Source organism: Prionailurus viverrinus, chromosome B1 (assembly GCF_022837055.1).
Source record: "Prionailurus viverrinus isolate Anna chromosome B1, UM_Priviv_1.0, whole genome shotgun sequence".
Lineage (NCBI taxonomy): Eukaryota > Metazoa > Chordata > Mammalia > Carnivora > Felidae > Prionailurus > Prionailurus viverrinus.
In genome coordinates this window covers 176,808,964-176,881,052 of record NC_062564.1, presented here as the reverse complement: position 1 = coordinate 176,881,052, position 72,089 = coordinate 176,808,964, and positions in this window count along the sequence as shown.

Here is a 72,089-nt window from a genome sequence, read left to right as displayed (position 1 = left end):
TGTCCTGTGGTGTCTGTCATCCTGTGTCTGAAAAAAAATTTTTTTTCAGACATTTTTTCCTAGATTTTTCATTATTTCAGTCAGCAACTATTACTTCATCATGGCTGGAAGTGGAAGTCCTCTACGTTGTCTTAAAATGGCATAGGAAGGGGCTCCTGGGTGGCTCAGTTGGTTCAGCATCCGACTTTGGCTCATGTCGTGATCTTGTGGTTCGTGAGTTTGAGCTCCACATTGGGCTCTCTGCTGTCAGCGTGCTTCAGATTCTCTGTCCCCACCCCCTCTCTGCCCCTCCCCTTCTCATGCTCTGTCTCTCTCTCTCAAAATTGAATGAACATTAAAAAATAGGTTTTAGAGTAAATTTCGTAACATTTTCCATCTATGTTATATGTTACTTTAAAACTACACTCAGTGTATTATACACACACCAGGGGATTTTTTATCACATAAGCAAAGAAAATGCATAATTTTACAAGATTGAAACTAAGGTGGTTCTTGTTATTCCTCTATTTCAAAGTTTCCCTGAAATAAAAACTTTTCACTTTTTATAAACTAAAGTAGATACAAAGTTGGTGTGCAAGTATTTCCTAAGTAACATTTTTTTAAATGCTTTTTATTTATTCTTGAGAAAGAGAGACAGAGCATGAACAATGGGCGGGGGCAGAGCGAGAGAGGGACACAGAATCTGAAGCCTACTCAAGGCTCTGAGCTGTCACCACAGAGTCCAATGCGGGGCAAGAACTCACAAGCCTTGAGATCATGACCCAAGCCTAAGTCGGCACTCAACCGACTGAGCCACCCAGACACCCCCTAAGTAACAATTTTTTATGTATTCTTCTCACTGGAGCCAAACAAAACAAAACAAAACAAAACAAAACAATAGATGGGCTTTGTGTACTATGGAGACTTAGCTCTAATTCCTTTGCATATGGTGTTGCTAAGGTTGGGAAGAATTTACATAAAACACAAGCTATATGAGAATGTGGCCATTAAAAGAGAAAGATAATAGTTGACTACCAGGCAAAATTCTAAAAATATATATACCACAACTAGTCAAACATGAAGCTGTTGATGTTCGTGATGACTGGCAAGGTGATCCAAATTTTAACAGATTTTTTCAGCCTTCAAAGCAGAATAGATTAAAAGGAGAAAAGTCAGGATAAAGATTAAAACATACACATTTTGGGGCACCTGGGTGGCTCAGTCAGTTGAGCATCTGACTTCGGCTCAGGTCATGATCCCACGGCTCGTGGGTTCGAGCCCCACATCAGGCTCTGTGCTGATGGCTCAGAGCCTGGAGCCTGCTTCGGGTTCTGTGTCTCCCCCTTTCTCTGCTCCTCTCCTGCCTGTGCTCTCTCTCTCTCTCTCTCTAAATAAATAAATATTAATACATATACATATTAATATATATTTATAATATATTATATATTATAATATAATAATTTATATAATATAAATATATATTAATATTTATTTATACATCTAGCAATAGATTGGAAAGTGCCAGGCTAGCCTGGAAGGTTTCTCTTTTACCTTTGATTCTGAGCTGTTTTGCAGGCTCTGACTCTAAAGACACACCCATTTTATCCAACCAGGCATGGCCTTTATTCTTCTAAAGCCTTGAAGTGGATTGTCTGGAAGACATTCTTTTTTTTTTTTAATTTTTTTTTTTTCAACGTTTATTTATTTTTGGGACAGAGAGAGACAGAGCATGAACGGGGGAGGGGCAGAGAGAGAAGGAGACACAGAATCAGAAACAGGCTCCAGGCTCCGAGCCATCAGCCCAGAGCCTGACGCGGGGCTCGAACTCACGGACCGCGAGATCGTGACCTGGCTGAAGTCGGACGCTTAACCGACTGCGCCACCCAGGCACCCCTGGAAGACATTCTTAATGTCTTCGGATTATTACAAAATTTAACCCTATCCAGAGACACTGGAGATGGGTTTAAGTTGCAGATGATTAAGTTCCCTAAGAGTCAGCAATTCTACTTGCTCTAAGTGAAGAGCGAATCAAAGAAGCTTTTAGGGGCGCCTGGGTGGCCCAGTTGGTTAAGTGTCCAACTTCTGCTCAGGTCATGATCTCATGGTTCGTGAATTCAAGCCCCGCATTGGGCTCTGTGCTGACAGCTCAGAGCCTGAAACCTGCTTCGGATTCTGTGTCTCCCTCTCTCTCTGCCCCTCCCCTGCTTGCACTCTGTCTCTGTCTCTCTCAAAAACAAAAACAAACAAAACATTAAAAAACATTTTTTAAAGAAGCTTTTAATTATCAGCTTCCAAGAATCAGCATTTCACATATCTTGTGCCTTGTATCTCTCTGACACATGCAAAAAGAGTTGAAAAATTAGCAGAAATGTGTTGGCTTGTTAATTTCCTGAGTTCACTCTTCTGAAAAATAACACTTACCAGCTTTCTAGGCCATTTCCAGTTTTCATATGTTTTCTTTCCTGGGAGAATTTTTGGCATGTCTATCTTCCAGTATTTCTACTAAATTTTAGTTTCTGCTCTCATACTTTAAGCTTCCATATTTTGGTGAGAAATTAGTTATTATAGCAATCTTTTCTGTTACTACAGATACTCAAAAGGCTAAAAACATGAATGATGATATTTTAAGTTTCACTAGCCCAGTTTTACCCGTTTCTTTCAATTTGTATTTATTCCTTGGTTTTCTTTTGCTTCTGCTTTTAATTTTAGATGTCTCCTTAACATATTTTCTTTAGACTTTTTTTTCTTAAATAGGTGGTGATCTGTAGCTCTCACTTTGTACTTAGTGATTGAAAATTAAGAAACTGATTGAATTGAAGTATTGATTACATACTTCCTCCATGTGTTAAACAAAACACTGATAACCAGGTGGCTTATAATCCACTGGGGTATTAGAATAGTCTTCTTTCCCTGAAATATGATAAACCCAAAAGAACATTCATACAAATACTCTTCATAGAGCGCATGAGTGTTGAGTGATGGAGAGTGCTCTTTTTCAACATGCAGTCTCCGTGGTACCTGAGTTCTCCATTGTGCCTGATGTCCAGAAACCTCTCTCATATTTTGGAGATATTAAATATCCAAGCTTCTTCCAGAAGGCAGAGGAACATTGAGGGCTGTAGAATAGATCCACTAGTCTTCTTTTTCTTCAAAAAGACTGTCACAGAATCCTCTCATTTTTCTTACTCCATCATACTTCCCCACCCATATCATCTTCAGTGTTTGGCACATTTATAGTATAATCACTTTATTTCTTCCTTTCTTTCTTCCCTTCCCTTCCCTTGCCTTCCCTTGCCTTCCCTTGCCTTCCCTTCCCTTCCCTTCCCTTCCCTTCCCTTCCCTTCCTTCCCTTCCCTCCCCTCCCCTCCCCTCCCCTCCTCCCCTCTCCTATCCTATCCTCTCCTCATCCCTTCCCTTCTCTACCTTTCCCTTCCCCTCTCCTCCTCTTCCCTGCCTTTTCCTTTCTCTCTGTTTTTTTTTCTCTCTCTCTTTCTTTCTGTCATTCTTTCTTAACTTAGACTCAGAGCTTTTGGTTCAAATAAACCAGTTCCTATTCATCTATCTTCCTACCAGATCTCATCATATATATTGCTGTTGTTTTTTATGTTTTGTCCTTGTGGGAAATACCTTTACAAATTCCATTATAGTTGGGGATCCTGGGTGGCTCAGTTGGTTAAGCACCTGACTCTTGGTTTTGGCTAAGGTCATGATCTCATGGTTAATGGTTTCAAGCCCCATGTGTGGAGCCTACTTGGGATTATCTATCTCCCTTTCTCTTTGCCCCTCCCCTGATCCTGCTCTAAATAAATAAATAAACAAATGAACTTAAAAAATTCCATTATTGTCATTTTAGCAGACATAGGAGAACTTTGTGCTTAATCAGAAGTTCCATTTTTCTTAAGTACTTCTGATATTAATGTTTCACTTGGTAAAATAATTAAAAATTGATTTAAAAACTACACTTTATGACTACCAGCAAAGTTACTATACATCTGATATAAATAAGTATGTTATAACACCGACTCTCAAATACCTTATATGCTTATCAAGCTATAGAAGTCTGCTAAGTGGAAGGTTAAACATAAAATTTCTTCCCTGTTATTCCTTTCATTTAATATTTTTAGCATAGCCAATTTGTAGTAGTATCCAACCAGCATACATACATACAAACACATATATACATACGGACAATGTACTGAACTAGAAATTAATGGAAGTTCCCTACTTTCCAACAATATATATTAGAAAATTTATTTTAAACAATTTATTATATTTTCATTGTTATTCTTCAGAAGCAATCATTACAAAGAGCAAAGGGGTACATATTACCTTTCTAGAAGACACATTTTCTTAATAAAGAATTGCATAATTTCATGTTCACCATTTATTAGACATAAGCACTATATTCTGACTCTACAACAGAGAACTAATTTATTATTTATAGAGCTTTATACAAACATGTATTCATGACATCAGTTTGCCCTCGTTTACTGTATCTCTGGGCACCGTGTGAATCATTTATGAGGTGTCTATATGTCTCACAATTGGAAAGATTGCAAATTTACAAAGCACACCACAGCATACACACACCTTCCTCTCTCTCTCTCTCACACACACACACACACACACACACACACACTTTATGTGAGTTTCTTCTCGTGAGAAGCAGTTCCTCATTTGGCAGAATACTATATGTTGAAAACATTAAATCCATTAATTTAGAAAGGTTTTCCCAGATAAATAGGTTTTAACCTAATAGCTGGGAGATAATTGTATTGAGACATCATGATTGATTATAGATTACATCAGTGGTAAAATACTATAAGAGTCTTAATTAAACAAACACATACACACACACACACACACACATACACACACATACAAACTTTGAAAAATGTGTTAACAAAATATCAGGTTACCAGACTGGACTACCATAGGTCATGGATATAACAGAAAAAAAACCTGAAAGGGTTAAACAGATAGATGAGCCATTCTTACCAAATTTCCATATTTATCAACATAACAACGCTAAAATACATCACTGACAGCTATATAAGCACACCACACAAAATATATTACCGCTGATATGAAAATGCACCCTGTGAGGTAACAGACACAGGTTAATTGTCGTAACAGTTGGCGAAATATTAAGAACATATTTTATTTTAGAATTCTTTTTATTTTTAATTTATATTCATGAACTACAGACATTATGTATACCAAGCAAGGCATGTAGCAGAATAGTTCATACTAGTACATGTCAGTTATAAAACTCTTACTTAGCCATGTCATTGACATCATATACTGTTCATTAATGTAATCTTCTGGCAAAATACAATCATGGCTGTAGTAGATAACTATAATGTAACGCCTGCCCATTTTTGTCTGCTCTAAATGTGAGATATATTTGGAATATAGAAAACAAAATGAGAGTTGTCTAGATAATGATTAAATATATAATTATATATAATATATAAAACATAATATTAAACAGTTATATAAAATGTATAATATAAATATATATAATTAACTCACAATCTGAGTATCCTATCTCCCTCACCAACTATATCTTTTCAAAATGTATTTTACTAGGGCGCCTGGGTGGCTCAGTCAGTTGAGTTTGGTTCGGTTTTGGCTCAGATCATGATCCCATGCTTTGTGAGATTGAGACTGAGGCTGACAACAGGGAGTCTGCTTGGGATTCTCACCTTCTTTCTCTGCCCCTCCCCCATACACTCCCGTGCACGCAAGCACACACTTGCATGCTCTCTCTCCCTCTCTCAAAATAAATAAACTTTAAAATGCAATTTATTATTTCCTATTAAAACAAATTTTGTTTATTAGATGTTTGCTGTCTTGAAAGAAATTTACAATACCAATTTTGCAAGGAAAATAATTTTAATGGCATCATATTAAAATATTTCATGAAAAATGAGAGCACATTGAAAACATTAAGCCACTTTAATAATTCTTAAAATGACAAACAGTGGCCGAACTATCTTCCAATTGATCTACTGTGAGGAACTCTTTTGATGTCTAAATATTTTCAGACTACCACAAGATACTCTTTATGCTTACTATTCATCAATGGAAAATGTGCTTAACTGAATAACAAAAATATAAATTTACTTTGAAACCATGATTAATCACAGCTACCTCTACATATGAATAACAGCAAAACAAACATCTAAGATTATTCTGAATACAGAGGAAAATTTTAACTATACAGATTAAAACGGATTATAGTCATTCTTGGTCCCCTAGGAGTCCATTGCTCATAAGTGATGGACAATCTTCGCCTTAGCCAATAAGAATATTCAAACTTTTTAGAAAGATTAATTGGCAACTCAAGTTTACAGGGATATTAAAATATTCATTCAATATCATTAGAGAATGTAACTAAGCCTATAATTAATACTTTTATATTTATTTGAAATATAATTCAATAAAAGAAAAATTCATAGCAAATAAAACTACATGGATGAACATATGGCAATGCATTTAAAGGAACTGCAAGAAAATTTTTCATCAATTTTAGGTAAGAAAGATTTGTTTGATTTCTAAATAGCATTCTATTCAGTCCTTTTTTAAAAATTTAAATATCTAAAATACGTATTAGGGCTTCATTGCTAAGGCTGATTAAAAAATCCGAACAGGTCGATGATGTAGCAATGGCATTTAAATGTAAGTAATTTAACTGCAATTCCTTAAGTTCTTAGAGCATCTGAGTGAACTATAAAAAGAACCCATCATTGTGGTGTCAAAATGAGTGATTGTGACTTTTTAGTGTCAAGAACAAATGATTACAATTGTTTTAAATATGACTTTAACTTTCTGAATCATACACACATATATCACATTTATGCAATTTTGTCAAATAGGATGAGTCAGGTTTCTAGTTATTGTGAAATTAAAAAAAATTAAAGTTTGAGATTTTATACTTTGAAAACTTTATCACATATCCACTTATAGAAATATAAATGTTGTATTTATTTTGATGATAAATGAGTGTAACTACCTACATACATTATTTCATTCAAACCTTTGTAAGGAGGTCATTTTGATGGCATAACATGGAGTACCTAAGAAACAAAGGCACATTACTCTGATAATCAACAGGAAAGTATTTATTTAATAGGCCTGCCAACCTCTTTAGCTGTCATGCTGTTACTCACATATCTCTCCTCCTCAAACCCTGTCATCTGGCAGAATAAAAATTTCTTTGGTCTTTTCCAAGCAGATATTCGGCATTAGTCAGAAAAAGTAATTTTCTATGCTTATATAAAGTGGAAAGAAAAAATTCCATATAACTAAGAATTCTAGCACTTTTCTAAATACTGTTTGATTTTTAACTAGCACTCTGCTTAGGTTAATATACGTGCAAGCCTAGATGAAAACCATGAATGAATCAATGAATGAAAAATTCTCAAAGCTTAAATATTTTTCAGATTTTTATTTGAGAATAAAGTAAGGCTCCTGCCACCTTTTGTGTTTCTAGAAATGTAAAGCGGAGTTCAACTGAATAATGCATTATGTATTTTAAATGTAAGTTGCGGTTTTGCTTGCTTTATTTCACATTTGCAGTGGTTAAGAAGAATAGTTAATTCTAGGGGTGCCTGGGTGGCTCAGACTGTTAAGCATCCCACTTCAGCTCAGGTCATGATCTTGCAGTCTGTGAGTTTGGGCCCATGTCAAGCTCTGTGCTGACAGTTCAGAGCCTAGAGCCTGCTTTGGATTCAGTGTTTCCTTCTCTCTCCGTCCCTCCCCCACTACTGCTCTCTCTCTCTCTCTCTCTCTCTGTCTCTTTCTCAAAATAAATAAACATTAAACAAAAAAACAGTTAATTCTATGCCAATGGGGAGACACAAATAATCTCACAAAAATCAAGTCAAAGTGTTTAACTCGAATTTTTTTTACAATTTATGGTAAAAATTGAAATGGGTTGCAATGTTATTTAATGAGAATATACTATTACAAAACAGGTCAAAAAGCCTGATTGATTGTTCCCACGTTTTAATTTTGTTTCTAAGATAAAAATCAGAGACTAATATTATAGACACAACTGGGCACAATACTCGAAACTATTATGCATGAATATTTTTCCTACTTCCATTGCCCAACAGACATCTCCAGAAAATAAATGGTGTCTCTTGGTCCATAGACATATTTCTATATATTGAATATATGCATAGCCACAAACTTTAGGATGGTACTCTTTATAAAATAAGTTCATGATTCACTTAAGTTGTGTCCTATGATCCTGTCTCATAGCAATTAACTTTTCATCGAACATGATGTTTTGAAAATGCATCCATGTTAATACATGTACATCAAGGCAACATATTTTTTGCTCTGTATGATTATGAAGAATTCTTTCTTAGATTATTGGATATTCTGATTTATTTTCTCATAAATTACTTGTTCATAATTTTGTACTGATTAATTTTATTCCCATGTTTATACTCCTTTGTCTTTTGCTTAGTAAACATTCAGAATGTCTTTTCTTTTACAAAGTATTTATTTTAAATATGGCAAAATTTCTCAGTTCTTTAAGATTCTTGCTTTCTGTTTTTTAAGATATATTTCCATATATCAAGGTAAAAAGATTTTCTCTAAACAAAGCTTTCTATCATTCTGTCATTGCTATTATTCTGTATAAAACTACTAGCTTTTCTTTAGTATATTTTTATAATATGTCTTGATTTCTGGTAAAAAAAATTGCCCTCCTTCATTTTTCTTAGAATAATCTTTGCTTTGAAGACCATTTGTCATATTGCTATTGTTTTGTTTCAAATGAAAATCTATTGTCTTTCGACCATGTCTTCATTTATCTTTTAATTATGTTTTGTGTAATATTTGTTAGAATCATTCATATATATATGTATGTATATATATTTATATAGACATATATATGTGCATATATATATATATATATAGTCTCAAAGAGAGAGGGAGAGAGTGCGAGTGGGGCAGAGGGGCAGAGGGAGAGAGAGAGAAATTTTTTTTAATTTTTTTTTAATGTTTATTTATCCTTGAGACAGAGTGTGAACAGGGGAGGGGCAGAGAGAGAAGGAGACACAGAATCCAAAACAGGCTCTAGGCTCTGAGCTGTCAGCACAGAGCCTAATGCGGGGCTCGAACCCATGAACTGTGAGATCATGACCTGAGCCAAAGTCAGACGCCCAACTGACTGAGCCACCCAGGCACCCTGAGAAAGAGAATCTTAAACAGTCTCCACACTCAGTGCAGATCCTGACACATGGCTCCATCCCACGACCCTAGATCATGACCTGAGCTGAAATCAAGACTCAGATGTTCAATCAACTGAGCCACCGAGGTGCCCCTAGAATTTGTTGCCATTTTTAATGGTGTCTCTATAGTCTTATTTTATTTTCTAATTAGTTATTATTGGTTCTTAACATATTGCTTCCTGATGTCCTCCTTCTCTTCCTTATTGCTACCCCTACCTCTCTCCTTATTTTTTCTCTCTTCCCATCTTTCTCATCTAATTGCTTCTGAGATTCACTAGCAGTATCAAAAGTAAGCATTTAACTGTCTTGGCAGAAGTATTCTCATGATTGGGATCTCTCTTTTCCTGCCTGACTCATGTTGCTTGATTCCAGAAAGAGAATACACTTTGGTTTAAGGACTCATGTTAGTATATTGAACTCATCCTGATAATTCATGATCATCTCCCTATTTTAAGGTCCTTAACCTTAATCGCACTTGCAAAGTTTCTATTGCCATGTAGGATAACATATTCATAGCTTTCAGCAATTAGGGCATTAATGACTCTGGGTACAAGTGTGCCCACCACACACAGCATAAGAGAGGAAATTATAGCCCTTGACTTGCAATATAAGGTACAGAAGTTTATACTTGAATGTTCTGTAAGATAGTGATAAGGGTCTGATAAAAATAATATTACCACACACAAATAGCAGTTATGTTACAAATTCTGTAATAAACACTTCATAATTAATCCTCATAACAATTGTACACAGGAATTATGATGTGATTAATTAACACATACCATGTTAAAAAGAAAGAGAGAGAGAGAAAGAGAAAGGAACAAGGGAAGGAAGAATGGAAAAAAGAAAAAAAAGTTAGTTTTGATTTTATTAAGGGAGATGAGAAAACATTGTTCCATAAACTGGATGGTCCAGCTCTTTAGTGTTTGTCTATCTTCAAGAGACAATATGTCTTAAATTGACATAATTTCTCTAGCAAGGTTACATTTATAGTTAATCTCTAACACTACTCATTTTCATCTACACTAGGTTGCAGACAATTCTCTTTTACCAATGACGGTTATCAATAATACAGGCAGATATGGAAGAAATTGCTGTCTTAAATTGGAGGAAACTGTCATGAAGGATTATTTTTCATATGTATGAGTCCTCACAAGACTGTGCAAGATCATTCTGAGTGACAGGAGATCTCCCATCAGTACAAAATATCACAAAAGACATGATAAAAACTTTGTGCTACAGCAGACTACTGCACTTGAATTAGATACACACTGTACTGGAAAAGGAAAAATATCATATGGATATTATATTGCTTCTTCCCCAGTGAGCTCATTTTTAAAGGATGAATTAAGTATAGAAAGTGGGAAATCAGCACAGGAATTTCTAAAGTAATATCATTTAAGAATGTAAAACTATTCTTGATCTGTATTTTAAGAGGAATATCTCAAAGATTCACAGTTTAATTTATTCCTCCTTTACAAAGGAATAAACATTAGATAGGAAAATTCTCATTGTATTCATTTAATATGGTGTCTAATTTTTCCTTTAATAGTTTTTGGATCAAAAACAAGTATTAACCTTCTGGATGCTCACAGCTTGCTCAGAAAGCCTTTCTCTCTGTGTCTTCGCTGACCTCACTACCAGGAAAATATTATGTTTACGTTCATTATATATCTTCCTTCCCATCAACACAGTAAGTTCTTTGGGAACAGGCGATGTGTTATTATTTGCAAAATGCTAACACACAGGAGACATTTAATATGTGTTTCTGACTGAATAAATCAATGGAAATGTATTGCCTTCTCTGTAATGAAGGGAGAGAAAGAATGAGCAGTTGGTTGGAACAATATTTGGATCAGAAAGAAATATATGCCATAAAGGACGTGGGGTCAGTATTGCCAAATGCTCCACAAAGCTGGGGATAATAAATACCAAGAGGATATAGAAGCAAGATTGTAATGAGAAAGAATGTGGAAGCAAGGTGAAGAAAAAGCATCAGTAGGTGTGTAAAAAATAAGTTAATGTATCTTTCAGGAAATAGAAGTAAAAAACTGGTTATAGACACTCAGTATACAGCAAGGGCAAATAAGTTTATTTGAAAGGGAAGGACTTCGTTGTATGCAAAAGAAAGGAAATAGTACATTATGCAATAGTAGTGGAAACAGATTGAACTTGTTAAATTTATTTTTATGGCAATTGGCTGAAGCATTCTTGTACTTTTCTTGTATTCTCTCTGAAGTGGCATTCTAATTGAGTCAATAATTTGATACAAATTGGCATTGCATATGGTTAAACAGCAAGGAAAATAATTTATACATTAAATTTAGTGATCATTTTTGTTGTTTATTTATATTCTACCTCATTGCAGAAAGCAATTGAGATGGTTGGCCACAGCTAATACTTGCACATCACATCTCTGTTCAGAAAGTATTTTATATAAATTATTATCTTGATTCAGCGAAATCTTACTAATTTAAGAAGAGGAAAAATCATTTTGAAAGGTAATGTTGAAAGTTTATTCAAGGCAGAAAATACATATGGAATATATATTTTATTGGTTGTATATTCCATTTTAGGTAATAAATATACTATAGAGTTGCCTAATAATTCCTGTCCTGAAGAGGCATACTCTTTAATGAAAGAGACAAGCATATAAGTGGACTGAATCCAATATATGCATTGAAATAAAGGCATGTACAGTGTGACCTAACAGCAGCAAAAGGGAAGGGCATTTCAGAGATGTTTTCTAGAGGTGCTGATAATTGACTGGAAGTCTGAGAAGGTGAAGAATTATAGGATAGATTCCAGGTTACAGATTTCTATACCCAGGATACATTTTTGCCACTAAGTTACATTTTGCCACTTAGTTGCCACAAAGTTATACATATATATATATATATATATATATACACACACACACACATATATATATATACATATATATACATATATACATATATACACATATATGTGTATATATATATATTAGACTTATGACAATAAATATTCAATTCTATTTTGAAAATTACAAGCCTAAGATGACTTTGAGACATACAGACCTGACTTACAAGCACTAAATAGATGAGATAGAAATTCAGGGTGAGGTCAGAGCTAAAGAGAGGCCTTGGGAATCATTAGCATATTGATGGAATTTTTAATCAGGAGAGTAAATTAAATCAACCAAGGAGAAGGTACAGAAAAAGAACAATGGACCAGTTTACAAGTCCTTGGTAGAGCCAATGTTTAAAAATTAAGGTCCATACATGTGAATACAAAGGACTGGGAAGGAAAGATCAGACAAAATAATATCATGTAACCTAGAAGAAACAGAGTTTAAAAACTGACAGCATTAGTGAATCTCAGTAAGATAAATACTGAAGAATCTATTTTAGAAAACCAGCTTTAATGGACGAAAGAAATAGAAGTTGTGTTAATATATTTATTTGAGAATGGAAGATGAAGACAAAAGCTATGAATGACTCAATAAGTTTTATAATACTTTGCTGAGAGAGAAGTCAAAAAAGCCAGGAACCTCCCCCCCCCCCCAGAAAAAAAATGTGTAGAGCCAGAAAAAGATAATTTAGGCAAAAAACGCAGATGATTCATTGAATGGGTTGACCTTAATGGGGCACAAACAAGAAAGAGATTTATTATTAGTCAACTCCTATACTCAGGCGCTACCGTTTCATAATCTCTGTACATCTCAGAGAGTTCCCTTTAGTTTTATTTTTGTGGTTAGTCTTACTCTGTGATGGCTATTAATCTTCAGATATTCTAAAGTCCTGTCCATACTATATCAAACTTGAGTCTTACCGCAAGTAAAGTGATCTTATTCTGGGCTCCCACCAGAACCATGGCTTAGCATCCTTCACAAGGAGACAAATGGGAGCATGATCTATTCTACTTCTCTGTACTCTTCTTCCTTTCTCTCCTCCACAGCTCCTGTTTCCTGTAAGTCGTAGAATGGGTAGAGTGAGCAGAAAGAGTTTCATTAGTGGTAAAGGTTGTAGTTCCTTAGTGGATATCAATGCTTTTTGTACCATACATTTTGAGGGCGAATCTAGATACACCTCCAGGGTTCAGTGAGCAGTATGGGCATGTCAAACTTCACCCAGGAACTCTCTTGCAGACCCTTCACAAGGCATGAGGTGCCAGTAGCAGGAGCCAAGGGAGACAGGATCACAAGATGTCAGCGTTCATGAAAATACATTTTCCACACCAGGGATTTGTCTTTCTATGACTTCACGAGGCCTCCAAGAACGTAAATTTAAAAAGGGGGAGACATGGGGCGCTTGGGTGGCTCAGTGGGTTAAGCGGCCGACTTCGGCTCAAGTCATGATCTCGCGGTCCGTGAGTTCGAGCCCCACGTCAGGCTCTGTGCTGACCGCTCAGAGCCTGGAGCCTGTTTCGGATTCTGTGTCTCCCTCTCTCTGACCCTCCCCGTTCATGTTCTGTCTCTCTCTGTCTCAAAAATAAATAAACGTTAAAAAAAATAAAATAAAAATAAAATAAAAAATAAAAAGGGGGAGACTTGGGGTGCCTGGCGGCTCAGTTGGTTGAGGGTCCTACTAAGGCTCAGGTCATGATCTCACGTTCGGGAGTTTGAGCCCCCCATGGGGCTCTGGGCTGACAGCTCAGAGCTCAGAGCCTGGAGGCTGCTTCAAATTCTGTGTCTCCCTCTCTCTGCCCCTTCCCCTCTCATTCTCTCTCTCTCAAAAATAAACAAACATTAAAAAAAATAATAAATAATAATAAAAAGGGGGCCTAGAAAAGAGAGCATTTGACTACCTGCAGTAGAGTTGTCATTTACGTTTGAATTCATGGCGTGGCAGTCATCTAAGAATTTTGTCTTTACACTAATCACTCGTCCTCTCACCCCAATGATGGAAGCATTATCAGTGCAGGAATGGATGGAGGCAGTGAGCGAGGTGGGTAAGGAAAGAGGAAGCAGTGTCTGTCTTCCCTACCGTAGATCCTTGAGCCCAGGTTCAGATCTCACTCTGAACTTGGAGGCTTTGGGCTGGATGTGAGATGGATGTCAGAAATGGAAGAACACTGAAAATTTTAATGCCTGAAAATGCACTCCATTATCAAATGAAACTGATTTAACAACAGAAAGTGACCAATGACAAAAACACAGGATCAGACTGTCCAATCAACTAAACTTAGAAACCTCACTGAATGACATGCCTTTCTTTTTTTTTTAATTTTTTTTTTTTTACGTTTATTTAGTTTTGATAGAGAGAGACAGAGCGCAAGTGGGGGAGGGCGGAGAGAGAAGGAGACACAGAATCTAAAACAGGCTTCAGGCTCTGAGCTATCAGCACACAGCCTGATGCGGGCCTGAACCTACAAACCGCGAGATCATGACCTGAGCCGATGTCGGAACCTCAACCGACTGAGCCACCCAGGCGCCCCAAAATGACACGCCTTCCTAAATAATTTCGAGCGTATAGGTAGCAAGAGGCTCAGTGAAGCAAATGGAGGTCTGGGAAACTGAGGCAGCTCCCAGGCCCCCACCTCTCTAAGTTGGATATGTATCCCTGGCACAGGTCCCTGATGAGTTTTGTAGGGTGGGTCACACAGTGCCAAGCATTTCAATTATGACACATCTCCATTTTTTATTGGAGATTGAATAGACATCAGAATTCTTAAGGGGGTCTGTTTATCGCAGGTTATTCTTAGATAGAGACACCCTATTAAAGGAATTTAAATGAGAAGTTACCTTCCTCTCAACAGGTATCATTTTTGCTATTTACCTGAGAGTGCAGGTGACAGGAAATTAGACTGAATGACCCCCCCCCCGCCGCCCCTAGATACTCCCTTTGTTTAACAAAGTGGATAGTATTCTGATAAGTGACTTGAACTCTAGCATTTCAACTGGAAAGTTCTGAAATCTTCCTATGATGGCATTAAAATTAAACAAATATCCAATAGAGCCTCTTTGAGGATGGAACTCACTGTGACATAAAAGTATCAAGAGATGATAGCATCTAGTATGCAAGGAAATACTATTTAAACTGAGATGCCACTTCACACCCAGAATGGCAAAAATAAGAAAGTTATATAAAACAAAGTATTGCGTAGGATGTGGAAAAATGGGAAACACTTATGTACTGCTGTGAATAAAATATGACCTAGAAATCCCACTTCGGAATATACATTTCAGAGAATACCTTGAAGGTCAGAAAAGCAAACTACTTTACATGTATATTTAAACATGCATGATACACAAATAACTCCATACTACATATTTTATAAGGGCATTATTTTTCAGATAAATACCTACCTACATACATAAGTTTTTGCATAAATATCAATGGAAAATATCCATTTTCATATGGATATGAAAGAAATACAATGAATAGTAAACATTAAAATAAGAGTGGCATTCTAGTGATGGTGATAATGTGCTTAACGTTAATGAAAATCATCAACCTCAATGACTTAATGTTTTTTACCTGTGGTCTAAAACTAAATGAAGGAAGAAAGATAGGAACTAGCAAGGGGGTAGTTTATACCAGTGAAGATGGCGAAGCTGATGAAGGTTTTATTTTTGTGAAGTGTAGATATAATTGTTGCTGTTTTGTTTTGCTTTCCTAAAGAAAGGACATATAATTACATGTTTAGAATGAAGGAAATGGACTTTAGAGGAAGCATTCAAAACATAATAAAAAAAATGTTTTTCAGAGAATTAAAGTAACTTTTTCTAAGTTAAAAAGCTTCTGAGTGGACAGGCCAAGATGGGAAATCAAAAATTCTAACTCTAAATCCAGGTATTTTTCTAGCATTTAAAAAAAAAAAATGTGTAGGGGCGCCTGGGTGGCGCAGTCGGTTGAGCGTCCGACTTCAGCCAGGTCACGATCTCGCGGTCCGGGAGTTCGAGCCCCGCGTCAGGCTCTGGGCTGATGGCTCAGAGCCTGGAGCCTGTTTCCGATTCTGTGTCTCCCTCTCTGCCCCTCCCCCGTTCATGCTCTGTCTCTCTCTGTCCCAAAAATAAATAAACGTTGAAAAAAAATTGAAAAAAAAAAAAATGTGTATATATAAAGGTAAAAATCATTCAGTCATTTAGATACATAGAATCATCTCATTTAAATTCTGATCTGTTTATAAAGTATCAGAGTCTGTGTTTATTCTGACTAATACAAATGGCAATGTTCCCTCAAATATGCTTTAATATGTACATGAGGCTACACTATGAAAATTCTGGAAGACAATCAGTGGCGTTTCCTCAAAAAATTAAAAATAGACCTACCCTATGACCCAGCAATAGCACTGCTAAGAATTTACCCAAGGGATTCAGGAGTGCTGATGCATAGGGGCACTTGTACCCCAATGTTTATAGCAGCACTTTCAACAATAGCCAAATTATGGAAAGAGCCTAAATGTCCATCAACTGATGAATGGATAAAGAAATTTTGGTTTATATATACAATGGAGTACTACGTGGCAATGAGAAAGAATGAAATATGGCCCTTCGTAGCAACGTGGATGGAACTGGAGAGCGTGATGCTAAGTGAAATAAGTCATACAGAGAAAGACAGATACCATATGGTTTCACTCTTATGTGGATACTGAGGAACTTACCAGAAGTCTATGGGGAAGGGGAAGAAAACAAAAAAAGAGGTTAGAGTGGGAGAGAGCCAAAGCATAAGAGACTCTTAAAAACTGGGAACAAACTGAGGGTTGATGGGGGGTGGGAGGGAGGGGAGGGGAGGTGATGGGTATTGAGGAGGGCACCTTTTGGGATGAGCACTGGGCGTTGTATGGAAACCAATTTGACAATAAATTTCATATTAAAATCAATCAATCAATAAATAAAATTATATCAGATTTAAGACTAGAAATCTTTGCAGAAGTTTATATTTGAGTCACAATGTTTCAAATTATTATTTGTGACATACTGATTTTTACTCAATTGTGACATAAGTATTGTTTATTTTTATAGTCCACTCACTGTGCACACTAGAAATTTTAGAAACAGTTTAACAGAATTATAGGATGAGTATTAATTACTTGGTGTGCTTTCATTTCTTTTGCATTACTTGGTCACTTATAAGCGGTAGATCTTCTTAATTCAATAAAGGTTTATTCTTAGTAGCGTTTACTATTTTAAAATAAACTGCATAGTTTCATATTCTATAATATAAGTAAGTCTATCTTCAGTGTCTGAACTCTAAATGAAATGTTGCCTTTTAAATGGAGAGTATCAGGACTCCTGGGTGACTCAGTCGGTTGAGTGGCCAACTTCAGCTCAGGTCATGCTCTCACAGCTCGTGAGTTCAAGCCCTGAGTCGGGCTCTGTGCTGACAGCTCGGACCCTGGATCCTGCTTCAGATCTGTGTCTCTGTCTCTGTATGCCCCTAACCTACTCGCATTCTGTCTCTGTCTCTCTCAAAAGTAAATAACAATTTTAAAAGAAGACCATCATTTGAAATGTTCATAATTTTTCCAAAACTGCGTTATATTAAACCCTAAAATTTCACATTCTAGCTGTAGTAATTCTTCAAATATATACAAGAATAGTAATAGATAATTCAGCTAAAAATACCAAATATCTATATTGGCATAAATATAAATTCTAAATCCCTTCTTATAATAAAAATTGGGTGAATAACCTTCTTCATGCAGTCATAGTTCAACTTTTATGAATATATAGGTAAGACTATCATTCCCAGAAAAACTTACAAGCAAGTTATGGGTAACACATCCTAACGTGTTTTAAGAAATTTTCCTTTCTCATATGACAAACATGGAATGAAATTAATGGGTTCACTGAAATGGAACTCTCCTTCCTTTTTTCCCTCCTCCGGTTTTAGTTTTTATTTTTATTTTTTCTTCCATCATTAAAACTGCTTAAAGAATAATCAGAAGCAACGACACAGGAAATGAAGAAAGTAATATTGGTCAGAGGAGACAATTATTTAAAGAAAAATAGCATCATGTAAAGTTACTTTATCACTGACTGGAGAAGGAAGCTAACTTGTACTAAAAAAAAAAAAAAAAAAAAAAAAAAACAGTGGGGAAATCAAAAGAGGTTTGATAAATGGATGTAATCAACTATAGATAAATGACCACAATGATCTGAACTTCTGAGAAACATTTAATCTCGCTGAAGTCGGCTGAGTTTTTCTTTGCTTTTGGTCAAGCCTTCATATAATGTATTTTCCCCCCAAACACAGCTAATAAAAGTGAACAAGACTACAAATTGATCATTTAATAAAGAGTTTCCAGAAACGCACGTGCACATGCACACGCACACACACACAGACACACACACACACATTACACACAGGTAATCACTTCTTCTTCCCTCGCTTCAGTTTAGGTATGGCATCATTGTATTCTTTTCCATGTTTTGTGGTATTCCTCCTATTTTGACCATTTCCACATACTATTTTAGTATATGGAATAGCCCAAAAGCTGTAAAATGAAAAGAACTGAGTTTTATTTATCTTAGTTATTATGACATCGAGTAAATCTCTTCCTCTATGAAATACAATCTTTAAATGGAGGACTAATTAAAAATGATATTTGTGAAAGCAGTTCGGAAGCAAAATACTAGAGTGTTAAGAGTCTGAGAGACCTGGTTTTGAATCTTCCCACATGTCAGGTGCCTTAGGTAATTCATCTTTTGGTGTGAGCCTGACTGCCTGTGTATAGTGATTATAAGGCTTAATGCTACTTGCTGTGCAAAGTAAACGTTGCATGCGTGGAATAGTGCCTGGCATAAAATGTGGTAATAAATATAACTTTTCTTTCATCGACTCATTAAAACGAAATATATATTTGTCATCACAATTTACCAGTTTTGATTCCTTATATGAAAACAATACTGTTTAATGGTTACAGTTTTATATATATATATATATATATATATATATGTGTGTGTGTGTGTGTGTGTGTGTATATACACACATACATATATATATGTATATATATGCTGCTAAGTTTCAGCATTAAACCATAGGAGTTAAAAGAGTATATAAACACAAAAGATTTTTAAAAAGCCAATCCTGGGGGTGCCTGGGTGGCTCAGTAGGTTAAGCATCGGACTTAAGCTCAGGTCATGATTTCAAGGTTCGTGAGTTTGAGCCCCAGATCAGGATCCGTGCTAACAGCTCAGAGCCTCAAGCCTGCTTCAGAATTTGTCTCCCTCTCCTCTCTCTGCCACTCCCATGCTTGTTCTCTCTTTCTTTCTCTCTCAAAAGTAAATAAACATTAAAAAAATATATAGTCATGAGCTTTATATCTTACTATATTTCTTTTAATATACAAAAAAAAAATTAAATTATCTTAACTATATTAAAAGAAAAATGTATTCCATGTAAAATATTCTTTACTGAATTATATATTCAATTAACATTTATTGAGAAATTTTATATTCTAGTCTTTGTCCAAGGTCAACGGATTACAAAGAAAAATAAGAGTAGTTGCAACACTCCATTGACAAACAGGATGTTTGGGGACACAATTTAGAATGTAGACAGTATATATAGAAAGAAAGTACTTTACATATTTTTGTTTGAAGTTAAAATTTCATCTTTGTTCAGCGATCTCCTTTTAAAATATCAAGTATCAACATAATTTTCACTACAATATTAATTTTGGAAAGGAATTTAAGAACAATCTTATTTCCATTATCTTATTTGTTAAAAAATATTATTTTTATATATTAATAGCATTCTGCTGATGTATTATTTTCCTTGTCTGTTTTTATTGTCTTATGCATAAGAGAGAAATAATCTGATATTTAAGACTAAATATTTTGTACCTATTTTCTGCCTACATTAATCATTACTTATTAATTCCCGAAGTATCCAGTAAGGACTTTCTGCACACCAGGCATTGTGGTAAATGCCACAATATTTCATAAACTCCTCACAAGCCTTTTAACAACCCACCATAAATTAAAATTATTTTAGTTTCTGGGATTTCTTATTTGTGTTAGAATTAAATTTGCTAGGGGCACCCAGGTAACTAAACGTCCAACTCTTGAGTTTGGCTAGGGTCATAATCTCATGGTTCGTGGGTTCAAGCCCCACACTGGGCTCTGCATTGACAGTGCAGAGCCTGCTTGGGATTCTCTCTTCCTCTCTCTGTCCCTCATTCACTCATGTGTACTCACTCTTGCTCGCTTGCTCTCTATTTCTAAATAAATAAATAAGTAAATAAATAAATAAATAAACAAACAAACTCTAAAAAGAAATGTAGATTCTGTTTCACAGAGTCTGAGATTCTGCATTTTTCCCAAATTTCCCAATGATGCCCATCCTTCTGGTCTATGGACCACTGACACATTGAATAGCTAGGTTAGACTGCAGCCTTAAAATGGTAATACTTGAACTAAGTTTCTCTTACTACCAACACATTGTTAGATATACGGGAATGTATCATTCAATGAGATAATGGAACCAGATTGTTCAGGGGGAAAAAATCATTCTCTTTTAGAATTGTTATTATAGAATTTTTTTGATTTCTCCTTAGACATTTGAAAAGTATTACCTTACCTGTCAAAAACATATTTCCCTGATGTCTTTTGACCAACAGAAAACCTTTTCTATCAAAAAATACATGGGATTATGTTAGACACAAATGAGTTTTAATACTGCCAGCATTTAAAGTTTATTTTCTTTCTAAGTTTACAACTGAAAGAAAATGTAACCACTTTTGTGTGTGTGCCACTGAAGTAATTTTATAGATTCTTAATGTTCCATACAAACACATTAAGATTTAAAACATGCTCTTTATAACCGCAGTGTATAAAACAGGTAAAAACCATTAGCACTCGCGTATTGTTACACTAGCTTGTTAATTTGTGTAATGTTTCCATGTATTCCATGTATTCCCCACCCCTCCCAGAACAGTATCTAATTGACCATTTAATTTTCTTTTTTTTAATGTTTATTTATTTTGGGGAGAGAGAGAGCATAGGGGAGGGTCAGAGAAAGAGGGGGACAGAAGATCTGAAGCCAGAGATAGCAGAGAGTCAGTGAGGGGCTGGAAGTCATGAACCGTGAAGTCATGACCTAAGGCAAAGTCAGATGCTTAACCAACTGGGCCACCCAGGTACCCCTAATTGACCATTTAGTTTTCTAACATTGATATCATGGCCATGAGAATATAACTGGTATTTGAGGGAAAATATTCATTCAATTGGTACATGTTATTGGAGCAACCATTCATCCTTGGAAATGTCCATTGCACTTGGCCCTCAAACAATTTACATATTTTTACATATGGAAATAAAGCTAGAAAATAAATCAGCAACTGACTTTCGAATAAGTTCCTAACTCTACAGTTTTCCATAAGTAAAGCATTAGACCACCCAAATAGTAACATACATAACCCAATTTGGATATACGCAGATGCCCCTACGTAACTGACCGCTAAGAAGAGGTACAACTACCAGAAAACATATGAGAATTCTTTGTTTTGTTTCACCTCACCAAAAAAATAAATCAATTCAAAAATTTATAGTTTTAAGAAGCAATGGCTTTCATCGTGCTAATCAATGTAGGCAGAAACATGCAGTCTGTTGAAAGTAAGCATCAGTACATGATTGGCTCAATGCTTGTCTGCTGTCCAAAATTTAAATGATCATTCTACATATTTTATCAGTTAGCTTTTTATACTAAATGGTGTACAGTGGATGACTGACTTGAATTATTTATGGTAACATCATCTTACATCCTGATTGAAATGCATACTTTATAAGCAATATATTAAAGTAAGAGAACCAAAGGTTACCTCTGGGAATGCTGTTTTCAAATACAAATGTATCTTCAAGTTTTCTGTAGTGATCCCCCTCTTTTTAGGACATACTTTTTCTGTTTATTTTCCCTCACTAGTCAGATGCAGATCTTTGTTTGGTAGAGTCTTCAGTATTAGATTAACTGGAGGTGGTAGATTAAAAAACAAAACAAAACAAAACAAAAAAAAAAAACAAAGACAAAAACATTGGGATCAGGCAGGTAATGAAAAATAAATGAAAAACTCCATAGTAGGAAAAACAAAAACAAAACCAAAACCAAAACAAAACAAAACAAAAAACACAGTGGTTTGGAGCATGTGAAAACAACAAAAACGCATCCTAACTGAAATGCACAACTGTTCCTCACACCCAGCCCCCTGATATTCCCAAGAGATGTGAATTTTTTTAGATATCCTTTTTTTTTAGTTCAGTCTCTTAAATGCTGAAACAATATGCTTTCAAAACTTTTGTGATGACAATAAATCTATCGTGAAGTAGGTATTTATTTTATTTATAACCTTTGGGTTTTTAAGTCCTTTACTTTTAAAACTTATTGATTTAAAGAAATTGAACTATTCTTTCAAGTTTATATTCTAATGGTTTATCTTGAATCTTATTAAAAATAGTTAACATTAAGTGAATTCTTATGGAGTGACCATTACCATGCTAAACTTTATAGAAGTTACCTCATTTTATCCACACAATAACATTATAGGTAAGTGCCACAGACACCTCCTTTTACGTTTGGGGAGACTGAAGCATGGAGTGCTTAATGTTTTCTCCCCTATATGTTAAATTTAGAAATTTGACCAAGAAGTCAGCCATTAGAAATAGTACAATTACTCTTTATGATGCAAGTGGCCTCAAATACTGTCCATAGTAGATAGATGTACCTGTATATACAAATACAGATGTAGCTAAGTTTATCTATCATCTGTCTATCTATCTATCTATCTATCATCTATCATCAGTAAAATTATGTTATGTCTATCTACTTTTAATCACGTTCCTTCTCTTACACTGCAGATAGATATTTTTAAATCACTTTATCAAATTATTAATTACTATTTCATGTACATTGGTTCATCTATCATTTTCCTTATAATTCATTCTTCCTGAATAGCTGAAGTTTTATCATTTGAAAAGACTTTCCCTAAATTTTCTCCTCTTCACCTTGTGTTCATTATGTTATTCAGCCTTCCTGAAAACCTTCCCGATTAAATCTACCTCACTATCATGGTCGTTATTTTCTTTCTGTTTAGAATATATGACCCATTTAATTTATTACTTAGAATTATACTACTTTATTTTTATTTTAGATGTCCTAATGTTTACCAAATATGCTTATGTTTTCTTTAAATATAAGTTTTAGAATTTTTGAAATCAAAGATCAACATTTCTGCTTGTCTCTTTTCATTTTCTTTCCCCTTCCCCAGTGCCTAGTCAACACCAGGAACACATTAGAGTTGGTTAATAGTTGCTTGTTGAATGAAGTAAAGAATGAAAATTTGAAGTGTAGAGGGTCCTTATGGCTTCAAACCATTGCACTAGTATCCATGTATTCTGGAGTCACAAATATATGTAATATCAACAAAAATTTCTTTCATAGAAGTAGTTTTGCTTTCTGAGCAAAATCCTGATGTACTTTGAGATTCACACAGATTGATATCATCACGAGTATATGATAAGCAGAGAGCTAAGTTCATGGAATTGACCACCACCCAAAGGATCTAAATGCCTATCATCCATTCCCATGTCAAACCATCATTGTTTATATTTGAGTTAATTTCCTTAATTTTGTCATCCTTTTCCATGAAATTGAGGATTTGAGTAGACAACTAAAAGGCTTCTTCCAGTTCTAACCTATCACTTACTAACCGCAATTTGTTGATTCAGTAAGCTCAGATGTTTGTCTAGTAGGGATATTTCAGCTTTTCACATTGAACAGAAGTTAGTTAGATATAAAGAAAAAGTAGATAGAGCGTTAATGAAAAGCAAGTTGAGAAGAAGAGAAGGTAAAGTCAATTAAAACTCCCAGACTAACCAAATGGGAGTTCATCTCTGTTCAATTTACTTTCTGTGGTATTTTGCTGGGAGATATGCCAGTTAATGAAACATAAAGGCCAAGGTTTATTTTAATAAGTTTTCCTCTCTCTCTCTCTCTCTCTCTCTCTCTCTCTCATATACTATACAAGCTCAATCTAACATTCTACCTTCTTTTCTTACCTTCATTAAAAAGAAGCAAGATACATTAACAGAAGAAAACATTAAAATGTTGCTAAGTAGAATTGTCAAAAAACCATAATTACCTGGCTATTTTTTAAAACATTAAATCGGTTGTCACTATTGACAGTATGATTAATGTATTTGTCCAGTGCGTAAGCCCTGTTTAGATATCTTGGCTCTTGGCAAGTGAAAGAGGTACTTATTCCTCAGGAAGCCATGCCAGTGTCCAAGGATATCAAGTTTCTTCTCTGACAAATATTTTTCAACAATGTTGTATTCTTTTCCTAACATTCATATACTCATTCCATTTTTTGTTTTGTTTTTGTACATATACTTCCAAAAATATGAGAACTGAATGACTTAACAGAAGCAAATGATTTCCATTATATCTTTCTATCAATCAAAGTCCAGTCAGGAGGCAAAAAATATACCAGTAATTTAAACAAGGAACATTTTCTAAAAGAATCATTAACTTATAAAAAGCATTCACCTACCATAAGAGGTAAGGAGGACTCCAAGGAGGCCAGAATTGGCATATGCAAATAAATGCACTATACCACTAGTTTGGAACATATCAGACAGTGAAAGAAATTGAGGGCTTAGAAGAGATTTCTTCATTCAATGCTGAGATTTCAAAGAACGCTGAGATTTAAAGAATGCATGACTACATGGGGACAAGCAGTCTGCCTGTGGCAAAGAAGCTTTCCAGAGGATGTGGGTCATGCCGATTCACAGAAATAGTCTGCCATTGCCAACGGAAGGGAGCAGGTGGGAACTTGTCTATAGAAGTAAGCTGCCCACTGGGGAGACAGTTGCTTGAGGTCAGTGCTGGACCTTTTCCACAAGCAACCACATACTAGTCAGGGCCTAACGATAGTTGAAGTTCACCTGTAAAAGTAGCCAGCCAAGTAGAGACAGCACAGCTTACAAGTAAGAGCACAGCTACTGTGAACGTGAGTCTAGACCTGGTCTGTGAGGGCTCATGAACCTGAGGCAAACTTCAGCTGAGGCAAAGGACCGTATGGAAACGGCACCCCAATCAGAAGGAAAGTGCTGCCTTGCCACTCTCACCTCGCATTATCACCTCTAGCACTCGTTATTGGAAATAACGCCTAACAAAGCACACAGGCAGAAATGTGTGCAGGGTTCACAAAACAGGGAAAGAAGGTTGGATTTGGAGCCGAGAGACTACAAACTCATATCTGTTCCAATTCGTTATCACTGAACACCTTTCCTTAAAATTGAACTTATTATCTCTATGGTTTACCAAATAGGGAATCTGTATCAGTGCTTTATTCTACCATTTATCGCTTATGTCATCATTCGTGTAATCTGGAGGCATGCTGACATCATTCCAATACCAAAAGGTACGATGATATTGTCTATTCAGTTGAAAATAAAAAACCTGTTTCATTTATTTTGACCAAATATTTTGAAATAATGTTTATTTTGACAGGTTTGCATACCTCATTAACCACAAAACAAATCTATGTATGCTATGGCTTTTTAAATTTCTTCCCAGTATATGTGTTTATAGTAGTGGGGACATAGGATTAGAAATAAGAAAAAAAAATAATAGCAAACAAAAGAAATAGAAAAAAAAAACACATATATGTTATACGTGGAAGTGATTTTTCATTGTATATATGAAATAGAAAAAACATACATAAAAACATATATGTGTGTAAATATATCATATATACTTCAAAATTTAATTTTGACCAATATTTTGGCCCAGTTCTCATGAGATTAAAATTAAAGATATTATTGATAACAGGGTTTCAGATAGTGTCCATTGCAATATGTTTAGTGAAAAGAAGATTTATCAGGGGCACCTGGGTGGCTTAGTCGGTTAAGTGTCTGACTTTGGCTCAGGTCATCATGTCATGTTTCATGGGTTCGAGTCCCACATCGGTCTCTGTGCTGACAGCTCAGAACCTGCAGCCTGCTTCAGATTCTGGCTCTGGCGCTCTCTGCCCCTCCCCCGCTTGTGCTCTGTCTCTTTGTCTCTAAAATAAATAAACATCAATTTTTTTTTTCAAGAAGATTTATCAGATGTCCAGAGACCCTACTTCCCTCATCTATGATTTCATAATGAGATGTTGGCAGACTGGCATAGCACTGAAATCTCATGGCTGGAATCCCTGTTCCCCTTTCATATCGTCTGCATTACAAACAGCTAGTAAGAAGTACTCTGCTTACCACACCCTACATTCACAATCAAATGCTGCTTCTTAGTTGCATGGATTCAGTGATAAGCAAAAGATATTTAAACCTCCGTGTTATGTTCATTTTACTTCACATAAAAGCTCATTTCAATCTAAGTATATATGAAAACTTTATCTTAGAACTCTTTAAAAGGTAGAAGAGAATGTAATTTGATATGGGAACATTTAACATACTAAAAAAATCTATTACAGAACACCTATAATATGCCAGGCCAATCTTCTAAAATTAAAAGCCGCCACATTTTTAATTTTTTTTTACTTTGTTTGCTAAATATAGGTTATTTGATCTTATTTTTACATTTCCTTGTAAATTTTAGAGAAAATAATTGCTTTCCTTCTTTAGTCGATGCAGAAACAGCAGAAGAAAATTAAAACTGAGAGCATAATACATCAGAGGCTCAAGAAATTACCTGAGATGTCTCTGCACGACCACGGACAAATGCCACTAACCTCCCCTGCCTCCTCTGAATTTTTTTTTTGTTTGATATAAATGATAATAGTAGACACTATCTGAGGACAGACTATCACCAGAGGTCAACTGCATCAATGTAGCAGACATCTATTCCTAAGTTATAAAATTTGCCTCTCCTGAAAAAAAAAAAATCACCATACTCTGGAGTACTTTAATCTGTCAGATTTCAGGGTCAGACAACTTTCTTAAAGGGGATAGGAAAACTTTATTGAGACTAAGCCAGTGTACTGGACTTTAAGGTAGAGTTACCTTATCATGTCTTACAAAGTTTCAAAGTTATATTCAGATAAGAAACTGAGGGCCCATAGAGACTATAGGAAACACATTTCAAGCAATCTTTCTCCCAGAAAATATGTTATGTTTTCTTTCAAAAATAAGCATACTGAAATATGATTCAAATACATAAACCAACTTCAGAGAAGTATTGTAAGATCGTTTTCCTTTCTCTCCTACAGCAACACTTCCAGGTACTTTAAGGGATTTCAAGATCATATACAACATCAATGATCACTCTCTGGTTAATGTGTTTGGAGACTTTCAAGCTGAAGAAACTAAATAGGCTATATAAATGTAGTATATTTGAGTATGATATTGCACAGAATTTAAAGAAGAATAAAGCCTGCTATTTTTTTCAGCCATCATTTGCTTATCTCCCATTTATCATATACGTGTTGTATAAGCATCATATGCCAGGTATTGTGCCAATACCACAGACATTTAGATAGAACCGTGCTCGTGAATTTATATAATTACCTATAAAGGGATCTTTAAGAAATGCTAGCTAGGGTGTCTGGGTGGCTAGATCAGTTAAACATACAACTCTTGATTTTGGCTCAGGTCATGATCTCACGGTTTGTGAGCTCGAGTCCTGCATCCTGGTCTGCACTGACAGAACCAAACCTGCTTGGGATTCTCTCTCTCTCTCTCTCTCTCTCTCTCCCTCTCTCCACTCTGTCTGCCTCTCTCTGTCTCTCTCTCCCTCTCAAAATAAATAAACAAACATTAAAAAAAGAGAAATGCTAGCTATAAGTAAAACATCATTTTCCCCCTTCTAATCCAAACCAAGTATTGAAACCTTCATAGCTGAAGCAAAGACCCTTATCTTGATGCAGGCTCATCAGAGAAATCATTCTTAGGTCTAGCAAAGGTGTCAGCATAGCATCTTATTCAAGAGCTATTTGTTGATCACTCACAGTGTAACCTTAAACACTTCAACAGAAAGTTAAAGAAAGCGAGCCAGTAAGTTTGATTCATTTAATGCAGAATGCATTTAATCAAGCCCTGTGATTGTAAATGAATTCTATCTATTATCCGGTTTTTCAAGTGGATAAAAAATAAGACAACTTTCACCAAACAAAAGGTACAATAAAAAAATGGCATTGAAATATATGAGCTTTCTGACAACAGTATTAGTCACAACTTACACACTGACCTTTCTAGTGGCAGGGACATTCAGTAAGCTGTTACAAGGAGTTGGCATTTTCAGAAGTAATAAACCTCTTTAATGTCAGTCATGTGCTAAGCAGGACCACCGTCTCTTGACTGATTACTTTCCAGTGATGTAAAAATCCACCCAAGTGCCTTACTGATTTTGCCACTATTCAGAAGACACAATGGCTTATTTCAAAGAGTTAATAATATTAGCAGCCCCTAGACATTTAATTATCTATAAGAAAGCAATAGAAAGAAGTGATGATTGGCTACATAATACTCTTTGGAAATATGTGCCAATGGAGCATGGCTATCATACAGAAATGCTTCCATATTCATAAAGTTCCACTCTCAGTGGGCTCCAAAAGTTTAGAGGCTAGCCTGTTTAAGTTAGACTCTCTCTAGTTCAATATTAGCTCCTAATCCTGTTTTTGATTGAAAGGTGTATGGCTTTCAGTTTTTATCTTTATTCTGATTTACCTTAAGTGCTCAAATTCTTAAATTTAATGAAATGTACTAATGGTGGACAACTAGGCTCCCCCTTCCTCTTCTGGCTTATCTGAGCAACTCTCCATAATTTTCATGAAAACTTTTCTAGTTTGGAAATCAGGTTGCTGTATCTGACCATATTATCTGACATACTTTAATACCACTTTCCCTTCAACAGTAAAATTTGCTAACAACTTCTTTTGTATGAATTCTTTAGCAGACTATGGAATTAATGAAACCACAATGTGATTTATCATTTCTCTCTCCACAGTAATTTGCTGTAGCACATATCCACTGCATGAGAGATTGTAAGGGGAATTATTTTTAAAATTCTTTACAGTTGCCCCTGTAAATCCAAAGAGTAGGCATGTTTGCACATGTATTTGTAGATGATTGTAGTCAGAAGTGAAATTTGAAAGAAAATGGTGCATGCTCATTACGTACCCCCCAAAATGATTGTCATATCAGGACATGGTTTTTAATATATTATAAATATATCCCTATGTGAAGCACTCAAGCTTTGTCACCTTCTCCTAGCAGTAAATAATAATAATAATAATAATAATAATAATAAAATATATTTTAAGATGACATTCTAGAAAGGATAATTAAAATGTAAAATATGCATTCTTTCATGATAGGAACAATCCATGGGTCTTCATACACATTATGATAACTTTTCATGTTATTTTGACCATTCAAGTTTCATGTTACTTTAATCTATTGTCAAATTAATAAGGTAACATTTTGTTTTTATTTTTAAATGTTTATTTTAGAGACAGCAGAGGAAGAACAAAGAGAGAGAGAAAGAGAGAGAGAGAGAGAAGATGTGAAACAGGCTCTGTTCTGAAAGCAAGGATCCTGATGTGGACCTCGAGCTCATGAACCGTGAGATCATGACCTGGTCTGAAGCCAGATGCTTAACTGACTGAGCCACCCAGGTGCCCCACAAATTGACAGTTTAGAGGTTGATGAGACCTTAAGGATTATCCTGGGGCTAAGTGAGAACTCTGTGGTTGATAGAGGGTACACAGTTTGGTCACAACAAAACAAAAGGAGTACATGCAAATCAAAGACAAGAATCTAGACCTTCAAACTTTCTGGTATTTCCTTTCCCCTGCCTTACATCTTTCTGCGTGGAATGGTACAGAAGAGATATCATATGCTATTCTTTGGTCACTATGCTATAGACTGAATGTTTGTGTCCCCCAAAATCCATATGCTGAAACCTAATACCCAGTGTGATGGTATTTAGGGATATGGCCTAGGGAGGTGTTTAGGTCATGACGGTGGATCCCTCATGCATAAGATCAGTGCCCTTATGAGAGACTACAGAGTTCCCCTTCCCCTTTCACCACGGGAGGACACAATGCAAGGACAATACATACTAAATAAATGCTCTTAAGTGTCCCTCTCCTATTACTGATAAATTTGTTGACTGTGGATGGCCTAGTGTAAGTCGTAGGCATAATTTATATATCAAGCAGTAACATCACCCTGGTCTCAACTTAATTTTGAATCACAAAAACTTAACAAGAGATATACTAAGAAAATACATTTGGTCACTATTGAAAGATATATTTTTTAGACTTTAAAATAGTAAGTATCTTTAAAAATATACCTTATTTTAAAGATATGGAAGACAGTTAAAAATAAAGATACTTAAAAGGAAAAAAAAAATCATAGAGCACTCCTGTTGGACTACTTTACTTTATATTTTGAAAAAGGAGATGTGGAGCCAGAATCAGTTGAAGACTCAGAGAAAGCTCAGATTTTCAGCAGAATATATAGTTTATGTACTCTAACCTCTTCAATTGAATTATAAAAATGAGGATATGATCCTGACAGCAGTAAACTGCTTATGGTCACAATGATAGACTCTGATTTAAAAGCCAATTTTCAACCTTTAGTCTAAAATACTATTACATTTACCTGGAGAAAATTATATACAGATTTCTTTCATAGGTTAATATATTTGTTAAATTAGTGCTCACATTTATCAGATATAAACCTTTATAGTATATTTAAATTTGTACTGTAATGCCCATTCATTTTTATTTTCAAGATTTTGTAATAGAATTTAGATAGCATCTATTTCTCCAGTTTTAATTTTATAGCACCAGTTTATTTCATGAAATAAAATATATAAAATATACTTATGTAAATGTAATATATAATTTATATAAATATAAAATATTTATATTTATGAAACACATTAATATAAAAGATCAGTCAACAAAATCAATAAAACTTCTCTAAATGTTAAAAGTGCTAAAAAATAATAGATTTAGCCTGATATCAGTACACTTATTTTGAATTTCACTTAGATAAAATCATATTAAGTTCAAAAACCCATTTTTATTTAGCTAACTTATACAAAGACATCAAGAATGGTTAGTTTGTAAAAAGAAAGAATACGCATTCTTCTTTTGTTTTTAAATCTGCAATATGTGGTGAATAGGATATTAGTAAATTTGACATTTTAATGGGTTTCTATCTTGTAAATTTGTCCACTTTCAATAGCATTTTGCCACCTCCATCCATAAAATGAACATAAAATAGCAAGATTTATAACATCTTCCCATGAGACCCTCAATCCCACACAGGCTACCAAAACAACTAAAACACCTCCTAAGGAAATAGGCAAAAATAAAAGCACTCCACACCAGATTTGAAGGGCTAAGTTGAATCCACTGGAAGGCCTATACTAAAAACTGAATATTAAGCGAAGTTTGGCTTCATTTGATTCTGAATTACCATTTTAAGTTTACCTCTCTTTTTCTAAATTGAGTATTTTTGATTCCACCGTTACAACCCATTCAATGAATATACCTAAAACCAGCTAGTTATGGTATACACGTTGAAGATGTTAAATAAGAAAAACAAATTTGATTGACGGGAGCATGTAATGACTGCCCCCCCCAAAACAAAACAAAACAAAACAAAACAAAACAAAACAAAACAAAACAAAACACTAGAGCCTAATGTCTATTTTCAATACGGCCAGTGTGGCCAAAAGAGGTTGGGCCAGTTTTCCAACCTAAAACCAGCACGATACAAGGAGAGAAATATGAGTGTTTGTGTGTGTGTGTTACAAATCTTGTAACTTAAAATTGAACTTAAGCAACTTTAAACATATTGAGAATTTTATCTGCTGTGATCCAAGTCTTTTACACACCTATAGACATCCAGAGATCAATATTGGCAGCACATTGGTTTGGAACACAAAAGCTGACAGGCAAAAAGAAGAAACAATACATACACTAATATCAGCTCAAATAGTCCCCAGCAACCTCTAACTAGGAGAAGAAAAAAAGAGATTGATAATCAATCTCTCCCCCACAAAAAAAAATTATAGTTATGATGGCTACTTATGTTGCTATTTGGTTTAATACAAGCCTTAATTTAGCAATATGAATCCGTAAAGGAAATTTTAAACTGTGTTAATTCAGATGCCTTTTAATTTATTTTGGCATACATTTCCATGAAATAAGTATTTATAATAATGCAAATATTTAATTTTGCATTTATCAAATGGATATATAAATAATATTTATTTATATGATTTATGTTTACCTTCCCTACTAAAAAGTAATAATCTTGAGGGAAGAGACTCTCATATTATTTTAGGACTTAAGAAAATCTCTGACACATGTAAGTATTGAGTAAGTGGGTCTCAAATACTAATGGAATCCATTATATAATACAAGATAATATAAAATAGTCATATCCATTTTATATAAAGCATTTAATAAGGTGGAATCAATTGTTTTTAAAGGATCAACATGTTCGTAAATAAGGAGTAAGCAACATTCTTTTCCAGGTTGTTGCCTGTATATTTTCTACCCATTTAAAGAATTGATTCATTAAAGCAGCCCATCCTCTGCTCTCTTGTTGTGCTCCATATTTTAATATCCACACAACATCTAGCAAACCAATTATGAATATCCTTTAATGTGCTATATTAAGAGTTGCTACATATTCTTTCAAATATCTTGACACTTTAATAATACTTTAAAAACAACCTCAACATAGCAAACTTCCTAGCAAAACCAAATGCAACTATTTCTAAAAAGAAGTTAAAATCAGCACTCAGTACTCAAAAAAAAAAAAAACACATTACCCCAAAAATGTGTATGTTACAGAATAAAGAAATAAATTATATTTTTGAAGGAAGCACCTAGAAAAATCTTTCCGTCCAATTTCAACATATATGTGCCCTAATTAGATAGACTTGTCAGATACTTAAAATGTTTAAATTTCTCCTTCAAATCTTTCTGCTACATTTCAAATTTTGATCACGCACTAAATTAAAAGCTCTATAATAGCATCTTTACTTCTAGCATCAACAGTTCTGTAAAATAATTTAGTGCTCTTGTCCATATGGTTATTAAATCAGGGTCAGAATGAATACTGATTTAGCCCCACGAAATACTCGAGTATACTGGATCCATGTGGCCCCATGGAATTTTTGATTGATAAGAAAAAACTTCAGCCTCAAGTATTAGTTTCAGCATTATTTAATATATTTACTTATCACATTGTCATTAGCTGTTTGTTGGGGGCATATGCAGTTTGATACAAAATATTATTGCATTAAATATCAAGTAACAAATGATTTAAGATAGATTTTTGATAATCATTGGTTATAGCCTGCCTTTCTTAAAATAATTTATACTCCCTGAAAAATTGTTGAAATCAAAAATATGTGCTAGCTGTGATACAGTGCGTGATTAATTCTTTACATTTATCTATGTCGAAAAGTTAATAAAATGAAACTCTAGAGAAATAATAAGATTGCTTTAATTAAAGGTAGAGAATTCCAGCCATTTCCACTGAAGCCAATAATTTGTCACACTGCAAGTAAGAGGAGCACAATTAGCAGCAGAGGAATCCTACAGTCTTTATGCAGAGCGTACTCTATTCAATGACAAAAAGGAAAAATACAGCTTCTCCTGGACAGACGCTCCATATTCATTCCTACAGGCCATGCCATTTGCGAAAAACATTTCTGACCTTTTCCACTCTGAATTCTGCCCTTCCATTTCTGGAACCTACTTTACCCAGGGTATATATCATATATAAATTATAAATATACTAAGCACATAGCCATTCACTAGTGACTTTTTTTTTTCCTTCTTAACCATTTTTGTCAGGGCCTGGGTGTATAAGAAAATTTAATTGACAACTAAAGTTCAACTATTTAAGTAACATTTCTTAAATTTAAACATTCTTAGGGAAACGTTTTTGTTAGTAAACCCTGGCTTCTTAAACAGTGCTGTGAAATTTAATTTAGTCTTTTGTGATTATTCCACTTAAAAAAGATGTTTATTTTTGAGAGAGCATCTGAGAGGTATAGGGGCAGAAAGACAGGGAGAGAGAGAGAGAGAGAGAGAGAGAGAGAGAGAGAGAAAATCCCAAGCAGGTTCCATGCTGTCAGTAGAGCCCTACCCAGGGCTCAGTCTCACTTTCAGAAAACATGAGAACATGAGCCAATATAAAGAGTCAGACACTTAATCAACTGAGCCACTCAGGAACCCCATGATTATTCCACTTTTATGCTAGAGTATTACTACAGATTTAATAAAGCTTTTGTGATATACCAGGGACATACTATGAACCTCAGATTCTCAAAAAGTCTCCTAACAACAACTTGTTCATCTGTCTTTCTTGCTTGTAATTCACGAAGGTGAATGTGATTTCCTGGCCAAGAAAACATAAAACTCCTGCCCAATTCATTATTAAATCAAATATCATATCAATTTCTTATACTCTAGAAACCATCTTAACTATTTATATTATTTTTTAAACTTGAGCAGTCATTTTTAAAATTATGGTTTTTTTCATAAAGAATTTAATGAAATCCAATTAATCCAAGAATTTAATGAAATCCACTTTTACTTACTTTAACTAGAATTGTTCCAAGATTTTTTATTGTTGCTGTTATCATATCAAAAACTTCTGGGCCTAAATTTAACTGAAAGCCAAACTGTGAAAGCTTTAGAGTTAATGGTATCAGAGACTCAATTTGATATCTCAGTATCCTGATTATTGCACTATTTTTATTTTCTTGACTTCTATTTCTTTGATAAAAAAAGGTCAGATTATGGTGAGGTCTAAAATACAACTCAGTCACTGTGGATTAAGAAGCCAAGGAAGCCCTACCTTAGATTTCACCCTATAATGACCAGGAAGCAAGCAGGAACGGTCTATAGTTACTAGTATGTCTTCTGAGAGCAAAAAAAAAAAAAAAGGTAGTGGACTAAAATCATGGTATTTGTAATCAGACCAAAGGTTTACCTTGATCTCAGAAATTTCCTTTAAAATATCTAGAATGCTGGGATTCAACTGGCAACTCTATATAGTTTCAAAGGATTGGAACGCAAATTCTGAATAGTACACGAAACACAGGAGGCCAGGTAAAGGGCTGCTTTCCTTTTTTCCTTTTGGAATTACTTAAAGGAAATCATAAACTCCTTTGCTTTTCCCAATACATGAGTGTGTGGAAGATAGATGTCCTTTTGTTTTTTGGGTGGTTAAAATGTATTTTTATATATTATTTTTTGATGTCCATTTGGAAAGTGATAATAAACTGAAGGTACAGTTGTCCAAAATTATCGGAATCTGGCCTCAAACAAATGATTATCTATTAGAGTTGTAAAGTGGGAAAAAACAAGAAATTCATCTTTTTCAAACATCATCAAGGAGAAAACGGTACCCTAACTGGAATAAATGCAGTTTTTTTGCATACAGTCTTCATTTTATAAAAGTCTATGTAAATGGTCTTTGGGTTCATGGATCCAGTAAGAAGAAACGTCTGCCCTGTGCATACTGGACAGATTATTCATAACTTAGTATATTATATGTCAGATTCAGATATACCCAAATCCTTAGGGCATAATACAATCATAAAAAAACAAAAACACAATTTTATACCTAATCAAAAGGTTATCACAAAGCTCAAATTATGTAGTATTCAAAAAATGTTTTTAGTATATATATTGCTTCTTTATAACATTAAATTACCTAAACATCCACACATGCCTTCAAAGACATGTCCCCATGAACACATTTCATCTGAAAAACATACTGCTACCTTACCTTCCACAGAATGTTCTTTCTAGCATCAGGGAATGATAACTTTAGAGGTTTTGCACATTAAAGAGTTATTTATTTTTTTATCACCTAACCCAAAAGTACAAAGAGTTAACCTGTCTCCTATTCTTTCACCACTAGGTATTTCTTAGCTTTTTATCTGCTCCTCAACTCACTTCAGCCAATTACCTTAAACCCAGTCCTTAACTTCAATATTTTTATTCATGGCTCTCTGTTTTGTATTCCACACTCCTCTTATTTCCACCATTCTTTCTTATCTTTCTTTTCTCTCTTCCTATTGTTTTTTTTTTCTCTTAATTTCTAATCTTTCATAGGAAAAGGCTTTATTTTTATGCTTATTTTCAAACAATTATAATTGTTATGTACTTCTGATTGTTGAACTGGCCAATGATTTTGAGAATTTTCTTCAGAGATCCATTGGTCCTTCTCAATTACTTTGAAGTTGTTAGGTACCAACTTTCAAAATTTCTTTGTCAACTATGATTTCAGAAATGCATAGAAGAGGTCATGTACACACACATATATAATGCTATAATATATATTGCACAAAAAATGTAAAATATATATTATAATGTATGGACTACTAATATTAGGTCATATTCATTGCATTAAAAAAAATAACCATATAGGGACACCTGGGTGGTTCAGTTGGTTAAGTGTCTGACTCTTGATTTCAGCTCAGGTCACAATCTCAAGATATTATGAGTCCAAGCTCAGCATCGGGCTCTGCGTTGACAGTGTAGAGCTTCCTTGGGATACTCTCTCCCTGTCTCTGCTCCTCTCCCACTCATGTGTGCACACGTGTGCATGCATACATGCTGTCTCTTTCTCTCTCTCTCTGTCTCTCATGAAATTAATAAATTAAAAATATTTTTAAAATAAAATAAATAAAACTAGAAATAACATATATTTTAATTTTAAGTTAAATGAGATTGTTATAGGATACTACTTTTTCATTTTATATAAAACTCTGTAACAAAAATGTGTGCTTAAAAATACTTTGAAATATTTGGAGTAATATGGAATGTTATTTCCTCTAATGACTTACATGAAAGTATAAAATCTAAAACTCTAAAGTTATAAATTGATGAAAAATGCATGAAAATTGCCTTTATAAAGGCAATAGAAAACTTACTCTGATACATATGTAAATGCTATAATCCAATGTGTAACCAAAGTATAAGTTCAAGTTTTTTTTTTTCTAACCTCTACTCCCAGAGTTGCAAACGACCAGCATAAAACATCCTTTTTTTTTTTGACTAAACTCAAACCTACACAATAATAACTGTAAGAAATATTAAATTAATATTGGTTATTAAGTATACACACAAAGATTAAGGTTTGCTAAGGAGTAGTCAAACTTGATTTCTATCTTTGAAAATGGAAGTATTTATATGTATATATTTGCATATTCATGAAAAACACCAATTGATCTGTTAATAGTAGATATCTGTAGTAGACATGTCAATGAGAACTTCATTCTTCTTCAGAACTTTTCATTAAAACTTTTAATTATGGAAGTTAATTCATTTCAAATCAGAAAAACAGAAAATATTGTTTAAAAATTACAATGCATTTCTTTTTTTTTCTTTTTTTTTTTAACGTTCATTTATTTTTGAGAGACTGAGAGAGACAGAGCATGAGCGGGGGAGGGGCAGAGAAAGAGAGAATGAGACAGGAATCTGAAGCAGGCTCCAGGTTTTGAGCTGTCAGCACAGAGCCCAATGCGGGGCTAGAACCCATGACCATGAGATCATGACCTGAGTCAAAGTCAGTGGCTCAACCGACTGAGCCACCCAGGTGCCCCTACAATGCATTTCTAACAGGGACAGGAGAGAGGTCCAAACTTGAAAAAAATTTAAAAAAAGAAAAGCAATATAAAGTTGAGAGAAATCAGGTTACATTTTTGACATGTTATTTCTAAAATATTAACTCAATTTTTGCTTACGAGCTCAACTTAGACCATCTATTACCATCTCAGAAATAGATAAATCGTAAAATATAAGGTATAGATAGATAAACATCTGAGGTTCTGGAGAATTAATAAATGTTGTGAAATTGTTATGTGTAGTTCTGGTAGAAGTAGCTCACTTTTGTTTCTGTTTGCTTTATTTTCTTTTTTCCTCTTCTTTTAAACAAACCGTGCAAATCCCCCTCTTTGCTTAACTTAGCTACACTACAACAACAACTTCTTCCACAACTACCTTATTGGTGCCATTCTTGACATTGATTCCAAGATGGCAAATCTTTTCACATTTTAATAGTTCTTACTATCCCTGCCACATTCCTGTAATAGTTCCTCTTACAATAGCTGGAGTCTGGAGATGTAGTGACTATCACTGCCCATGAGTAGACTTTGCAAGGTAGTGCATTCAACAGTAAATTATTACCCATCATTGATTGAAAACCTTAATCTGATTTCCACCTTAATTACTGCCTTTGTCATTTATTCTTATATACAAGCTGAATTAGTAATGGCCTAAAGTCCAACATTTTTTTTTAATAATTGCACTGGAACTAAAAAAATAAGTAAACATTAAAAATTTTAATAAATAAATGATTACACTGGAAGATGCATGTCGTGTATGCATACGTGGTCTTGGATCAAATTTTATTTCAAAAAGTGTCCTAATTTTTTGCATATAAATGGATGTTTTAACATTTTATTTTCCAGTTATTTTACATTCACATAAAATTAAAATCCACTGGTATTTCTAACAATGTGTAAGTTCATTTTTTCAGACATTATTGTTTGAAAAAAAATCTCAATACTGAAAAATATATAAGTATAGACTGAGCTAGTAGTTCTGAGTGCCTTGCATTATCCACAGAGCAAATGATCATCAAGATGTTACAGAAGCTGGTCTGGATCGCCCGGTAGAAGAAGCAAGAGGCACTCAGAGATCTTGGAAGGAAGGAGGTTTATTTTACACCGGTGGGCTCAGAGGAGATCATTCTCCAGAGAGCTGAGCCCCGAATGCAGGTGGGCAGGGTAATTAATAGCGTCATCTTCCACCTTCCAGGCAGCTTTCATGCGCACTTCACAAACAGGGCAGGAAGAACCCTGAAGAGGAGTTTCTAAGGTAGAAACTAGAGCTTGTTTTAGTCCCTTAGGCCATTTTATGGTGCAGAACTTTACTTATTTTCCCAACAGTAGTAATTTGGTGCTTGAGGCAAGAAGGGTGGGAACAAGAATCTGGGAGGGAAGTCTTCAGGCAGCGACTGAAATTCCCTTATCAGTCCTGTTGGCCATCATATAACAGATTTTTTCCTAACACAGAGAAAAGGGTATTTCTATGTGAATTGATAGTATATGAGTTCAAAGGTATTTTATGAAATAAGTTTTCCAAGATTTGGGATTCCAAATTCTAACTCTGTTGATTAGTCTGTATTATTGCTAAGAATCCTAAAGAAGACTGGCTAAACTTAGTTATTCCCTTAAGACTTTTATCCTAGTAAAATAGTTTTAGTGACTATTGCAAGTGAACTTTGCAAAATGAAATTATGCAGAAGAATCTCTACAACTTGCAGCAGATATAAGTGAAGGATATTTGATTTCAGTAATCATCCATTCCAATACATCAAAACCACACGCAAATTCAACAATCAGTATTATTTCATCTAACCAACCTAGTTTTTATTTATTTTGATACATGTTTGTGTGCAAGGAAATGTGCTAGACAATAGAAGACTTAAAATACATAAGTTACGATGTTTGTAATGATGAATACGGATAATATTCAATTCTATTTAATGAGTATGTACAATGTACCAAATGCCTTGGTAAAAAAATTGTTTGAATTGACTCATGTAATTTTCAAAATACTTCTATAATCCCTATTTTGTGGAGGTTAGGTAACTTGCCCAAGTTTAAGGACCGACCATGTCCTTGGTGGAATCAGGTGTGCACTAAGGACTACCTGCTGCAGAGACCGGCCAGCCTCTATTTAGGAAAATGCAAGAGGAATTTGACAATGTCTTACAGATCCTAAATGGCTTTCATGTATCAACAAATGTTATATGATATGCAAGGCATCCATTTTTATGCCCACCCTTAAAAATTAGAGAATAGACAAAAGAGATGAGACACTGATTTCATTTTACTTATTTAAAGTAAACAGCTACCATTTTGAAAGAACCACACCTATAACCTGAATTTTCTGAAATCAGATCCAAAATTCTCTGTACTACGTTATACTGTGTCTATTCAAAGCAAAATTTTCCTTCCTATAACAGTAGGATAAAAATCATTTTTCATTTTCTAGCCCCTGAATCAACATTTTTGAGGGTCATATTTGACACTGAATGAGTGTATTAGGACTTCATCATCAAACCACCAGGGACCAGTCACAAACTTTTATTTGAAGACTGCAAGCAAGAATGTGAATTCATTACTTATATGTCTATGCTTACATTATCCATCTACTATTATTTATTACATTGATGCAGTCATCATTAGCAAGCCCTTTGCGTGGTGGACATTCTACAATCAAACCTTTGTTGAAATAATTAATAAATTATTATGTATTTCAGTTGTACCTGCAACAGAAGCTCAGTTTTACATAAATTAAAAAAAAAAGGGAAAATGAACCTTTATTGCTTTTCAATTTACTAATTCTAGGCACTCTAACCCTATGTGTAACACAGCCATCATAAGTTACCCATTCATTACAAAAAGTTCAAGTAATTAGGACATGCAAATTGTCTTTTTGTTTTGCTTAGAGAATGTAGGTATCTTTTTCACAAAATTATTTCTGTGTTTATAATAACTGTGATGGCATTCCTGTTTCTTTTCTAAAGTCAGGTAATTTGTAAAAATTATCTCTAATTTCAACCAGAACATTCAACCAGAATATATTAATTGTTATTGATTGAAGAACTGCTTTTAATATGTAATATTCCTCTAATGGGCAATAATTTGCCTCTTACTCTAGACAATCTATTTTTATAAATCAGTTTTATTGAGGTAAAACTTTAACAGAATAAAATACACCCATTTTCAATACACATTTGAATTAGTTCTGACTCATGTGTTAACACCCATGTGATCAAAACATTTCATTATCCTAAAATATTCCTTTGTGTCCCATCTATGTGTATCTGCCCTATCCACTGACTGAACAATCATTTGGAATGCTTTCTATTTTTCACTACAGATTAGATTTACCTTTTCTTAAAATTTTGGGTAATATGAATAAGGGTACTATGAATATATTTGTACAGGACCCCATGTTGACAAGGGTTTTTAATTCTTGTGGTCAATTACCTAGGAAATGAATAACTGGAGTATACAAATCACTTATTTTTTTTCAGATTATTACCTAAAAATATGAGTCAAATTGTTTTCTAAAGTGTTTATACAATTTTATATTCCCACTAACAATCCATAGAATACTGTGCTCCACACCATTGACAAGGTATAGTCAACTTTTTAACTTTAACTATTGACTGTGAAATGCTATTTCATTGTGGTTATAAGCTATATTTCCTCAATGACTTCTACTATTGAATATATTATCTTTCTCTTTTATTACAATCCATATATCTTTTCTCTTGAAGTGTCTGCTCAAATCTCTTTCTTTCTTCTTTCTTTTTGAGTTGGGTTTTTTGTCTTCTTATTATGGAGTTGTCAGTTAATTATACATTCAGGATAAAAATCCTTTGTCAGATACTTATTTGCAAATATTTTTACCAGCCTGAGGTTTGACATTTTATTTTTTAACAAAATGTTTTCTTTGTAGCACATATTTGTAAAATATCTGTTCAAAGCTGTTCCCATTTTTACATGGTTGTTTGCTTTCTTACTATGGATCTATAAAAGTTTTCCTTTATGGCTATCAATCACTGATTGGATATATTGAAAATATTTTATCTTACTCTGTAACTTTCATTTTTATTTTCTAAACAGTCTCTTTCAAATAGCAATCTTTGTTAATTTGATAAATTCTAATACTGTTTTTTTCTTTGGCGGTCATGTTCTTTGCATCTTAGGTAAAGAATCATTTCCCCCTGTGGGTTTATGAAGATTTGTTCTCATGTTTTCTTGCAGAATTTAGGATTTTTAAATTTAAGTCTATGATCCATTCTCAGATAATTATTGTATATACTGTAAAAGAAGGTGTGATGGTTGATTTCACATGTCAATTTGACTGGGCCATGGAGTATCTGGATTAAAGATCATTTCTGGGTGTGACTGTAAGATTAGCATTTGAATCAATGAATTTAGTAGATTATTCTCCCCAGAATGGGCACCATTAATCCATTAAAGGTCTAAATAAAACAAATAAAGGGAGGAAGGGAGGATTCACCCTTCTTGCTTGCCTGCTTGAGCTGGCACATCAGCCATTCCTGCCCTTGAACTAAGATTTGGCTTCCTTGGTTCTCAGGACTTCAGACTTTTGACTGGAATTACAAAAAGTGCTTTCCTGGGCCTCCAGCTTGCAGACAGCAGATTATGGAACCTGTTAGCCTCATCAATTGCATGAGCATTCAGTCTTTTATTAGTGAAATATGATATTAACTTTATATTTTTCATTGATATTCTTTATCACATAAATGAAATTTCCTTCTCTAATTTCTGAACGTGTTTTTGTTTTTATCAGAAACAAGTGTTGAATTTGTGGAAATTATGTTTGTGCACGTATTGAGATGATCATATGGTTCTCCCCTTACTCTATGAATTTGGGAATACACACTAATTGATTTTAACATGTTAAACTAACTTTGATTTCCTGAAATAAACATCAGTTAATGATTATGAACTTTTTTTAGATAGATTTTACTCGCTAGTATTTTGTTAAGGATTTCTCTTTAACAAAACAGGCTTAATTACTTTATGTAAGATAGTGCTCAGAAAGATACATATTATATCATTTTAAACAGTTAAATGAGTTCCAAATGAAAAAAGCAATATATATTTCTGTATGCAAAAATAATAGTAAACTCTACTAAAAAAACATATCAATTTTCTGTGTGTAGTAGGTGATGAGGGAGTGTGGGGCAAGCTGAGGGCAAAATACAGCTGAAACACCACTTCTCCCCCCTCCCAGGTGGAATATGTATGATATTCCTCGGACATCCATGGCTACCCAAAGAACAAGGGAAAGGGATTTAAATGCTTGCCATGGTGATGCGGGAAACTAATGCAAATGAGAAATTAAATTCCCTTACTGCCTATAGTCCTTTGACAAGTACTTGAAACCAGCAGGGTGACCTCCTACTAGGAGCTCAGCTGTCTCAGATGAGGACACTTTTGCTAGGGGCAAAAGAGAACCCTAGTTTAACATTATCCAAACCTCAAGGATCCTGTAAATCTACTTCCTTTATCTCAACTTCCCCAAGATATATGCTGGCAATCATACTCCAAGCTTATGGCCCCCCCAACATACATTTAAAGGGTCTCATGGCTGAGGTTTTACTAAATGGTAATAAATGGCATTTCCCTAGCAACAGCTAGTATCTTCAAGGTTCTGGAAACCTTGCTTCCAAAATTCCTTAGAGACTTAGTCTATCTCTGACCCCCACCCAACCTGAGGGTGTATAATGAGTTACCTGTCACAACCCCATTGCAGCTCTTCCTGCCCATGGGTCCTGTCCCTGTGCTTTAGTAAAATCACCTTTTTGCACCAAAGACATCTTCAAGAATTCTTTCTTGGCCATCGGCTCCAGACCACCCCACCATCACCCCAAAACTTCATCAGTGGGAACTACTTTTTTCTATTAAATAATAATCTAAACTTTTGGGTATCCTAGTAATCATCTGGTTTGTCAAGTCAGGTGCTATGTATGCTATTCAATTTATTATTTTTTTTTATTTTAAGTTCTATGTTATTGTATTAAGGTATCATGGCCCAACTATGTCTGTAAGAGTAAAACTACAAACCTATGAATAAAAGATAACCTATTCATAGCATAGCCTTTATCTTCCTAAAGAATGCCTTCATCCCTGACAGTAATCTTAGAAAAACTGTTTTGTCTTTTAAAATAAATAAGGAGCTTGAGAGTAAGAATGTAGGCACTAGTTCGATTGGAAAATAAAAATCTATCTCGGGGCGCCTGGGTGGCTCAGTCGGTTAAGCGTCTGACTTCAGCTCAGGTCACGATCTCACGGTGCGTGAGTTCGAGCCCCGCGTCGGGCTCTAGGCTGATGGCCCAGAGCCTGGAGCCTGCTTCTGATTCTGTGTCTCCCTCTCTCTCTGCCCCTCCCTCGTTCATGCTCTGTCTCTCTCTCTCTCAAAAATAAATAAAAAGTTAAAAAAAATTTTTTTAAAAATCTATCTCTTGCTTCAACCATGGAAATTCTGAAATTTTTAGAGTTAGCTCTGGGATTCTGGGTTTGACAATGAAGCATACATCTTGAAGAGGCTGATATACATCAAGGGACACGAAAAATTGAATTTAACCACTGGGCCAGTGTATAAATATAACAAAAGTACAAATACACTAAGATACAAAATGACATAGCCAATTAAAGCCAACTATTATGATACTCAAGCTTATATTCTTTCAGCTGTTTTATTTCTTTTAATATCCACATGTAATTATATGTAATTATAATTTTTCTCCTTTAATATTTAATTACATATTCTGAAAAGTTCCAGCTTTTTTGAAGCCAATAATAGCTCATCTTTATGCAGTTTAGGATACATACCATGCTCAGAAATGCTATATATATATTACCTAATTTTAATCTCATATACAATTTACAAAGTAGGTATTTTTTTTTTTCATAGATAAAAAGACTGAAAGACTAGTAAGGACAGTAAGGAAGTGAGGAGTCGCACACCAGGCCCAAATCCTGCATGCTAGTTCAGGCCTAACCATAGGTAATTACCAACATTTTGCTTGGGAGGTATCAGGGGGGAAGCTGGCCCCCACTCTATGCCACCCACCAGTTTACTACACAGCAGGTGCATTGTTGTCTCTCAGAGGATTGCAGTCAAGGACTCACCCTCACCTCCAGAGTTCTCCTCATCTGCATATTTGCATGTCCAAATTCAGAGGTCTTTTTATTGGGGGCTTTGACTAAGATAATTTTCTCCACTCTCATTCAGTATATTTCCACTTCCACTCCAGACCCTATTTCTTCTTCTGACTTCTGCGTCCATAAAATGGGAGGAGCCTCTTGGTCAGGCTCCAGCAGCAATGTGATGATCTCTGCATCTTTGCTGATCCTGTATTTGCTTTCAAATTACCTCTAACATAGGAACACACAGAACTTTACTTCCTTCGTGTATCACGTCAATACTCTTTAAATTCAATTCATTTCTCTGCCCTTGTGATCACCCAGTGTCGGATTTTTACCAGCTACTACAACTTTTACCAGCTAATAGCCACCTCGTTCTCTTGAGTGTGCTTGTGTCCATAACTGTCTTCACAAAGAGGAAATATATAAGACTAGATGATATTTCATTGAGTATGAGATCATAATTAATGAATAGAGGAAGCAATAATATATATTCACACGTAGTATATATACATTAATAATATCTATCATAAATACAACACATATTCTATAATATAATAGATTAATATCATCATTGATATTGGCAAATGAACTATCTAATAATTAGATCCTGAAGTCAATTTAAAAAAGTAGACAAATTGAAGGTTTTTGGCGGGGGGTGGGGGGCGGAGGGTGGGTGGTAAGACAAAGGAAGCTGGTTGTTTTGGAGTGAGATTAACCACAGAAATTTTTGACGTATAATACAAATATAAAAATAAATGGTTTACCTAAACATAAGTAAGAAATGTGTAATTACTAGATTATATATATATATATATATTGTTTAAAAACATTTAAAATTAAAAACAACTCTCTTAATAAGCTATTCCATTTTATTTAAAGTGAAAGCTATATTGGGGCGCCTGGGTGGCGCAGTCGGTTGGGCATCCGACTTCAGCCCGGTCGCGATCTCGCGGTCCGCGAGTTCGAGCCCTGCGTCGGGCTCTGGGCTGATGGCTCAGAGCCTGGAGCTTGTTTCTGATTCTGTGTCTCCCTCTCTCTCTGCCCCTCCCCCGTTCATGCTCTGTCTCTCTCTGTCCCAAAAATAAATAAACGTTGAAAAAAAAATTTAAAAAAAAAAATAAATAAAGTGAAAGCTATAATGGGCCATATTGTTAATCATTTTATACTCAGGAGGTATGACAGTTTGGCCAAAGGTTAATGTAGACTAAAGTAATAACCTATCCTAAATTTACCGAAAAGGAGAACTTTAAAAAAGCCCTTTGACTGTAATTGACATTTTTGACAGTGTAAGTGAAGAGGTCACGAATTAAATTGGCCATAAAATAACCCAAGCATTCTTGTTTCTAGCAAATTTCACTAAATTTGGGGGAGGTGTTATTGAAGAACAGAGTTCACTGGAAAATCATAGAAGAATAATACTGTACTGATAAAGTTTTCTTAAATGTATATGATTAGGTTAAATAAGCATAAATAAGTAAAGATTTTATACTACTTCATATTAATAAAAAGATGAGAATGAAGACAAAAATTCACTTTATCAAACAGCCCTCACAATGTGAGATTTTTCCTACCAAGAAAGCAAATCATATCACTATCCAAGAATACACTGTGACAAGTTCATCAAAACTACTAATTTCTTTTCTCAATAAGAGTAGATCAGGGCTACTCAGGCATTGGAAACTCCAGTTAGTGTCTCTATAAAGCTCAAATCCACTGACAAGGAGTAGGGAGTCAATGCCTAACAATTGTCAGAACCATCATTGCAATCAGGAAATTATATAACTATATAATTATCTCCCAGAGGAAAGTTTTCTTTACATGAAGAACTAAGGGAATTTCTTACATAACATTAGGAAGTTTGAGCCTTGTGCAGAATGTATGGTCTCAGAGAATGATGGAGAGGAATAATTTCAGTTCTTGAACATACAAGCAGGGGTGAAATTGGTAGGGGTAGGGGCCAAAAGTAGAGTATAGATCTTGCCCAAGCCTCTTTGAACCCAGTTGGACATATGGATTCAGTTCTACATACCACTTATTAGGAGAAATTAGTAAAGTGGCCTACACCAAACTGAGAATATCCAGCAATGCAAAGTCCAGAACATTTTTATTACATTTACTCTGTATAACATTTGTAGGTAAAACTTGATAAAAATCCTCACATTTTGTTTTTCCTTCTGGAGTCCTTAATCTACAAAGTATACTGTGCTACCACTTCTCTTAAACCTCTACACTTTGCCGTATTCTAGGAGAAAAACCTCATTCTCCTCCTGCCTTTGACGAGATTTTAAATTGTAGAAAGCCAAAAGGGGACCTGAGGCATGTCATTTGTATTAAAGGACTTACTTTAGTTGGAGGGAAGGCAGCTAATATGTCAGGAGAGGAAGATGTTTAGACGTGTGCAGAGACAGGAATCCCTCATCTCTTTGGTTCCATAAACTAGGTTTATGCAAATTAAGGTTTGTTTTTTTTTTTTTGTAATTTTGGAGTTTTGAGAGGTTTGAGTATCTATTGGGATGAGGAAGGAAAAAGGGGTAGAAATTGAGTAAAGTGTGAGATAGATGTTACAAAAAATAGGAGACCAAAGTAAATGACAAATATAGTAGGATCACCAAACACTTTTGATAGTTTGTTGAAGCTGGTAATCACTAATTGAGAGTAGAAGCATTTTGCCTCATGTGTTACTTTCTCTAGGTGTTTTCTCATCTTCTTAGGTAAATTCCCCAGATGACATACCAACTGAGTATTAAAGTATTGGTTCAAATTGACTTTTTAAGTTCCTAGTTCATGTGTTTAACCACTCTGTACTAAAATATATGTGTCTAAACATATACTTAGAAGCTACAGCCTTTATAATGAAGAGTATTATAAAAGTATATTAGTTGTGGGACGCCTGGGTGGCTTAGTCAGTTGAGCGTCCGACTTCAGCTCAGGTCATGATCTCGCAGTCCATGAGTTTGAGCCCCACATCTGGCTGTGTGCTGACAGCCCAGGGCCTGAAGCCTGCTTTGGATTCTGTGTCTCCCTCTCTCTGCCCCTCCCCTGATCATGCTCTGTCTCTCTCTTTCTCTCAAAAATAAACATTAAAAAAATTAAAGAAAGAAATAAAAGTATATTAGTCATATATAAATAAAATAATTCTAGATACATTTAAAATCCTCATTACCTTCTTTTATATATTTTAAATACTGAAAGTGCTAAAACTATTTTATAATCCTTACCTTTATGGTTTAAGTTTTTTTTTGTGGAGTCACAGTAAAATTATGGAGACACCTGAAGCCTCTGCACCAAAGACAATGCCTGCAAAAGCTCACTATTGAAATGGAGTGATAAGTTGCAAGGAAAGGAAAGGAAAGGAAAGGAAAGGCAGAGAGAGAGAGAGAGAGGGAAAGAAAAAAAGAAAGAAAGAGAGGGAGGGAGGGAGAGAGGGAGGAAGGAAGAAAGCAATGAAGAAAAAAAGAAATTGAAGATCAATTAGCATCTCTTTGTCTCTACCTTCTTGCAGAAGACATGTTGGAGATAGAGTTTGAGAATTACCTACCTTTTTTTTCTTAACATGTTTTGTACAGCAAGTAAGAAAAAGAATGACCTGGATGCCATTGTGAACCATTTTTTTTCTTTCTTTAATACAAAGCTAACTGAGACAAACTATGATTTATATAAAAATGCTAAGAACTTGTGAATCACAAATTATACAAAAATTCCAGGTAAATTCGAAGCTCTTTAAGTATGAAACTTATGGAGGGTGAAAAAAATTTCTAAGTAAGTTTTAGAGAACTGTTGAGTAGAGGAGGGATTCATAAAAATGGAAACACCAAGGCCAGTTTCCAAAAGCCAATAGGGACTCAAGTTAACAAAAAAAAAAAAAAAAAAAAAAAAATTATCTACTAATTATAACTCTACAAGAAGTAAACTGTTTTTCAATATCCCAGCTAAATAAAACATGCATTCAGGAGCCAGAAAAACTGGCTGGAAGCTTTAAAGTAGATAACTGCTTTAGATGGAAGATTGGAATAGAAAATTAGCACTAATACTCCATGTCATTCTAAGCTGATTTTTTTCAGTAATGAGTACTGATTATGAAGTATCAATATCTGTGTAGGGTATAGAAAAACTTCAAGAGAAAAAGACTCATAGCAGGGAAACCAACAAAAAATGCTATTTGTTACTAAAGTTAATTATTAAGCCATTAAAACTAATCATTTCCTCTGATTTTGAATTCTGAATTGTGATGACAGCTTTGTGAAAATCAGTTATAATAGTTTATTATTGATGGTTTGAACTCCCAACTATAAAAGGCTCAGAAGACAGCTAATGGCTCAGATCATATGAATTTGTAGAGAAAATTAAATATAATACTTAATGAAGCATGAAAGCTATTAGTGCTATTACCTATAAACACTTGCAGAAAATAAAAAGGAGGATTAGGTGTGTTTCTCCAAACCCTCAAGTGACATATAGCAAGGTCAACGGCAAAAGATGAAAAAATATTAGAATGTTGTGAACAGATGGCAACAGCCTTGAATTTTAAAAAGAAACAATCCCTAAAAAGAAAGAAATATACCTCTATTTTAGGGTGTTCTTTTCACAGAGATTATATACTCAAAGATTACTATAAAAATTGCCATAATTTCAGATGCTAAGAAAAAGTACAGTATTATGACTGTAATTTTACCTTGGGTCACTTTAAACTTTTTAATAATTAAAGAAGTTAAAATGGATAATATATTAAGATTCTCCTAGGAAACAAAACCAATAGGAGATATACATATAACTCCTATTTATAAATAAATAAACATAACAAGAATTGGCTCACATGATTATGGAGACAGAAGTCATTCTATCTGCCATCTGTGAGCTGAAGAACCAAGAAAGCCAGTGGTATAATTCAGTCTAAGTCCAAAGGCTTTGAGCCAAGGGTGCCAATGTCTAAAGGTAGGAGAAGGTCTCCATTCAGAGCACACATTTGCCCTTCTACTGCCTTTTTGTTCTATGCAAGCCCTCAATGGCTTATATCATGCCCACCCACAATGGTGAGGGCCACCTTGTTTACTCAGTCTACTAATTCAAATGTGAATCTCTTCCAGAAACGCCATCACAGACATACCTAGAAATAATGCTTTACCAGCTATCTGGGACCCCCGATATCCCAGTAAAGTTGACACATAAAATTGACAATCACAGGTAGCATAAGTCAGAGTACAGACTTTTAATTTGGATTAATTTATATTGAATTCATGTCCTGGTACTTACTACCTGGGTGACACAGAGCAATTAAGTACATCTCAAGTGATCACTTTTATACAATGATGATAAATTGTATAAAATAAGTATAATGTATTTGGAAGAGACCACAAAGAGACTATATAATTCATCTTATCAATAAATAAGAGGTAAGTTTCATCTTTATTGGAAACTCTAAATAATTGATAATGATGGCCCAGAAAATTATATGAAAATTTTGAGTCACTGTTATGATCTACCAGTGAAAAATGTATTATCAATTAACAGTGACTGCTCTGGATACAGAATGGGGAGATTCAAGTCACATGGATTTATTAACTCCAATCTTTTATAAAAGCCCCCCCTTCAAACTTCTTTTTTATCTTTCAAAATAAAAAACTGAAACCTAAAGATATCAAATGTCTGATAAAAATATAGAACCACCTGCTAGTCTTTTTGTTATTATTGTATTTTATTCCTTTTCTTTTGCTACTTGGATTCTTAAAGTAATAAATGCATTTTTGTATATATTCCTCTATATAATTTTAAACTGAAAGAGCAGGTTTTATTTTTTATTATGCTAAAGTAAAAAGAGAAAAAAAATATAATCATTGGGGGTTGAATATTTAAGTTTAAATCTTATATATTTAATAATAATGGCAGTGAACTACTGTAATTATAGGAAACACTATAAAAATTGAATGGAAGGAGATAAGACATTGTCAAGAGACTTGAACTTGTCCTGGTTTATTTTTTAAAACCTTTGATATTTATAACTGAAGAAGAAACATTTTCAAGTACGGCAAAATCAGATTATTTCAGTTTACTTCACATGTCATTTGAATAACTCCTTTGTGTTTGGTTTCCATTCTGACAAATCTAAAGTCACTATACCGTGCTCTGCAGATATGGTATAAGTAAAAATATATTGGTTATTTCACCTGTTCCTAGAATCAGGCCATGGGTGCCTTCTCCTCTGGCTTTATTGGCAAGTACACTATCTCTTAAAATCCAATAGAAACCATTCTTCCCTAATGGCTGAATTTTGAAGAGCTAAGTGGCAATGTCTTTCAGAATTTTCCTGAATGGCAACCTCAGTTTTCCTTTTCTAATTCCACAATATTTCCTCACTTCTTAAACACACATTATTTTTTAATTTTGTTATCTCAGTCTTCCCTGTGAATCTCCTACCACATGCATTGTGTATGCAAAAGAAATCTTCCCTAGGGGAATTTTGGGGAATATTAATTTCTAATTTTCATTTTATTTTTATGTAATTTTAGTAATCATATAATTTTATATTAAAAGAGAGTATTTCGTTTTAGAAAAAATGAAGTATTTTTATAAAGGGTATTGTTGCACTTTAAATTTCTCCATAATTTTTCCTGGCTATTTAGTCATTATTATTGAAACATCATCACAATGAATGACATACAATGTTATTAATGGGATTCCAATGAGAAGCATTGTAAATTAGTTACTTATTTTTTACTAAGAAGATGCTTAATAACTTATATTCTAAGCTCAACATAATTTTGGTCTTCCATTTTCATATTTCTATTAGTTTCTTAGCTTTATATTTAGGCAATTTCTTTTAGATTTTGCCCTGAAGAATCATAATATTCATCTTTAATTTATCAGAACCATTAATGTTAATCACTGTATTATTTCATGTAAAATGTAAGAAATTTGCAAAAGCAGTTTTATCATGCTCTTTTCATAGTCATTTAACTGTTATATATATTATATCAACAAACATTGCAAACCGCATAATGCAATATTATAATTGTTTCTAAAAGCAGCACTATATTTTTAAATAGAGAAAATCTACATCATGAACATCTCTGTATATTTACCATTTTGGTGTCCTTTATTTCTTCTTATGGATCTGAGATTCCATCTGGTCATTTTCTTTTAGCCTAAATCACTTCATTTTACATTTTTTGTGGGCAGATTTCCTGGCAAGGAATTATCTCACTGTTTCTTTAGAATAAAAATGCTTTTATTTTGCCTTCCTTTCCAAAGGATATGTTTGTGGGATATAGAATTTTTTCTATGGCAGGATTTTCTCCCCTTTCAACACATTAAAGTTGCCATATTACTGTTTCTGTTATTCATGTTTTCTTGTAGGAATTCAGCCACTATTCTTGTATTCTTATATATCCTATGTGAGAGTCTTTTTCTCTGGTTGCTTTTAAGATTTTTATCTTTTAATCTCCGGTCTTATGCCACATGACTATGATATGGGGTTTTATTTGGTTTTATTCTAGCAATGGTCTTGAAAATCTTGGATCATGGGTTGTGGCTTTTGAATAATTTTTATGTAATTAACTTTTCCCTTAGCTTTTGGGGGTCCCTTGTCTTCAACATATGCAAGACAAAATAAATACTCTTATTTCACACCATTATTCACACCGCATCCTCTAAGATAAACAGATTAATTATCTGGTCGATATGATTTTAACTTTTATTTACGTTCATAAATACAGACATGTTGGTTTTAAAATATTAATATTACACTAATTACTCTTACTTGACACTCATCATTTAATGAAATATTATAACTATCTCTCCAGATAGTCAATATCTAAGAAATATCTAAATGACTTTGTTAAATAGTGACATTAAATCCAAACCAGGTATATAGCATAATTAATTCAACCATTCCTTTATGAATATTCAAGCGGTTTCCAGTTTGTTCCTACTTTTTAAAATTATAAGTAAAAATATGGTTATATTTGTATTTTATTTTTTAATATAATTTTTTGTCAAATTGGCTTACATACAACACCTAGTAGTCATCCCAACAAGTGCCCTCCTCATGCCTGTCATTCATTTTCCCCACCCACCAACCCCCACAACCCTCAGTTTGTTTTCTGTATTTAAGAGTGTCTTATGATGTCCAAATGGCCAACAAACACATGAAACGATGCTCAACCTCACTCATCATCAGGGAAATATATTTATATTTCAGAAAGACCACCGTGCTCCATACCCTGAAGACAGGAAATCTCTAAACTTGAAGGAAAAGTCAGCTGCATAGAATGTGTTTACAGAGTGGATTTAAAGTTTTGAGAAATATCATTTGGAAGGAAATAATATCTGGATAAAGACTTGATAGGTGAGTAGGAATTATCTAGGAATAATGGCTGGAGGAAACATCTAGAAAGGTACTGCTGTATGAGGAGTACAAATGGCTCATTTTTGAAAACTTGAAATGGGAGACATAAACGACACATGATAGCATCTGACTGATACCCAGAGGTCAGACCATAAAAATACCACACATGAACTTGTCCTCAAGACAATACTTTTAGCTGGTTTCTCTTCTATTTTAAATATATCAAAATAATAGTTACTTGTGTTTTCATTCTTTCTTCTTAGCCTGTGAAAAAAGGAGCATAATTCAACTCAGTTTTATTTTCCCTCAGATTACTAAGGGTAGTCTGATTTATAAAGCAGAAAGAAAATGAATGGGATTAAATACCTATTTAACGTGAAATACAACTATCAATTACAAAAATTCATTAATTAAATTAAATATTTGCCAACAGTTCGATACCCTGCATTATTTTCAAGATTTCCTATCAAAACAGTCTCATTAAATTTTCTATGTTAATCAGAATGTTTACCATTCAATTTTGCCTAACATTACTTTGCATTTAGGTTTTGGATTCTTTTTTCATTATAATTTTGAAGCAATTAACTCACAAGGGAAAAAAGCAATTTGCAGGTTTGTATAATTGCACAGATGTTAGTCTGCTCCACTAGAAAGAAAAGAATAACAGGATTCTAAGATTTTCCTTCAAAGGAAAAATAAAGAGACAAGAACATGCACACACTGAATTCTTCTTTGCTTTAGAATTCCTATAAATCTATTTTTAAAAGTGCATACAGTACATTGAGCTTAAAAGTGTGGTATAGAAAGTTGTTTCTGAGCTCCTGAGATTAGCCTAAACCAGGTAGAAAACTAATTAGTATATGGGAATAAACGTAATTATAAAAGACATAATAAACCTTTGTAGATGATTTACCTTTTTCTATCCCTTACTCTTACATAAAGACAGAAAAATCAAAGATAAAGAAATATTTTCCATTCAGCTGTACCAAAGTCTAAGAACTTAAATTTGAGACAGCTTCATCAGTTGACTTTTCTTTGTTGTAAGGATTTTAGAAGTGCAGCTGTGAACACTCTTAGAAAGGTGAATATAAACTTCAATTCTTATATGGGTTTTTAATTATTCCTAACATAAATATCTCTCAAACTTGCTCTGAAACAGTGTTGTCCACAGAATATTGTATATTACATATGTGTGTTTTACATCAGAGAGACACTCTGTTGGATGTCTCAATTTAACATTCATTGAAATTATGTGTATGAAAAAATTAAGTAATTCTTTATTATGCATATTATTTTATTTATTCTACATATAGCATCTACTCTTAGAAAGTCTTATTGAGGGGCTCCTGGGTGGCTCATTGGGTTGAGCCTCCCACTTCGGCTCAGGTCATGATCTCGCGGTCCATGAGTTCGAGCCCCGTGTCGGGCTCTGTGCTGACAGCTCAGAGCCTGGAACCTGTTTCGGATTCTGTGTATCCCTCCCCCATTCATGCTCTGTCTCTCTCTGTCTCAAAAATAAATAAAGGTTAAAAAAAAAAGGAAGTCTTATTGACTGCATTAGTCTATAGACATAAAAATATCAATTCTGTTGACAAGTTTAACTAATCAGGATCACTATTACTTTATTTAAGGTATAGTTTTGAAATGCATTAGCTGAATTGCACAATCTTACATTATGTAGTCGTTGTTAAGACATGTTCATACTTCTTTCCATCAGTGAATTCTTTTTTTTTTTTTTTTAATTTTTTTTTTCAACGTTTATTTATTTTTGGGACAGAGAGAGACAGAGCATGAACGGGGGAGGGGCAGAGAGAGAGGGAGTCACAGAATCGGAAACAGGCTCCAGGCTCTGAGCCATCAACCCAGAGCCCGACGCGGGGCTCGAACTCACGGACCGCGAGATCGTGACCTGGCTGAAGTCGGACGCTTAACCGACTGCGCCACCCAGGCGCCCCTCCATCAGTGAATTCTTAATGAACTTTCCTGTTGGTCCACCCCTATTTCATTAATGAAGTGGCTAATACATGACTTTATTCATCCTTGACAATGGCAAACCAGGATTTTTACTGGGATGCTACAATTGGGATCTTCAAAAGTAAGGTAGGATTACTAGTGATGAAACTTTAGAAGTTTCAGAATTCAAGTTCACCCTGGATAAGCTTGGATGCTTACCTGAAGCCTATTCAAACCTTCTGAATTGTTAAAAATGAGCTGTAAATGTCAAAAAGCAGACTTTCTCATAAGATTTAATATAGTTTAACTTCTGTTCCAAACCAGGAATATCAAGAGGACAATTTCTGCTGCAACCTCCTTGTGGCTCTTTTTAGAGTCTTAAATCAAAAGGTGAGAACAGAAGTGCAAGGGCAAAAACAGAGAGAATCCAAATTTATTTAAATATTTGGTTTTATTTGGGTTTAAAAAAGAGATGGCAAAATTGGAAGAAAAAACATTCTATTCTTACTGAACTTTTCAAACCTAAAATGTACCTGAGTTTAGTGTTTTCATTTAGTGAGCATATGAAATTAACGAAATTTATGTCATTAATATGTTTTCAAGATTGATTAAAAAATCAGTCTATAAAATTGTTCTTCTACTCTCTGAGAAGCCATCCTGCCAACATGGACATTGAGCAAGCCTAGAAGCACTTACTATAGGACTACATTCAAGCCTTATACTGAGAAACAATGACAGACATTCAAGACCAATGTTACATCTCTATACTTTTAGTTATAAATCTGTATAAATAGACTTTACATTTTTATATATTTTTATTGCAAATGCTATTAATTAAATGGAACGCTTGGCATAGTGACTGACAATAGTAGCATAACAATTAAGGATGTAAAGTTGCAGACACTTCCTTCACTTGATTCTCAAGGTTGCCATTTATTTGCTGTCTGATCTTACCACCTGACATTATCCGAGGCCCCTGGTTCCCAATCTGTAAATACTAATAATGATAACACTTCATTCATTAGTGTTGGTGACTTTAAGAGATGTGTTAATCTCTTGGCACAATGTTAAGCATAAAATGAGGATTGCTGTATTATTATTATTATTATTATTATTGTTATTATTATTTCTGTCATATGCTTCCTGAACTGTAGAAGTGGGGTTGATAAGTTTTTAGCTCCCTAACTTCAGAATACTCTATCTCATGCTTTGCGAAATACCTTTCTTTGAGAGTCATGCCATCTGTCTAGTACACTCTTCTACTTTTCTGTCATACGCTAACTTTCCAATTAGCCCCTACTCATTCATCAAGGACATAAAATTTGCTCCTTTTTATTTTTTTATTATTTTTTTAATATTGCATTAGGTTTTAATTTCACATGGTTCAGTTTTCTTAATATCAATAATATAAATTTCAATTATAAAATTAGTGTCTGAGTGGGCAGGAAACACATCTCTCTGCAAGAAAGTGTTGATGCAATAATTGTTAACATAAAGGGGAGTTTCAAGCTCTTCTGTGTAACTAAAAGTTCCCTTCCCTTCAGTGACATAAATGCAAAGCTGATCTCCTTCTTCTTTAATGAGAGAAATTGAAGCCCTGATTAAAATAGTGAAACTAAACTTGGGCTTGTGTCATGGTTGAGACAATGGGTGTGTATGAGGGCTATCATGGGTGGGGAATTTTGCTCCTTTTTATACATACATTCCTCTGGATACACGGCAAAATGTATCAACAACAGAAACCTTCCCAATTTTGAAATCACTAATATCTGAACCCAGCCTCCCATAATTTTAGGTTTCTTACTGCCTCACTCGTTCTTTGTCATCTTATTTCCAAACCCTTAATTTCAGACCATCAAACTGATTAACCTACTGCAGCACTTCCCCAATACCTGAAATAATTCACGATCACAGAAAGATCACCCAAATATGTGAAATATACCAGAACTATCTATGCACTTAATGACATCTATCAATTCCACCAGCCCTTTCTTCACAATGACCCCCGTTATTAATTCAATAAATTTTTGATGACTATCTACTCTAGGGCCAAGACTTCCATAGGGAAGTCTCATAGGGATGGATGAGTGCTTTCACTCTTAGAAGTGAGTGCCTGTAGTGGGAGACCTGGTTTTGACAAACCATCACACAATTAACTTACTTACACAATGTCTGAGTGTTATGAGCTAAAGTCAATGGAAGTGGGAGATAATAAAATAAAACACCTATTTTTAAAGAATGTAGGCATATTTGAGGATTTGATGCTTAAACTGAGACTTGAGGATGAGAAAATTACATAAGATAAATAAGAATCGAGGGTGGGCAGAATGAGACACGTCACATGGTAGAAACAGCAGGCAGCAAGACCCTGAGATAAAAGTGTTTGTTAAAATCGGCGCCTGGGTGGCTCAGTCAGTTAAGTGTCTGACTCACGGTTTCAGCTCAGGTCATGATCTCATGGTTCATGGGTTTGAGCCTCAAACTGAGCTTTGTGTTGACAGTGTGGAGCCTGCTTGGGATTCACTTTCTCCCTCTCTCTGCTCCTCCCCCACTCACACCATCTCTGTTTCTCTCAAAATAAATTAATTTTTTTTTTTTAAATAACAAGGGGGCTCCTGGGTGGCTAAGGGTGTTGAGCATCCGACACAGTTTTGGCTCAGGTCATGAACTCACGGTTTCATGGGTTCAAGCCCCACATCAGGCTCTGTGCTGGCAGTGTAGAGCCTGCTTGGAACTCTGTTTCTCCTTCTCTTTCTCTGCCCCTTCCTGACTCGTGCTGTCACTGTCTCTCTCAGAATAAATAAATAAACTTTAAATTTTTTAATTAAAATAAAAAATTAAAATGAGGGGGATAGCTGGAAGGAAAGCCAGGGCCATGTCATATAAGGCACTTGTTTAAGTGAAAAAATAATCTCTACTGGATTAAAAGTCTGTAATAAAAAAAATAATAATAAAAAAATAAAAACAAAAAACCACTAATGAGTGATAAGATAAAAATACTTCCTAAGAAGATCATTCTGTCTACACTGTGTATGGATTGACAAAGGCTGGAGTGAAATCAAGATGACAAATCAGAAACCGATGGCCATACCTCAGCAGACAAGAAACAAAGTATTTGGAATGAGATATATTTTTCCAGATGGAACTGAACTGGATGTGAGACTGAAGGAGTAGGTGGAATCAAGGATGATTTCCAGGTTTGTTACATGAGCAACTCAATTAAGTACTGTCAGCATGTATTATTTATAAAGATGGGAAAGTCAAAGGAGAAGCTCATTGTGCTTGGGGAATATCATGAGTTTCTCACATGCATGTCAGTTTCAGACCTCCACCTAGAATCTAAAAGCCCATGACTTCAACGTCTTGGGTATTCACATAGCTGCACTTCCATTTCAAATCTCCAGTGTATACTTGCTACCTCATTTTGTTATTCTGCTAGTCCTGCATGATCAACATGTTCAAACTTGACCCTTTGGGTCCTATTCTTACACTCACACACTTGTGTACATATATATTTATGTGTGTCTATATACATATATTTATTTAACTATACATTACATATATATATATATATATATATAAGTATGTGTATATACATTTGTGTGTATGTATATTTGTATATATATCTGTGTGTCTATATATATATATATATATATATATATATGTGTGTGTGTGTCTATGTATATATTTGTGTATATGTGTGTATATGTGTGTGTGTGTGTATAAAGCATATAAAAGGAAATAGTAGAATCTGTTCCAAAACCCATAATCCACAACATGGAGATCATGACCTGAGCTGAAATCAAGAATTGGTCATTTAACCAACTGAGCCACCTGGTGCTCCACCTATCCATTTCTTATAGAAAAATAAAATTACTGTAGTTTCCTCCCTTTTGAGTCATATCAAGACTTATAACTGAGTACATAATTATTATATTTATATTCCATAGTTTTGGTTAATTAAAAAAGCTTCCTCTGAAGCTTTTTAAATTATATAAATTTAAATTGAATAATGTGATGTATTTTTCAAGATATTTTTGAGATCATGATCATATCTCTCTCTATGAAATGGCTACTAGACATTAGAGGTGTAAATGCTAAGTTGCATACACATGCCAAATGAAGTTCAGAATAAACCAATGATTCATTTATTCAGCACACAAAACCCAGATCAAGTCAGATCTAGTATCAAGGACTTGTTATTCTGATGACAAATTTAGCAAAAATACATAATGTAAATTTGTCCTTCTTACGTTATAGTTCTAGTTCTATGCTGGCCTTTAATTAATTTGTTATTCAACAAAAATACAGTGAATGGTTATATCCACCAGGTACTGCAAAAAATGCTGGAGATTTATAACCGGAAAAACACCTGCTATGAACTCAAAGAGTCTGTTATTTTTATTTCATGAGCCATGACAAGTTATTTAACATTTCTGAATCAGTGTCTTAAATTTTAAAATAGAGATAGAAAACAATACTTGTTTTATATATTGAGTATATGCGAGTGTGTGTGTGTGTGTGTGTGTGTGTGTAAGAGAGAGAGGGGTAGGAAGATAAAGAGAAGGACAGAGAAAGTGAGGGAGAGAGAGGGAAAGATTTTTGTTATGAAGGTGGGAGATTTAGGTATAGTAATGCTATGATCTCTGCATTTAGACTGCACGTGCTTTTTTATTTCTGCTCCACAAGTGTAATCTTTGACAACAGATATCATAATAGCAAACATTTAGATTGTGCTTACTGGGTGCCAGACAGTGTTCTAAGTTGTACATTTATATTAACTCAGTAACCTTCATAACATCCTTGGTTTTAATGCATTATTGTATCCCCATTCTATGGCTGAGAAAATTAAGTATGGGAGGTTTAAGTAATGTCCACATTTAAGAAATTGACACAAAACAGAGCCGGCTTTCTAGTTCAGGCAGTTTGACTTTAGATTTATAACCACCTTTTTTTTCATGTTTCATGTTTTTTTATCATAAAAAATATAGGTATTATGCAATATTTTTTATTTTTTATTTTAAATATTGGTCTTGACTTCAAAGTGTTTGAAAAATACTATCTAAATACTTCTGTACAATTTCTTAATGAACTGGATCTTAAAAGATATTTGAGTTATGAATTATTTCAGGAATAATGGTTAAATAAACCATTAATTATATTTTCCATGATTATATACATATACATATATATATAATATATATATATAATTGAATATATGAGAAAACAGATCTAAGTCTCCAAAACCCTTATCAAGATTTAGAAATTTAAAAAGCACAAAAGAAGAATAAAAGATACATATAACATAATGAGTCCATCTAATATGAGCAAAACCTAAGGGTTTCAATGTTTTTGTTTGTTTGTGTCAAGTTTTTATTTAAATTCCAGTTAGTATTACTTACAATCTTTACATAAGTTTTTCTTACCTGTAGAAGTATTGGATATATTATAGTGTCTATTTCATAAGGTTGTTGTTAAGATTAAATAAGTAAAAACATATAAAGCACTTAAGATCAAACCAAGTCATGACACATTCTCAATAGATATTAATTATTACATATTTTGTACATTTTAAAAATGCCTATATAACTTTTATTAACATTTAATTTTTCCAATCACCTATAATTATGTATGTCACCACATTTTTATTTATTTCTCTTATCCTTTCTTACTTCCATTACACTTTAATCATAACATCCACACCATCTAAAACTGTCAGCTTCTCCTCTAATGACTATTCCCAAATGCAAACAGCACCAGAGGTGGCTGTGGGATGCTGACAGGCAGAGGTGTGACAGGGGATCATAAGAGGAGGATCAGGCAGAATTTGGACACCAAGGTATAAGAAAAATTTCAGGCACTCTTTCCTTGTTTAGGGATGGTACTATGGAGAATTTATTGAAAATAAATGTCTGCATAGGAAAATATATGGTCAACAAACTAAAGTCGTAATTAAAAAATAAGAAAGTATAAAGTCATAATTTTGCTAAGTAGAGGCATGCAGGGAGGTTCCATTTTTCCTTTGCAACTTAGGATTCCTCCAGTACTCCACTTCACAATGTCTCTCCTTATCCACAAAGCCTCTTTACCTGTCTCAACAGGTAGATTTAACCTGAGAAATTGACCAGATCTCTAAAAGAAAGAAATGGCTATTCCCTCAAATTCCTTTGGGTCTTGATTCTCTAGTTCTTAAGCCCAAAGTGATTGGTATTTTTTATTGAGATGAAAACCAAGTCTAAAGCCTAGGTAATAGCTGTAATAGAAAAATCAGGATTTTCACAAAGATGTCAAATTTATATTATACACGATATGTTAGAATTTTTTTTATTTTGATCATTTCTACTGAGATTTGTCCCTTCTCATTATCCCAAAGACATCCATCTGACATTTTTATTTGTATCTCATCTATCAGTAATAAACAAAGAAATGAGGTAGAAAACATTAATAAAACAATAGCTCAAGGTGGATGATACATTGACAAAATGTCAACAGGCAGCTTCCACCTTCGGAATCTATGTGACAGATTTAGTACAATGAAACATGGTCAGAAAACAGGGAAAGACAACCACAAAAAACCAAACAGGGATTAAGTGATTTAGAAAGGCACCAAAAGGGTTCTCCTTGTCTTTCCTTTAAAGAAGGACATGAAGTTTAATCAAAGTTGTAAATATAACTGTAAGCAAAGAAGAATTTATGAACAGTGTTCTTTTTTGTTTTAAGTAAAGTTTATTTATTTATTTTGAGGAGGGGAAGGGCAGAGAGAGCCGGAGAGAAAGAATCCCAAGTAGTCTCCCTGCTGTTAGAGTGGAGCCTGTCTAGGGGCTAGAACTCACAAACTGGCAGATCATGACCTGAGCTGAAATCAAGAATCAGTCGCTTAACTGTCTGAGTCACCTTGGTGCCCACCTACCTAGTTCTTATAGAAAAATAAAATTATCGGGGCGCCTGGGTGGCGCAGTCGGTTAAGCGTCCGACTTCAGCCAGGTCACGATCTCGCGGTCCGTGAGTTCGAGCCCCGCGTCGGGCTCTGGGCTGATGGCTCAGAGCCTGGAGCCTGTTTCCAACTCTGTGTCTCCCTCTCTCTCCGCCCCTCCCCCGTTCATGCTCTGTCTCTCTCTGTCCCAAAAAATAAATAAATGTTGAAAAAAAAAAATTAAAAAAAAAAAAGAAAAAGAAAATTATTGTAGTTTCTTCCCTTTTGAGTTATATCAAGACTTATAATTGAGTATATAATTATTATATGTATATTCCATAATTCTACTTAATTAAAAAAACTCCCTCTGAACCTTTTTAAATTATATCCTATAAACGTGTAACTTTAATACACTTATATTCGCTTGTGTGTGTGTACACACACACACACACATATATATATATATTGTTTAGCCATGCATATTATACTGTTCAAAGAGATCATAAAATACATAGTATATAGGGATCAAGGGACCCTTATTAAGTCAAATGAAGCTCCAAAATCTGTGTGTCCTGTATTTTGAAAGCAAGCAGCACATTAGACTAAATGAGAATTTGAATTACACTAAAGCTGTCTATGACTTCAGTTATGACCAACCAACAGGTCTGTGGCCACATTGATACAAATTAATATTCTTTAAAAACAAAAAAAACAACTAAAAGCACAATTTAGGTGATACAAACACACTTTAACACTTTATGAAGTATACAGTCTCCTCTGGGAGAGCTGCAGAATGGGGCAGAAGGCAAAAAAACTTCTATAGAATAAAGAATAAAAAACAAGGAAGAGAAACAAATGGAAAATATGTGATTGGCTGGGGTCGTATAATCAACTTTGTCATGAGAAAGCCCTGACTTGGTTTGGCATTTGAGGACTCGTCGTCTGAATGCACGGTGTTTATGAGAACTATCTGAATTTAGGTTTGCCGACATGCCATCCTGGGCAAGAATCTTGGGCCCAGGAAGTTGTTTCACCAACATAATTCAACATTTAAGTGGCTCCCAAAATAAAAAGCTTCAAAATTATATTGTAAGTGTGCTAAGAAAAATAAAACTTTGAAATTAGATCATACACATACTGTAATTTTTTTTTTTAAATCTTATTTGATTTAATAGTAAAGTCAATTAGAGTTTGGAATGCAAGATGTTTCTCTCTATACGCTAGTGATGTCAAATATTCTTCATCACTCCCTTTCAAAAGCAGAAAAAATTCAGTGGAAAATAACTATGATTTCCACACACAGAAAAGTACAGTGAAACAAGAGTATAGAGTGAAGACATTGCATTCTTTTTCCAAGCAAATTTAAGTTCTAGGGATTGAACTTGAACAAGAGAAAAAAAAAAATAGAAACATGGTCTATGTTAGTAAAAGTCTTTTTGGGGGCACCTGGGTGGCTCAGTTGGTTAAGCGTCCAACTTCAGCTCAGGTCATGATCTCAAAGTTCGTGGGTTCGAGTCCCGCATCGGGCTCTGTGCTGACAGCTCAGAGCCTGGAGCCTGTTTCAGATTCTGTGTCTCCCTCTCTCTCTCTCTGCCCCTCCCCTGTTCACACTCTGTCTCTGTCTCAAAAATAAATACACATTAAATTTTTTTTTTAAAAAAAGTCTTTTTGAATCTTAATGTTCATCAGCAGAAATTATAAAAAATTATGGTTATGTATAATATGGAAAATTAAAGAGTCATGAAGCTTCTATACATCTGTAAACATTTCTCTTATGTATTAATAAATGAAAAAGCCAGGTTTCAAGACAGAATTTACTGTAACACAAGTTGATGTTAGAGATAACTGAATAGATAAGATAGGTAATAGAAAGTTATAAAATAATTAATATTGCTTATAACCTACATAAGTATTGACTAACACTTTCAATGTTGTATATATTTCTAGTATTTTTAAAAAAACTTGAATAGAATTATTTACTTTTGTAAAAAGATTAAAGCTATGTTCATTAAAAATGTACATTTTCTTTGCTTCACGGTCTTTTTTTGGTAAGCAATCACCGAATTATTTATAAGATAAATTCCTGTAAAAAATGCTAACTTTCAATGATTATTAATTCCTTCTTCATTTAGATATAGATAGATTTGGATTAAAGATAATCCAAGAATGGGCTTAACTAGTTTATTTCTGTCTGTTACAAAATGAAACATCAGCCTCATTTGTGAAAAAAAAATGAGGAAATTTTATATAATTTTCCAGGGGTAATATTACTAAATCTTTATTGACGATTTTATAAATAATCCAAAAATCTCTGTAGACAACATGCCATCTTCCAGGGAGAACTGGAGTATAGTAGATTCATATATGATCAGAAAACGCCTACCTAAGAACTTTGAAATTCATAGCATGTGAAATAATCACCATTTCACGATATAGGACATCTATCTCTATGACAGAAGGGCATAGAAGTTTCTATATTATATTTGAGTACTTCTTGACCCAGAACAATCCAATTGTGCATATGAGGGCACAATGATTTACTCTTGCTGTAATCACTAGGATGAGTCACGAAAAATTGGACTCAAAAGGCCAGAAAGAATAAGAAGGCTCTTTTTAGTAAAGGGCTTATTTTAGTACTGTTTGCTTCTTGCTACACTTTTAGAAATCTTGCTCCTCTTATAAATCTTCTTAGTCTCCTCTCAATCCTCTTTTAATATGTTGGTACTTTTAAGAAGATAAAATTGATGCCAATGTTCCCTGGCTTTATTGCCTTAAGAGAAAAGAGAGAGAGAGAGAGAGAGAGAGAGAGAGAGAGAGAGAGAAAGAGAGAGAGAGGACATTCAAGCTTTAAGAAAACATAAGCTAATACAGTGAATTCAATTAACAGCAAACTGTATACATACAAAATGAAGTAACACAAAACTACTAAAACTTCTAAACAGTCAGTTTATTTAGGAACTTTCCTTCCCCAATTTCTTTTTTTTATGTAGTCTTTTTTTTTCTATCATTGTTAAAGTATAGATAATATCCCAAATACTTTTAAATATTTAATAATTAAGTAAATAGATTAATCAAATGCACAACTTCTACTTTTTAAATGTTTATTTATTATTATTTATAATAATGTTTATTATTCTGAGAGAGAGAGAGAGAGAGCATGAGCAGGGGGAGGGGCAGAGAGAGAGAGGGAGAGAGAGAATCCCAAGCAGGCTCCATGCTGTCAGAGCAGAGCCCAACTCAGGGCTTGGTCTCACAACCGGGAGATCTTGACCTGAGCGGAAATCAAGAGTTGGACGAGTAACCAACTGAGCCACACAGGAACCACATTCCACTTTTAGTAGTTGAGCAATTTTTTTTTTTTTTTTGCTAATTTGAGGTTACCTGAGGGTGAGTTGAGAGGAAAAAGGATAAGAAAATCAAAAATAGCATACCCGACTCTCAGCACCTTGACTTGACTCAATCTGAGGGCCCAACACTGTTCCATTACCCCACACTGGGCTCCACATTGTGAGTTCTCAAATTCTTGATTACCACACAACTGTATTCCTCCAGTTCTTTCAACTGGTTTAACTTCTTTTTTCAACCCACTAAATCTTCCATTGCCTTGGTCTCTCCTTTTTTCTCTGAATCTCCTCTTCATAGCTCCAGCTACTGTTCTCAACTTGTTCTGAATAAGCCACCTTATTTTGTCATCAGTTTAGTTCTCTCACTAATAACCTAGGTTTCCTGTTGATCCACTCTATTGGGTGACCTCATTTCATCAGAATTCAGTGAATCCCATTTTTTTTCTTTCTTTCTTGAAAGAAAAAAATACAGTGTATTTGTTTCTTCTGCCTGCTATAACACATCAACACAAACTTTGTGGCTTAAAATAACACACTTCTCTTAAAAACAATCACACTTTGGGGGTGCCTGGGTGGCTTAGTCGGTTGAGCCTCCGACTTCGGCTCAGGTCATGATCTCACAGTTTGTAGGTTCAAGCCCCGCATCAGGCTCTGTTCTGACTGCTTGCTGAGAGCCTGGAGCCTGCTTCAGATTCTGTCTCCTCTCTCTGCCCCGCCCCCGCTCACACTTTGTCTCACTCTGTTTCTCAAAAATAAATAAAATGTAAAAAAAAAAAATTTTTAAAAACAATCACACTTTGTAGGCTCACCCAAAATCAGTTTCCCTGGACCAAAAGCAAGGTGTTGGCATGGCCATGTTCCCTCCAGAGCTTCTATGGGAAGATCCACATCCCTGCCTTTTCCAGTTGTTAAAGCTACATTCCTTGTATTCTTTGGCTCACAGCCCCTCTCTCTCCATCTTCAAAGTCAGCAACATAATATCTTGCTTCAGTTCCTACACTGCCTCCTGTCTCTGTAGTCAGAACTCCCCCTGCTTCTCTCTCATAAAGATACTTTTGATTACATTTACAGCCTAACCAGGTAATCCAAAATAACCTCACCCTCTCAGGATCCTTAACTTTGTCACATCTACAAAATTCCTTTTGCTACAAGGTTGCAGTGATTAGGACCTGGATACTTTTGAGGGCCACTAGTCATCCTACCAAATTCAATTATGATATTGATGAGTGCTATTACAAATCCTTGGTCTTTGCTGTTAGCTAAATCTCCAACATGGCCATCGTTCTGCTTAATGGTACATTAAGAGTTACAGGGCCCACTGCACCATTTCTTGTCTCACTTGCAGCAAGTGATTTACCTACAGGGTTATTCTAGTAGAATCTTTGCACCCAGTGCCTCATATTGCACTCTAATTCTTAGATTAGGATTAATTATTCAAGCACAAAAACAGTACTTTGGGCCTCTCTAACCTCTTGTATTCTCTTTACACACTCTTCTGAAAGATATCAATGTCCCATATTTCAGAAAAAAATGTACCATTTCTAACATATTTTGCTCTGTCATGCCTTTTCATATGTGGTTTCTTCTCTCGGAAACTTGTCTTTGCATCCCACTTAAATAATTCTATCATCACTGTTTACTTGGTTAGTTTTGTCAAACTACTGTTATTTCCACTTAAGTGAATGTCTGTTAAACAATTACAGGTTAACAATTAACACAGAATATTACCCAACAGAACATGATACCTCAACCTTTAACAGCAACACCACCAACAGTATTAAGTCAGTCAAGTTCTTCATCATGCTCGAACAGAGTATTCTAAATCATTTCTACCATACTTCAGGCCACATATCTGAATAAGAAAAATATGCAATATGCCATCATATTTTAAAAGGTAATACAGGGGCACCTGGGTGGCTCAGTTGGTTAAGCATCCAACTTCAGCTCAGGTCATGATTTCACAGTTTGTGCATTCGAGTCCTGTGTCAGGCTCTGGGCCAACAGCTCAGAGCCTGGAGCCTGCTTCAGCTGGTGGGTCTTCCCCTCTCTCTCTCTCTCTCTCTCTCTGCACCTCCCCATTCACACCCTCTCTGTCTCTCAGAAATGAATAAACATTAAAAATTGTTTTTTAAAGAGGTAATACATTTAACTAATTAGAAAGAGTAAAAAGGTATTTATAGTTTTGGAGAATGACTAAAATAATCCATGCATAGAGGAAGCAAAGATTTGCTTTGCCAAAAAAACAAAATTTGTATCTAGGAATAATGGGAAATAATGTTAAGACTTCTGAATAGAGAGCCTTCACACTTCACAGAGAATCTGAAGCAGAAGATGGTAAACTTCAACTGAGAGCATGGGGAAACGTGCATATTCATATCGCTTGGAGGGAAAAAATCGACTGACTAAAAGAAGGTACATGTGTTAGTTTAAGTGCAGTGCATAACACATATGTTTAAATGGTTTTGAAACTATAATTTCTGTGAGATTTTTGTAAAGAAAAAGGGAGAGGAACAAACATATCTGTGAAAGAAAAACTACTGGCCGGACACATGACAATGAAAAAATGGACCTGAAATATTTGCCTGGAAGTAGAAATAAGCGAATAACTTGGAAAATTAACATATTTAACGTGTAAACTTGACTTTAGAATCTTGTATAAGATTCATCGGTAAAGTATGATATCAATCCATATAACAAGGAACCTCTCCTCAATATTCGGCTTCATGAAGAATGCAGGTAGATGTCAGGGATCTGTTTTGGTTTGGTTTTTATTTTACTATATATATTTTTAGCTCTTTACGATGGCTCTGGTATACAGACAAATTTGAAGGCATTTAAAAGTTTAGCTTTATAAGGCTTAAAGGTATAAAAAGGAGCTAGAGGGAAAGATAATTTTAGTAATAAAAATAGTTACCAGGAATTGGGCACTTCTGTTTTGAATGCACTGTTCCAAAATCTTTATATACAGTATTGCATTTATTTGCTTTATTTATATGTTTATTTATGTATTTTTGGGAGAGAGAGAGAGAGAGGGAGAGAGAGAGAGACAAGTAGAGAAAAAGAGAGACAGAGAATCCCATGCAGGCTCTACTCTGTCAGAACAGATCCCAACATGGGGATCGAACCCACAAACCGTGTGAGATCATGACCTGAGCTGAAATCAAGAGTCAGAAGCTCAACCAGTTGATCCATCCAGGCTCCCCAGTGTCCCATTGATTTGTAACCATGCTCACACTACACTCTGTTATTACCTCCATTTTGTTGATATGCAAGCAGAGCGTCCAAGGGTGAAGTCAATTGTCCTGAGTGACAAGGTTGGAACAGCACTCAAATGTGGACATTAACACCAGAGCCATCGCTCTTAATGAATGTAGAACAAAGTTTGGCTCCGTCTGACCTCAGATAACCAGCTCCAATGGCCGTTTCCAAAGGAAGTAATGCAGGAGACATGTAGAGGAAGGCTAATGCATATTCTTTCTCAAGAACACATTTTTCCTGTGATTACATGCATTTCACATGCTATGATAGTATTTGAGCAACAAATATTTCTCATTTCCACACTATTTTTCAGGGAAGTAAATAAATATTTTTGTATGAATTCATATGGATTCAAAATCCAGATTTGCTGAAACACGCCCCAGAATAATGGAGTTTCTTTGTTGAGCTGAAGAAATACTTCTCAAATACCCACAAGTATCCACCTGACCTATGCCATCATCCCACGTTTACATCCTACCACCTGGGCGAAGCAGCACACAACAGATAAAGCCCAAAAACGACATGAATAAAATACCTAACTATGGCTTCACATTTAAAATGCATTTTATCAGTCTGTCCAGTCTGTACTCTTACTCGACAGCTTCAGAAGAAATGCCCTCTAGTACTCACTTTTGATATGGGATTAAAACTACAGGTTTAGCAGTTGAGACTACTGATAGATTGGAGTAAAGAAAATTCACTTATACAATCTCAGATTTTACAAATATATGTGTGTATATCTCTCTCTCTCGGTTCTGATGAGCACTGAAATCCAGAGGCAGGAAATATGGTAAAAGTTTACAGGATCCAATGGGACCCCACACATAAAAGCATTCATTTTAGAATCCCTGTGGCTATTCGTTGGCTCTCATAGATGTTTTTGAAGCTTTAAGAGATTATGATTAAATAGGATTTTACCAAGAGAAATCTCAGCTCTTAGCTTCAAAAGTCATCATGAAAATATTCTCTGAGCTGCCAAATTCAGTTGGCACGAGTGAACAATGCTTTCACTTTCAAAATTCCAATTGCACTGTTAAGAAAAACAGATGAAACAAATGTTCTATGTTAGAGTCAAGCAAAAGAGTGCCTACAACAGTCTTTCCCAAACTGTATGCCAAGGAACATTGTTGCACAGGAATTTAATCCCGAAAATAGATTATTTTGGTCAAATACATTTTAGGAAATTCCGGGTAAGCAAATTAAATTGCTTTTCTGTATTACTTAGCAGAACCATATGAATAGATTTTGCTAATCTTTAAAGAGGGGTGTGAGTAAAATATGCAGTTTTTTCTAAATATATTTTATACAGATTTCTTCTTATTCCACAATATCTAATAAGAGGATTCCTTCAGAAACTATGTGTAAATGTAGGTCCATCTTGCAGGAAAGCAGTGAAGACTATTTCCTATTATTTCAATCAACACACACTACCAGATAGAATTTTTTAAAAATTTTTTATTGTATTTGATTTCAAAATTTAAAAACTATTACAGAGATTTTTCTCTCAATTGTGAATAAAATATGATAACCGTTCTTACAGAATACATATCAGTAACCATTATTAGACATTTCAATAGGCTTCTACTGTTCCTATCTGCCCTTTTGTCCTACACTGCTTTTATCTACTCTCTTTCAGGAAACTGCTTATTCCCCTACCAAAATTCTATGTCATTATTGGAGATTTTAAGTGCAGTTCTTTTTTTTAAGTACCAACGAGTGGACAAATAACCTACTGATGACTTATCATAACTACCATATTTAGACATTCACACTGATAGTTGCATATGCACTGGGCATTGAAGTGGTAGAATGAGAACATACCAGTTCCTTTGCCTAGGGTTGGATTCATTCCATCATTAATTTGCTGGGGGAAATTACTTCTCTTCATCAGATTCATGTGGTACAGTTAAGGCTGACCCAGCTCACTGACCACTCCAACCCATTACCTACAGTCTTAACACCTGATTATGTAACAAAAATAAGGCTGAAGTCCAGGGAGAGCGATAAAGAGAAACCTGGCTTGAAACTCACCTGAATTAGGTATTCAATGCCATAGAACATGAAGTTTCAATGGTAAACAGAGTTAATTAATTGGGCATTTAACTGTCAGGGTCAAGAAACAGTTTATAATCTAGCCATTGGTAATTTCTTCTAACTCTGTAGTTAACTAGTAGAACACACATGCAATAGTCATTTCATCGTATCATGGATGACAACAGAAGTATGCATCTTCTGTGTTAATCAGTAAACTAATATCCACAGTAGCTCTTTGTATTTTTCACCCCAAACATATTTGACGAGACTAGTTTTACAAACTTTTGAAACTTCCCATATTGTACTTCAGTGATGATGCTATGGTTTAACAATTTATAGCAAAGTTGATCAATTTCATATTGGAAAGGAATATTTTATATGCATTCTGGATAAACTCTGACTTCCTTAAAAGGGCACTCTAAGCTTTATCTGAAAAATGACTCCACATTTTGATGGCTATTAGGGAAAATTTCATAACACAAGAGATGATGGCTGAATGGAATAATTTTTTTTAAATACGTATTTTCATCTTCTCAACATTTTTCTTCTTAATGTCCTTTTCATTGTTAGTTGCCAACATGATTTCTTTTCACTAGCATATCCAAATTCATATTCTATAGTTACAACTTTCTTTTCAGGGATGGCTCACTTACTCTTTTTCATTCACTGAACAATTTTTACCCTGAAACTCATTTGATTTGCTTCTCCATTTCTTTATCCTTTTCCTTAAATATTACCTTTCCATAGAGATCTCCCAATTACCATAGTTATTGTTTGTTTGTTTGTTTTTTTGTTTTGAGAGAGAGAGAGAGAGAGAGAGAGAGAGAGGAGGGGCCCAGGGAGAGAGAGAATCCCAAGCAGGCTCTGTGCTGTCAGAGCAGAACCCCAACAGGGCTGGATCTCACAAACCATAAAAAAAAAAAAAAAAAAAAAAAAAAAAAAAAAAAAAAAAGTGAGATCGTGATTTGAGCTGAATCAAGAGTTTGGCACTTAACTGAGTCACCTAGGTGCCACAAAAAACGCATTAAAAAGAATCCACCTCTATTGCTGACTATCCTTTCTCCTTGCTTTATATTTCTCTCTAGTAATTACTATGTAAAACATTATGTATTCACTTATTTAACTACTTATTGTGTTTCTTCCAACTAAAATAAAAGGTTCAATAATTTGGAAACTTTATTTTGTTCACTGTTGGATATTCACCCTTGGGTACACAGTAAGTTCTCCATTAATTTTATTTTCTTAAACTTCTAAATTGCAGTATTTAGAATACTATTTATAAGTATTTAGAAGACTGAATAACTGTGAAATGAATACATGTGTTTTTACATT